Below are 61243 nucleotides of genomic sequence, written 5' to 3' on the forward strand. Positions count from 1 at the left end.
ATACTTTTGAAAACTTTTTTAAATATGTGCATGAGGGCTTTGATCCAGCCATTTCATAATGAGGACTGACCGAACAGCATCTAGATTTGCTTGTACACATTTCATCCCTCAGTCAAGAGGCCTCTCTCTGAGGTTTTTGTTTTTTACAGTTAAACCAGTTATGTCAGTTCAGTCAGCGCACCTTGGTTTGCAAGATGCTTTTTATATTGTCACAGGTGTCATCTTATAATGCCATAGAGGACACTGATGCATTCTGTTTGTCTGTGTTGTTTTTAATATAAATCCCCCTCAACCAATGTGCATTTCTTAATGTGTCTGTAAGATTTTACGAAGTGCTTGTGACAAAGAAAATATTAAAGTACATTATTTTATTATACATTTCAAATTGGATATATATTTAGTTATTTTAGTTTTGCTTTAATAGCCAAAACCACAAAACATCAACGAGACCACAGATTTCGCTTCAAAAACCCTAAACACAAATAACGTGGTTAGAAAACTAAAGATGAAAATCCGGTTTGGCTGTAATCACCTGCAAAGGTGAAAGCTTGGGCGTTCACATCCAGTCATGTTTAGAAAGACAAACAAACACACACATTTTCTATTCTTGACTCTTTCTATATATACAGATATATGTACATATATCTTGTGTTCTCACAAAATATGAATGGAATGTTAATATTTATATATTAGATTTAGGACTGTAATTAAATACCTCACCTGTACCGTCCTCACCTAAAGGAGCTCAATTATATCACGGATCTTGTTTAGCTTGCTTGGGTTTGGCTCGAACAACAACGAAATAAATATGCAAACAAACCAGTGCTAAGAATGTATTCACACACATCTCGCGTCACAAGTAACGAACAGATTTGCAGCACCGCCAGTGCATGTTATGAAGCTGAAGCACAGTGCACATCAGGAGCAGCTCAGTGTAATCCTTCGTAATCACCTCTGGTCATCCTGTACATTTCACAATTGGGCTGAGGTTTGATGTTCATTTGACACAGAAGTACTCCTAAAGTGGGTTTTAAAAAATAGAGGAGTGTCACTCTATAGACTTAAAGAAGGTTGAACCAAAAAAAAAAAAAATTGAACACCTTTCCAGATGAACTCTGAAAAGATACTGAACAGAGCTAGCTTTCAAATAGTGTTTGTGCATTGACAATTTTCATGAGAGTAACAGATAATAGAACTATGCAAAACGTCCTTGTTTTTTTCTGGTTTGTGGTTTAAAAGTGCAGACCTGTAAGAGTAAAGCTTCACAGTGAAAAATTGAATGTTTTAAATGTGATGACTAAGAATTATGGAATGCAAAAACACTGAGTTTTAAAAGCCTGCTTTCTTCCTAGTGTCCTTAGCTGCTTTCAGACATAATACCGTATACTGAGAATTTACACGACTGTTGACTTTCAGGCATAGGGAAATTTACTTTACCAGCTTGGCAGCATTGATACTAGCTGGAAATATACTGTAGTAGTACTTACTCAGCAGCTTTCACATGCAACATACGACTCGGGCATGACTACATGCCTGTTTACTTTTTTAGATTCCATTGCAGAAATAGTTCATTTACTGTACCGATCAGACCCAATTTTTTAACAAGAGATCAACAAACACCTGGACAACGAAACCTTCTCTATAACATTTATTTAAAATAATAATGATAATACCAAAAAAAAAAAACACGAAAAAAAAAAGCTATGAACACTTGTACTGCCGTTGCTAAGCAATAGAGTCCCGTGCCATCCCATTCAAAAGTTAAAAATCTATTCCTAAACTCTAAACACGACGGACCATTGTCAGATCTACTTTGTTTAGTTCTTTGTTTGCTGCTTGCCTAAGGTTAATTCATGTTAGGGCAGTCTTTCTCAAATAGTGGGTTGTGCCCCCTAGGGAGGTATTGAACATCGGGGAACATGCTCTCATTTTCAGAATTTGTGCAGTATTTGTGCTCCAGACAAGTGCACGCAGTAAAGACACCATGAAAAAATATTTGACAGGGATTTCAGCGATGTCTCCCGTTAGCTAAATCGAGGAAATATGACAAAGTGTATGTAGCGTTTGGCTTCACTTTTAATTCAGTGAGAAACAAGGAAAGATGTATGTTTACTGTGTCTAAAAATGTTGGCAGCGGAATGCATGAAGCCAAATCGATAAAGACTTCACTTCAAGACAGACCCCAATCACATTGATAAGCCGCTTATTTTTTTTTATTGAAAACGTGCCAACAATCAAACAGACAAACAATATTGCCAACAATCGTCCCACTTTGTGAATGCTACATCAGTAAACCAGTGAGCACTGCTGGCATCATATAAGGTGGCATACCAATTTGCTCAGTGCAAAAAACCCACACCACAGCAAAGAAGCTAATACTGCCAGTAGCATTGGACATGGTCTCGGTCATGCTGGACGATACAAGTGCTGTCAAAATAAAAACTGTCCCTATGTCGAATGACACTGTCCTTTTTGTTTTATTAACTTTTGTTTTTTCAGGCAAATTGTTCTGTATAATGAGCTTTGAGTTAATGTTGCTAATCAGTTTGATTTTATTATTATTTATTGATTTTTTTTATTTTATTTTATTTTTCAGTATAAAATGGTCAAAAAATGTACATTTGATGTATTTTTACATTATGGATTGACTTTTTTTATTCAGGCATATTGATGCGCTTTAAGTCTTTTCTTTTACAAACAAAAAATTGTGAATAAAGTTATACTTTATTGTAAGTTGATCTATAATACTTTTTTCTTTAATATGCAAGGACAAAACGTTATGTAGAGATGTACTTATAATAATTTTATAGACAAATTATACTATTTACAGTGGCGGCAAAATGTTGTGGCAGGGGCGCTGGAAGTCACTCACAGCAGGGGGTGCTGAGGATCTTATTTAGTTTTTTCCCAAATTTGTCATGCTCGCGCTTTTTCTCCATACAAGGGGTGCGCAGTGGCAGTACACACACATGCTGAATAGTTTACATACTACTACAAGGCTATTACAGGGACAGCGCTCTATTTCACCTACAGTGTTGGGAGTTTTTGTATTGGAAATGAAAGCACACGTGTATTATAATGCAAATCCCTGTAGATAGATGGCGCAATGACGCGTAAACACATTTGAAAACTAAAAGGTCCAATAAGCCTCGGTTTAACAACCACTTTTTACTTTTTTTTTTGTTTGTTTTTGTTAACCTGCCCTGTTCAGCTGTTAGACATGGAAAATGGAAGTCTAAGTGTCCGGTTGATCTGAACAGTTTTAATGTTTCATATTGAGAGTATGACATACTCCCATTGTGATCATTCAACATATCTCGTTTATTATGACAAAGCAGCGAACAAGAAGGGACTATGGGGGAGCAGAAGAAAAGAAAAGAACACAAGAAAAGAAAGAAAAGAAACACAAACAACAACAAGAAATACATTGCACGTCTACACTATGAATATGTTGGTGCTATCGTCAGCTAGATGTATTTCCGGTTGACACCATGTGGGGGGCCTGTTGACCAGGGAAAAAAGGGCAAGGGGCTGGGGGAGTGTATAGGATAAGTGATTGGAAGGGGTGTAGTGTACACAAATCAGTTCTGTGATCTACAAACCAGTAATCGTGTGAATCCCTTGTGAGTGTAAGCTCGTCGTCAACAGACCCTACGCTGCCCCATCGCTAATCCTGGCACTGAGGCCACCGACTAGAGCGCGCCCAAGCACATATAGCCGCGCGCGAGCCCCACCAAACACGTGACAGCCACGCAGACGGGTGGAGACGCCGCCCACATTTTATAACACTCAAATAAATTGCACACCAATATCCAACAGCGCTCTGCAAGGGAAGCAGCTCAACAGCAACAACAAACAATAATGCGGCTACAAGTTATTTGAAGTTCTCCACGGTCTAAAGCTGCAGCTAACTTTTCCTCGTTCGGCACTATTGTAAACTATCATACCTTCATTTTTGACCTCATATTGAATTTTAGAAAAGTTCACCGGTTTTGTGAAGAAAAAAAATCGCTAATTCGTTTTTGAGCCATGTTAACGCCTCCTCTCTCAACAGTTGACTTTTCCCTTCCAATAGCGCCTTATCCAATGTGACCTGGTAGCAAGAGGGGTGTCAGGTGGTGACCATGTTATTAAGAAAACACGTTTTTCTACATATATATTTAATCCCCCGAATTAAATGTGCCATTGTTTCAATATGTTTTATTTATTGATTTATTTTTAACAACAACAACAAAATACCAAAACACAGTTTTTTTCCCCCAATACTCAGCACCTCATTTCCCACGCCAGTGGTTGGGGCTTGACACAAAACATTTATTTCTTCCTTTGGGGTGCCTTGACGGAAAATAATTGAGAAGCACTGTCTTAGGGGGAAGAAAAAGGATTATTGTAGTGCTGCACGGTCTACGTCATCAACCTCTGCGAAGCATATCGTTACCTGCTGCATTCAGACATAGTGCGAGCTGGTAATGTACCTGACTTTTGACTTGGTCACGAGCCAATAAAGTTCTGGCTAATGTGTTGCGCCAGCTGAGGTAGCAAACTGCATTTACACTTGGTGCATGCCGAGTAAATCCCGGTACATTACCGGACTTATTCGTGGATCTGAAAAGGGTTTCATTTTATAAAGTAAAAATGGAATAACGCCTTAATTGCCAACTTCATCTAACAAGGAAATATTTTGTTTGGCACAATTTCCTAATTTAACTACAAAAATGAAACAGATTCAACAGTTAACCAGATAATCTGCGATAGCCTCTTTGAAAAGACATTTGGCAAAGGGTCAAAGCTTTCAAGATTATTTTAGTTTCTTCACACTTTCCACATGCTTCTACATACAGCCAGCAGGTGCACCTCATTAGGACCAATGCAATGTACTGTTATATTGGAGAAATTAAAAGGAGAATGACTACATCGCTAAATGTAGCCCTACAGTGGGAATATTTATACTGGAAACCAAACAAGCAAGGAGAGTCCATTACACAAACAATACATTATGTTGAATTTATTGGAAAATCGTCAAAAATCTGTGAACACAACACTAAAACATAGCCACCCCACCCATTTTTCCCACCCAGAAAAAAAATTGCACTTTGCGATTCAGTCAACACTCATTGTGTCATTTAATCAACAAAATAAATAAAAATGGTATGATTCAAAACTGTGTTGGTGTAAAATTTGCAGGTTGAGCAGGCGTGAAAGGAGGTAAGTGGTTTTGACCCAACTGCAAGTAAGTAGAGAGGCAAGGCAGGGGGCAGGTATGAAATAAAATTAACTTATTTTCAAATAAATTCTAAACAGCAGAGATATGTAGTGCCATGCCAATGAATTGGTGCATGCATCAAGCTCACCGGGTGAAGTCTCGTCTCAGTGCACGTACCGCTTTTAGAAAAATTCACCTGACCGATGCTGTCGCTGAATCGTTTGCAAAGCGAGCTTTCAAACTGTCAAGAGTATATAGGAAGCACATCTGCCAGCCGCCATAGGGATGGATCGTATCAAAACTAAAACTTCTTGCGACAAACAATCTTGCTATTTTTAATATGACAAAGAGTCCCTGCCCTTCGTCATAAATTCAAGTGTGTTATATGGAGCCTCAAACAGGTTGAAAAAGGGATGTGGTAAAACAGGCGCAGTGTGCAGCTGTGTGACCTCTCATCTCCTCCTTCTGTAATGATTTTAACTAGCAGGCATCTTCAGACCATGCAGAATATGATGCACAGTCAGAAAACACAATGGGGACCTGACTTTGCTTTGGGTCTTAAACTCTGTGTCCTTAAGGATAAGTAGTCTCAACGGATCGTGGTGGTTATTGGAAAACACATTTGCACACCCAGATGGTACCCACATAACACTGGTTTCTCGAAAAGCTTTTCTGTTCATACATCCCCCCCCCAAAAAAAAAATCTGCAAATGCCCCTATGACAAACCCCCAACCACCCCTATGCCATGTCTCTGTCCATCTGTCTCTCCAGCAATGCCCATCTGAAATTACATTAAATAGTTAATGATGTAGACAGACAGTAATAACTGTACTGTATTATCCGTCACAGCAGGATCCCATTTGAGATTGATTTGATAATAAATCTTCAGGCATGAAATTAAACAAATAAGTTTAATGAACAGGCCCATATTTGGTTGCACCTGTTGTAATGAAGAGTCAAGGTTACATATCCAAAATTATGACATCGAATATGGTCCCACTCCTCAGAAAATATACACATACAAATGCACACTTGAATACGCACACACATCACATGTGCTCATCAGTCTTATTACATTATGTAGGATATTTTGGGGTAATTTTGTTATTGTCGTTAAAATGAGCTCAATAAATAATTATGAAATTGGACTTAATATGTACCATTTGTGCTCCGTACCATAGCCCCACGATGAATAATTTCCTTAACTTCTCATTTTTATTTTGTGAGTTTAATGAGTTACAATATATCCTAAACCCACGCACAGATGCTTAACACACTTTTTTCCACTTTGATTTGTGAACTTTCCTTTGTGATTCATTCATTCTTTTTCCCTAGCACTAATAGAGTCAAAACTTAAATTATTCATGTATGATGATGAGATTTACCAACAGTATTTTTTTTTTCTTTGTCATTTCCTGCAAAATCTGTTTATATAATCAATGATCTGATCATTGTCATTTCATGACTCTAAGGTGCACCTGACTCTTAGCTGCACCTACAAAATTTGTAGTATTTGTATTTGTTCTTGTCATTGTTGTCGTGTTGTTTTTTTCAACGTTCATGGCCACAACTAGCATCTTATTGCATGGACATTACGGCACTAACATTAAGATGTCACTTTTCTCGACACAACAGTTGTTCCTTAATTTGGTGATGTATGCACGTACAGTGGGGGACGCATTACCGCACGAACGATGAAGCAAGGACAGGGGTGTTAAAAAAGGTAGCAATTATTATTATAGTTTATTTCAATGAAGGAGAGGAACATCAAAGTGAAATGCATTCTATTACTGGGTGACAAGCAAATGCCCATTTTAGCTTAATCCATGAGTACTTTATCTAAGCACCAGACAAGTGAACCTGACACCATCAAACATGTGGGTAAAGATCATGCACACTCAGAAGTCGATGTTTCAACTAGTGAACGACCCACACCTCCAAATCAAACTAAGCTTCCATCAAGCTTGGCAACAGAATAGGTAACAAGAAATTAACAAAACAGTTGCAGGCTACATCATTACACATGCCTCCCCAATCCACGATTGAATCAACATAATTCAGAAATATTACAGATAACTATTAGTCGCACCCACCAAATTAGCCTATAAAAACCATAAATTAACACCACTGGAGTTTGGACTATAAACGGGGTATGAGTGAGTAGTAGTTTATAGTCAGAAAATTACAGTACTTGAGTTTAGGAGAGGAAGGTATTATTTAGTTTGTTCATTTTTGTCTTCACTATATTTTAATAATTCGTTTTTTGGATCATTTTTGTTGTGTTTTGTTTTAGTTAGTATTTTCTTAACTCACAACTTGTGTTTATCCTTGGCCACCTTTTCTGTTATGAAGAGATTACTGAGGTGTTTTATAAAATGGCTAGTTAGGACAAATTCCTAACTGTTTGAAGCTAAATAAAAAAAACTTTGTTTTACAAAGTATCTGTTCTTTTGCATGTCACATGTGTAATGCTGTGAATGCTTGGAATGTGTAAATGTCAACAAAAGCCAAACTGACAGGAAAGTACAGGAAAGAGACACTGAGGCTAATAAACCATTGTTGCCCTTTTCCATCTGACCCCACCGTGGAGAAATAATAAGAAATGAGCCGTTTATGGTCTGACTGTGGCTGAATTGTTGAATCACCCCAAGATTAACGTGCCAGCAGAGTACTGCTTGTTAATATTAACCACTCATGCATACCAGGAAGATTTTCTCTTTGCCAAGAGGAACTAAGTCTGTGTACCACATTTGGCAAAGAAAAAGTGCAGTAGATTTTTTTAGGAATAATTTGAAAACCTCAGTTTGTAATTATTTTCCTCATAGCACATTTGACCCTTTCTGAGTGTTGACTGGCAATAGTTTAATTAAATAATCATGTTTGCGTCTGCAAGTGAGAAATTCGAAAACGGAAAACAGAAAGGTCAGTTGAGAGACAGAGATAAACACAGTTGTAGGATTAGTGCTTTTTTTTTTTTTTTTTTTTAACTTTTATTTGTATGAATCTACTTTACGTTATGATTTCATTTGTAGTAAGCTAGTAAGCTAGTAGTAAAGCATATGCTGTAATGAATACAATTTTTGTGTAGTGAAACACAGAAAGTGGTCACATCACCACATCTGACAATATTTGACATAATAGCAAAGGTGCATTTTGTGTTAAGCTTTTTTTTTTAATTGAAAAAAATAATTAAAAAAAAAAAAAAAAAAAAGTTGAACTGATGTGCCCATACAATACTTAGCAACATTCACCAAGATAGCAACATTCACCAAGAGGTTGTAAGGGCATTGGCCGACTCCAGTGCTGTTTGCTGTTTAGTAACTAACTCAGTTACTTTTTGGGAGAAGTAATTTGTAACTGTAACTAATTTCTTTTTTAAAGTAAGATTGACAACACTGGTCTTCAATATGTCAGAGCCGAGGAATGTCTGCCATTTCAAATGGTAATCTGCCATTTGACCAGAGCCAGTTTGAATAGGGCTCAGTTCACCACAACCTGAACATAATATGCAGTAGAAAACGGAATGATCAATAGCAACGGAACTTTGGAAAATACAAGTAGTAAAGAAGAATTATGATACCCATCATTTCTGTTTAGTATGGATCTCTTTTTTTAAGTGCAAAGTTCTCATCCTTCATTCTCCACCTTTCAAAGGTTCATCCTTCTATGTATAACAACTGATTATTAAAAATGACAGACTAAAGCCTTATTTAGTGTGCAGCCCCATCTCTGCTTTCCTCACTTTTTTTCCCCAAACCTCCATTTTTTATGAGTCCTATTCAGCTGAATTAGGTTGCTTTTATAACGTCATAGTACTTCAAATTTCCATTAAAAAAAGAAAGAAATTAAAACCTCAATGTACTTGATAACAGTGAAAATTAATAGTTAAAGTACATGATCAACATTTATATTCCCTTTAAAGCTTAAATGACCCCAACCAACCACACTACATCACATTTATGATGTTTGTACAAAGGATGAATACTTTCCAAACTGAAATAGATTAAAAATGTGACTTGCAGTGCGTTTGTGGTTGGGGGGGGGCAATGTCAATCTCCAAGAGGCCGTCAATGGTAGCACAAGCTGATACTTACTAAAATGTTTTAACGACGGTAACAAAAACACAAAGTCCAAACAAATGACCAGGGATCCAAAAACACAAAGGCAAACAAAACTCAGGGTGGTAACAAAAGACTGGCTATCAAAACATACTTCGGCAGAGGAACAGGAACACGAGGGTTTGGTTGTAGAAATCAACAATGACGCAACATGGAGATGTTAAATACAGACATGGAGTAACCAGACAATGTGGCACAGGTGGGTGATAAAAGAGGCAGTGGATTGGTCGCCACACAAGGAGCAGGCCACAACAGGTGAAATTAATGGGTAATCACATGGACAAAACACAATAGAGCCAAGAACCAAACTCAAACCATGACAATATGAAACGTCAAAAATCAAAGCAATTAATATACAGTATATTTGTGGAATCACTGAGAAAGTTAACAAAAACCATCCAAGGCTCTTGACTGAAAATCTAAGAAGTTGAATACTGAAAAGGCTGGCAAATAGAGAAATTCGATAACATCAAGATGATTATAAAAGAGAGGCAACCATGCAAAATACATAAAACTTACAAAACAAGATGAAGAAAATTGTAAACATTCACAGCTTTCCGACAGGGTACTAAGACTTCTAAAGACACAGAATCTCTGGTTCCATTTAAGTTAGGCTGTCACTTCAAAGGCATAAAAGGAAAGGCACAATTAATTACAGATGGTTTAGAAATTTGTCTTTTCTTCATCCATTATTCTTTTTGTCTATAGATGTGCATGTAAACATATTCAAAATTAAAATAAATAAATACATAAATAAAGTTGTCATGCCCACCCTCGAGTCATCTTCTTTAAGTTAGAGTCTGAGTGCTTGACGGTTCTGCACATCTGATATTTATTCAGCACCACTATGTCAGAATGGTTGGCTGTTACCAGTTTGTCAGTCTGAATTTGAAAGTCCCAGAGCACCTTGGCCGAGTTGTACTCAACCACATTCAGTGGTGTCAGTCATTATAATTCTGGGCCACAGTGTATATGATATTGGGTATAGATATTATGACTGACTATTATATATAATTCCTGCTACTTGGTTATGCCGCTATGTGTATGCCTTGTTTGCCAGCATCTTACACCCTGTTGTTCTATACTGTAGTTGGGGTTTTTTGCCTCCATGCTTTCAGACCAATTTTATCCATCCAATGGTATATTTGCTGGATGTCAGCAACTTAAATTTTTCTGTGGTAGCCTAGCTACATGCCATGCAGAGGTATCGAAGGGCTGTTTACATGACGATCTATCTGGCTTTCTTTGATTTGGCATCCATTGCAAAAGCAGTTTGTCACTGGAGGCCATCTTCTCGATGCACTGTTGAAGTACGGTTGCTTCCTGTTCCTCTTTGATCAAGCCTGTGATCCTCATGAGTTCTTAGCTTCTCTTGGTCCGCTTTTTGTTCAGCCTCAGTATATTGGACTTGGGGTGGAAGCCTCCTTACATTGTTAAGGCTTTCTTGTCTTGATGTCAGTGGCTTGCGTAACTTCAAGTGGCAAGGGTATTTTACTAGCAGGATATTTGCTTACGACCAGAGTAGAGGTGTCAAAGGCCTGGATCTTATTTTTGCCATCCAGTTGACTGTTATACATGTCTCACTCCTGACAGGTATTTGACAATGGCTGCACCATGAGTTTCCTCCTCATTTGCTTGTGGCATTCCATCGTATTTGTAGCTGTCATGCAGATCTGTCAAACAGCCTTCAGGTCACTCACTTCAGTTCTGATTCTATTTCCTCGTCGAGATATCATTTACATACATTTATCAAGTAGCTTCAGGGATTATGTTATCTGTTATATTACTATACCTACTGCACTATTTAAGCCCAATTAAGGATATTCTCATCAACACTTTCACCTTAGAGACATTTTTTCCGTGAGGAAAAAATATTTTTCAAAGCATTCCTTTGATCAGGAAAAGTAATCACAGTTTGATCAGTCATGCCTCATGTTTTCTGTGATATTAGCTCTGTGTCCAAACACACAAATCATGTGTGCCCATATTGACAGCTTTGATGCTTAAAGGTTCATTTCATGGAGCATAGAAGTCAGGAGGAAAGCTAGCAGAATGAATATGGTGGCCAATATGGGCAAATGCGTTACAAGGGCCCATGCAAACACACAAACACATACAGTAAAATGAACCAGACCAAACCAGACAGAAAACCAGATTTAAAAAAATGGAGCAAATAAACCAGACAGAAAAACAGATTTAAAAAATGGAGCAAACAGAAATGCAGAAGCAAAACATAAAAATTACAAAACAAATTCAAAATTAAAAAAAAAACAAAAAACTTTGTGAATGCCGATGTCGCACAAAGCCCAAAACATCTATAACAAAGTTGAATTGTGTCATGGCCAGTAATTAGAAGTGTCAAATGTTTTTTTTTCATTTATTTTTTTCTGAGGTCACATTCTTTCATTGGTTAAGGTACCTCCATGACAGCCACCATGTTTTCCTCTTAGCATTCGGGAACATCAAATTTTGGGTGTTTCTGGTTCTCTACGTCAATCTATGGGTGGGAACGCGAACTCACCGACTGTGTAAAGATTCCGAGATCCCAGAAATGGAACTGGCCCTCATCACCAATTTTATAATGCGTTATTGTAATGTATACTTTTTCTCTATGGCGTGGCTCAAAGAGCGTGGCAGGTCACTGGCTGGGTGCCAGTAGGTCGGCCGGGTATCGCCCTGCCCTGGGCTTTGTGGGGGAAAATATAACTAGCTAACAATAGCACCAAAATATTCATAGTTAGTGTAGGCGTTCACTGTACTGTATTTCTTGTCGTTGTTTGTGCTTCTTCTGCCTCTATCTCTTTCTTCCGAATAAACGAGGCACGTTGGATGATCACACTGGAATTCAGTCATACTCGCATATGATACATTAAAAGTGTTCGGACCAAGGGGACACTCAGATTTCCATTCTCTGTGTCAATCAGCTGAACAGGACAGGTAAAAAAAAAAGGTGAGTTGATTGAACTAGGACTCTTGTTCATTTTGTTTATTTTTGTTGTTTTATTGCTTTTCAACTTTTGTAGACAACATTTTCACAGCTAAGTCTTTATTTTAAAGGGAAAGTTCAGAATTTTTGAATTAGGTTTAATCTTTGAAATTAGCAGGGGTTCAATTAGTCGGTGGAGTTGATTTCAACAAATTCCATGCAGTTTGTCAGTTATTTGTTAGTTTCCGGGCTCCAAATTGGCTAAGCTAGCGCGAGTCAGTGGTAGTTGAAATTAACTCCATCCGTCCATTAATTAAAAAAAAAAAAAAAAAAAAAAAAAGATTATGACTCAAAGATTGTAGTATCAAAAAAATATCACCTCCTATACAGTTGCCGTGGAGCATTTATGTCACCATATTGTCCAAATTCAAAGTTTGAACCAGCTTTGAACCGGTATATTTTGATGGTAAAATTGGGCAGTTAAGAAGTGAGGGTCAATGTAAACTGCTACCTCAAGAAACAAGAGGAGTCTCACCCAGTGGCTAATGTTGGGTAGTGTAGGCTTTTCAAAAAATTCTGGGACTTCATTCTGAAAGATGGGGGGTTGGGCCTTGATTAAAACTAGCAAATCATAAGCATTTAGAAATCACATGGTTCTCTCAAGGCATGAGCAAGTTAAATTTTAAATTTACATACACTTGTAACTGTACACTGCTGGCCAAACGTATTGGCACCCCTGCAATGCTGTCAAATAATGTTCAATTTCTCCCAGAAAATGATTGCAATTACAAATGCTTTGGTAGTAATATCTTCATTTATTTTTGCTTGCATGAAAAAACACAAAAGAGAATGGGAAAAAAATATATATGGCCACAGATAGTTATATTTTCCCCCGGCCCATTTTTGAAGTTTTGTGTAAAATTATTATGATTTAATTTTTTTTCCCATTCTCTTTTGTGTTTTTTTCATTGCAAGCAAATTAATGAAGATATTACTACCAAAACATGTGTAATTGCAGTCATTTTCTGGGAGAAATTGAGCATTATCTGAGAGAATTGCAGGGGTGCCAATACTTTTGGCGTGCAGTGTAAGTCCACCTGGAAAACCATACTACAACGGGTATTTCATTAGAATTCCATGTTACCAAGGCAAGGCAGTTTTCCCAAAGCAGAATAAAGGAGATTCTGTAATAAAAATGTGACCAAGTGGGTCAATTTTTCCAATTCATGCTACTCTGGAATATTGTAATCAATAGATTTTCACATCATTTTGTTGACCGACTCAAGACCTTTGTCTCGCTGTCAATATTGAAACGTACACTTGACGTCCATATAAAGAGGGTGAGTTATCGGAAACAAAGAGCAATAATACAGTTTCTTTCACTGACTTGGGGGGGTGGCCAAAATTATATGATTAACTTGCTTTACTTTGTATTGCCATATGCTGTAGTGACACACGTCATGATCCAACTGCTGAGTCAACATTCATCCTTTGTCCACACCGTCTTTGGTCAAACAGAAACTTTTTTACCATTGTGGTGTCATGTGTTATGAGTATCCAAGAAGAATGTGGCAACAAATCTATGCAGAGGGTTGGAGAAATGACCCGAGTAGGCCATGGCCCAATGAGCACTGAAAACATCCATTACCACATGGAAAGCAGCAAGTACCTTGCTTATTATGTATTGAACCTCTCTGTTGTGTAACGGCACCTAAGTTTCAAACTGCACCAGACATTGTTCGCAAATGTTATTATATTAAAATGTTTTTTTGTCTGCGATGGATCCGTTTGTAATGGTCTAAATTTGCTCTCTACGACAGTTACTGTAAAAGGAATTTTCTCCTAGCCAGTGAGTGCTTCCCCCCCCTTAATGTCACGTCGAATAATCCTTCTCGAGTAGTGCGATAGTTAGTGTTGACCAAAGATGGATCTATGCCGTGCTGTGAAAAAGTATTTGCCCCCTTCTTGGTTTTTTGCATAATTATCACACACAAAGGTTTCAGTTCATCAAATTAATGTCCATATCTCGCAGAGATCATTGGAAAATAAAAATTGCAGCTTCTAAATGATAATTTTCTTTCCCATTTTGGGGTCCAAACCTACAGTATCTAGCTCTATGTGAAAAAGTAATTACCCTCCTTTTTAAAAACGGTTTTGGCACAGTCTACTCAAATGTCACCGCCACACCTAAACCTGATTGCTGCCACGTTTGTTCATTCAAGTCAGACAAAGTAAAGTCGGGTACAAAATCTCAACAACGAACACAACATGCTACGATGCCAAGAAATTCAAGAAAAAAAGCATGGGATTGCTACGGCAAACAACAGGGAGGATGCTGTATGCGCTTCCCTTCTACTGGCTAACTCCTAACCAACCTGCAACACAGGCACCAATGAGTCCACAATGAATTAGCCCTGATACAAAAAAATTTAAAATTGTATTCTGAGGATGGACTGATACCGGCCCATGCTACATAATGACGAGGAGAAGGACTTCAAAGTTTAGATTCCGCAAGAAGAACAACAACTACTACTACTTGAATGGTGACTTGACTGGCCTTCAGCCTCTAAAATGAGAAAAAAGGGTTTGTACTTTATCAGTCTGGAAAAGGTTACAAATCCATTTTCAAGCCTTTGTAAGGTTAGAGAACCACTATCAATGCCATTATCCACAAATAGAGAAAACTGGTAAAAGTGGTAAACCTTTCCTAGTGTGGTCGTCCAACTAAAATTACTTCAAGAGTATGACGACTACACATCCAGGTCACAAAACAAACTAGGACAACATCCAAAGAACTGCAGGCCTTGCTGGCTTCAGTAAAACAAAAAATCCGAACTTTAAAAATACAACACAGTGAATTTAGTTTATCCCAACAAGAAATATCTGCTTTTTCTTGCAGCACCTGGTATTCCCAGGCAGTCTCCCATCCAAATACAAACCGGGCTTGACCATGCTTTGCTTCAGGGATCAGGCATTCTCAAGATAGTATGGCAGTAAGCTGCTAAACAATCTGAAAGATACCTATATAAAAGTGTACAATATCTGCGTGACCACATTTGGATAGCAAGCGTAATTGGATCCTGGTGAAGGGGTAATCTGCAACAATTAACCTAGGAGTAAACTCAATTCAATGCTCATTTGCTCCCAACCCTTCGATTTCAAATGGATTGGTCGTCTCATGCCGTCAATGGCAGCTAATGAGATAATCATGATTCAAGAGAGGCACCAAAAATTTGGTGGCATAAATATGAGTTAAAATGTGGTTTTGGTCCGAAATGTTTTTTCCCCTTAATAACAGTAGTGAAGTTACTTTTGTATAAAAAATTTGGTAGCGTACACATCTCTTTGAGTGCACTCGAGCGTTGAATTAAGATGTGTTGGCTCAGTGCAGCCATTCGCTCCGAAAGTGGATAAGCACCCAGCATATTCACTTCACACCATTAGAGCTTTGCTTTTTTTTGCCCCTTTTGAGGAACTCAAAAACAGGACTATCAGGCTGTCTTTCCAGCTTGCCAAACCTTCATTTTGCTCTTATTTCCATGTGCAGGCAAGCTCTCTTTTCTCACTGCGACTCGATTGCAAGAACAAAAGGCGAGTTCAGTGGCCACTCTGAGGAGAGTTTATAAAATGATCCGTTCAATTACCATCTGGTAACATTAAAGTGACAAGTATACCAACATACTACACGAAACAAATAGTGAACGAAGTACGGAGGGGGGCTGTCTGTCATACCTGTCAAGTTCTACGGTTTCAGCGTAATTTTTACAAGTGAGCACTGATTTTTAAATGTGAACACCGTACGTTCAAAATCTGTACGTTTTTCGTGCATTACGTTTTTTTTCTCCATTCGGATTTTGTCAACGTTTCGGCAACGAGACGATGTGCGTTACGTTGGTTGAATGACGCGAGAAAAGTCAGGAACACGGAGAGAGAAGATTGTTTGTTGTGACGCTGTAGCAAACGTGATGCTAGGCTAGGTGGCTCCAATATTTCCTGACTGTAGCCTACAATCTACGCCTAGATATCACATGCATATAGACCTACATGCGAAATGACAGACTCGGCGGCGTTGGTAAACAGCCGCCACTTTAACCCTTGTGGCATGCAGGTACATTTTATGTAAATTTTCATGTTTTTTGTATTTTCAATCAAAGAGAGAGCATTGAAAAGTAAACACTTGGGAGCTCAAATTTCCCCCGGGTTGTGAAAACAAAACTTAAAAATGGCATTGTGCTTTGATTTATATGTTATTGCATTTTGGAGCTAACCAAAAACTATACTCAAAACATGCTATGTACATTATTTGGACGTATAGACATTCATTATAATTCATAATCTTTGATATATCATTAAACCTGGTGCATTACAATGCATTTCCCGGGATTTTGGTATTTGTCTCTTCAGTGCTGTTGAGTCTATTGATTGTGAGGTAAAAAAAAAAAAAAAATGTTGAGTGTTTACACCACTACACTAGCAGGTGGCGCCAAATCCCAAATAATAATTTTGCCTGTAAACGCGCACCGCACGCTGGATGCGCATACGCGTCTACGCGCGCGACAATTCTTTTGCCTTGATGTCTTGATGGTTCCCTTGATGTTGCAAAATCAAGTGTCGTGAACTTGAACTTGCGTGTGTGCCTCTTGGCACGGCCAAAACACTTGTGGGCGTGTTCACCCGGGCGCTGCTTCAAAGGTAAAAATCTGAAGTCGGAGTGGACAAAATATTTGGCGATCCAAAAATTAAAAAATCATGTGGTCTCCATAACACCAAGTGGCCGGCCACTTGACTTTGTGCCTCTGACACTGCGCAACCCTGGGCCAACTTCGTATGCCATTGACCGCATCAGTAGCCCCATCGCCACATTCAATTTATTGTTCACCTACGAAATTATTGACCACTTAGTGGCAATGACTAATTTACAAGGGCAGAGAACGATTATGCGCTGGACCACAATCACTGCACAGCAACTCTGTGTTTACTAAGGGCTTCTCATTTTAGCTGGAATGTACAAATCAAAAAGACCCTGCGGGACAAGGAACTGGGTCGTCCGATGTTCGCTGCAACGATGTCCGTCTTCAAGTTTAGCCTGATCAACAGAGCCCTGTGCTTTGACTACAAGTTGCACCGGCCACAACGTCATCATCTGAGCAAGCTCGCACCGATCCAGGATGTGTGGATCGACCGGTGTTCTGCCAAAATCTGCTACATCCGCGAAACGTCCTACATTGGTCGAATTTGACACCCAAAGTACTACCGTGCGCTCTATACTTGTTTTGTTTGGATGCATACAGGAATAACGTGCTAAAAAATGCATGCAGAAAATACTTAAATGTAGTTATATCAAATAAGGACGGTTCAAATACGCTGCGTTACTAATGTGGTCAACTGTTTCAAAGCTTAACACAAAAAAAACACAATGGTTAAAAGTATGAGAGGGTAATACATGCAAAAAGTATCTTTGAGGCAAATATGTTTGTCTGTGTACATATACAATACAGTTAGTTCTCTTCATACAACCATTTTTATGACTTTTTATTGTTCTAAGGTGGGGGTAAATAAAAAACTAAAAAAATAAAGAAAAAAAAAATAAAAAACTTAAAATCTACATATGTATGGATAGGCCTGTTGCCACTGGAAATTTTGAGTCATTGGAAGTAAAAAAAATATTCATATATGACTGAGTTATCACACTTCAAGTTCACGTCCAAATAATGTACACTTGATATGCATTGTGCGAGGTTTTTGGCATGAATTGGAAAAAATATTTGTCACCACTTTTTGACTAATTCAAAGCTCTAATTAGGCTATATGAAATATTCACCTCGAAATTTTATGTATATGTATATACAGTTCAGTTATTTTTCTTTATAGTCACTTTTAGGACTTGTACTGTCCTAAGGGGCGGGGGAATAAATAAATAAATTAAGAACTATATATGTATGGATAGGTCTAATGCCATCGAACATTTTGTATTGTTGGGAGACAAAAAATATTCATAAACGACTGAGTTATCACACTTCAAGTTCACGTCCAAATAATGTACACTTGACATGCATTGTGCGAGGTTTTTGGGGAAAATGCTACTGTCAAAAAAATTGGCATGAATTGGAAAAAATTTTGTCACCACTTTTTGACTAATTCAAAGCTCTAATTAGGCTATATGAAATATTCACCTCGAAATTTTATGTATACGTATATACAGTTCAGTTATTTTTCTTAATAGTCACTTTTAGGACTTGTACGCCCGGCGGGAGAAATAAATAAATTAATTAAAAACTATATACGTATGTATGGATAGGTCTAACGCATCTGAACATTTTAAATGGTTGGAAGTCAAAAAATATTCATAAATGGCTGAGTTATCACACTTTAGGTTCACGTCCAAATAATGTACACTGACATGCATTGTGTCACCCAAAAAAACGCATGCCACGAGGGTTAAAGCAGTAGACTTCTCAGAAAGGCTATGTTGCAGTGAACCCTTCCTAGCTAATCTAAGTAACTTTTTATCTAAAATACTCTGAAATCGGCAAAATCTTGACTTGAGTCTTGATAAAACAGTTTTAAAACTTTCACATGTCGAAAGTAGACAGAAGGGAACTAATGCAAAAACGGGAGCAATTTTAACAACTTTCACGGTTGATTCACAACATTAAATGACTTCCATACATAGCAAAGGTTACTAGGTTTCTTTGTGATTTTTTTTCGTGGAAAAAAAAAAAGGGATAACACCAGTTACTTTGCAAGTAACTAATTACTCTTACATTCAGGTAACTGAGTTACTAACTCAATAAATGTTTGTGAGAAGTAATTTGTAACTGTAATTAATTACTTTTTAAAAGTAAGATTAACAACACTGGTCATAAAAATGAAGTCTGCAGAATGAAAAGTGACGAAAGCGGAGATTTTATTCTGCCAAATTGTTGCCAAACTCAATTTGCCTGCAACTATTGCTAATCACTTCTCAGAATTAGCAAAAGAAATGTTCCCCGACTCAAAGATTGCATCGGTAAGTTAATTTTATCAATTGACCTTTCAAATTTATAATTGGACACACTAACGAACAACCTTCTAGTCCAACTGAATTGCGAGCTGAAGTGCCATGAAGTGCAGCCATCAAAAGACACAATAGAAATTGCCAAAAGTGCTACATACAATTATAACAAAAGTCACTGTTAAATTTTAGTAATCATGATGTAGCTGAAGATATTGTTCTTGGATTGCACCAGGTTATATGTTACAATATTACCAATAAATTCATATTATTTTAAAAAGTGAGTTTTGTTTCATATTGCACGCTTTATAAAACATTGTAAGATTAGTCACCAATTTGTAAGGGCATACATCACTATTTGTAAGATTGCCAACGGCCTCGGGTTGACAGGTACAGTGGGGAAAATACGTATTTAGTCAACCACCAGTTGTGCAAGTTCTCATATTTGAAAAGATTAGAGAGGCCTGTAATTGTCAACATGGGTAAACCTCAGCCATGAGAGACAGGATGTGGAAAAAAAACCAAAATCACATTGTTAGATTTTTAAAGAAGAAGGAAAATAAGTATTTGGTGAACTACAAACAAGCAAGATTTCTGGCTGTCAAAGAGGTCTAACTTCTTCTAACGAGGCTCCACTCTTTACTTGTATTAATGGCACCTGTTTTAACTCATTATCGGTATAAAAAACACCGGTCCACAACCTCAGTCAGTCACACTCCAAACTCCACTATGGCCAAGACTAAAGAGCTGTCGAAGGACACCAGAGACAAAATTGTAGACCTGCACCAGGCTGGGAAGACTGAATCTGCAATAGGTAAAACGCTTGGTGTAAAAAATTCTACTGTGGGAGCAACTGTTAGAAAATGGAAGACATGGCTGATAATCTCCCTCGATCTGGAGGTCCATGCACGATCTCACCCCGTGGCATCAAAATGATAACAACGGTGAGCAAAAATCCCAGAACCACACGGGGGGACCGAGTGAATGACCTACAGAGAGCTGGGACCACAGTAACAAAGGCTACTATCAGTAACACAATGCGCTGCCAGGGACTCAAATCCTGCACTGCCAGACGTGCCCTCCTGCTGAAGAAAGTACACATCCAGGCCCGTCTGCGGTTCGCTGGAGAGCATTTGGATGATCCAGAAGAGGACTGGGAGAACGTGTTATGGTCAGAGGCAACCAAAAAAGAACTTTTTGGTAGAAACACAGGTTCTCGTGTTTGGAGGAGAAAGAATACTGAATTGCATCCGAAGAACATCATACCCACTGTGAAGCATGGGGGTGGAAACATCATGCTTTGGGGCTGTTTTTCTGCAAAGGGACCAGGACGACTGATCTGTGTAAAGGAAAGAATTAATGGGGCCATGTATCGAGAGATTTTGAGTGAAAATCTTCCATCAGCAAAGGCATTGAAGATGAGACGTGGCTGGTCTTTCAGCATGACAATGATCCCAAACACACAGCCAGGGCAACAAAGGAGTGGCTTCGTATGAAGCATTTCAAGGTCCTGGAGCAGAGGTTGCGCTAGACATTTTCGTTGTCTGTCATTTTGACTGACAGGGTCATAAAAATCCGGTCATAATCTATTTCTACCCGTCACTTAAATTTTTAAAATGATAATGATGACATATTCATTAGTATTTAGTTTTCATTCATTTTTAATTAATATTGTAACGCTTGCTTGGCGGCGAAAAATAGACACGGAAGTCGTGGTATTTTTCTCCCTCTTTTTACTCTGCTTACCGCCAACAACACCAACAAAACAACTCCACCCCCAAAGAAAAAGAGGCAACTATATAGACCCCAATCACCAACGTCACACAATGATCTTAATTGTGGTTGTCAGCCCAAAATCTTCTAAATATATATTAAATTCATCTTACCAGATATAAAATGACTACTACATAGTCTGTAGTGATCGTTTGGTGCCCAGATTTCTTGTCGAATTACAGCAGTCCATCTCGCTCTCCTCTTCGGGTCTCTCAGAATACGGTAGAACTTCAAGTCTTTCCGTCTATCTTCTCTGTTACTGCAACCAACCGCCACACACGCCTTCACCATTTTGATTATTAATGTTAACGAGCAGAAAAACACGCCGTAATGGGAGGCATGTACGTAGCGGTAATGTGTAAACACGACGAGCTGACGGACAATATGGCGGCTCCAGTCAGGGGGGCGGAGTTGTGACGTCATGTGATTGGGGTCTATACACAGGCGGCAATCTAGTCCACCAATTGGATGACGCGCTGGCACACCGGGTGCACCAATAAGAACCTCGCGTTGATGTGTCAATCACGGTGCCGCCGCCAGACCCCGGTGACGCTACAATATTCTGACAGAATAGCCAACGACATCGTGCATTAAGAGAGACAATAGCTAATTAATATGCTCACTCGCCACCCTGTGGTCTGGGGTGTGAATTGGAAACTGTCAAAATGACGGACGGACTTCAGTTTTTCCGTCATCGTTTTAAAAATCCGGTCAACGATGGAAAATATTCGGTTAACGCGACCCCTGCAGGTCCTGGAGTGGCCTCGCCAGTCACCAGATCTCAACCCCATAGAAAATCTGTGGAGAGAGTTGAAAGTCAGTGCTGCCCAACGACAGCCTCAAAACATCACTGCTCTAGAGGAGATCTGCATGGAGGAATGGGCCAAAATACCAGCAATAGTGTGTGTAAAGCTTGTGAAGAATTAGAGAAAACGTCTGGCATTCGTTATAGCCAACAAAGGGTACATAACAAAGTATTGAGACGAACTTTTGGTATTGGCCAAATACTTATTTTCCACCATGATTTGCAAATAAATTCTTTAAAAATCAAACAATGTGATTTTTTTTTTTTCTCCACATTCTGTCTCTCATGGTTGAGGTTTACCCATGTTGACAATTACAGGCCTCTCTAATATTTTCAAGTGGGAGAACTTTCACAATAAGTGGTTGACTAAATACTTATTCGCCCCACTGTATCTGTCTGTAAACCAATATCAGATTATTAATGGCATTTTGAACATGTTTTTTACACTCTATATTGGATGAAGTTAAACATTTAATTTTGTGTTTAATCTTATTTCATGTTGTGCGTTGTTAAATTATCAGTTCCAAATAAATATGTAATTCTAAGCATTCAGAATTTTAAAAAAAATCTGAGCAGTGATTGGCAAAATAATTTTTTTAAATATGAAAAAAATATATATTTGGAATAATTGGCATATACAGACGGATGAACGGACGGACCGACAAACAGAAAAAAAAAAAATATATATATATACCGGTATATATATATATATATATATATATATATATATATATATATATATATATATATATATATATATATATATATATATACACAGGGCCCTCCATAATTATTGGCACCCCTGAAAAAGATGTGTTTTTTAGATTCTAATATATATATTTTTTACTTCAAATAATTTGGGACCTTAATGGAAAAAAAAGAAAAATCCAACCTTCAATACAAGTGCATTCATTCAGTGGGGAAAAAAATCCCACATCAAGAAAAAATTATTTGACATAAAATAATGTGTGTCACAATTATTAGCACCCCTGGTGTTAATACTTTGTACAACCCCCTTTTGCCAACAAAACAAGGTCTGGGGACTGAGATGCCCATGGGAGGAGCTTGATTTTGTGTCTATTGAACCATTTCTGTGTAGATTTGGCCATATGTTTAGGGTCATTGTTTTGCTGAAAGACCCAGTGACGACCCATCTTCAGCTTTCGGGCAGAGGGCAACAGATTTTGATTTAAAATGTCCTGGTATTTCAAAGCATTCATGATGCCATGCACCCTAACAAGGTTCCAAGGGCCTTTGGAGGCGAAATAGCCCCTACAACACAGGTGTCAAACAGATTCCAGAAAGGGCCTAGTGGGGTCAGGTTTGCTTTCAAACCAATGAAGAGGACACCTTTTCACCAATTAGATCTTTTACATGTTTAATCAGTTAAACTTTGTCAGGTGCTGCTTGTTTCAGCAGGAAGTTCATTGGTTAAAATCTCTGCGCGTTATCGGTTGGAACAAAATCCAGCACCCACTAGGCCCTTTCTGGAATCGGTTTGACACCTGTGCCTTACAGCATCGCTGACCCACCCCGATACTTCACAGTGGGTATGAGGTGCTTTTCAGCATGCGCATCTTTCGTGGCACGCCAGACCCACTTAGAGTGTTTGTTGCCAAAAAGCTCAATCTTGGTCTCACACAAAAATACACACGGTCCCAGTTGCCAAAAAGCTCAATCTTGGTCTCACACAAAATTACACACGGTCCCAGGCTTCAACTGGGACCGTGTGCTTTGGTCAGGACATTTTAAATCAAAATCTGTTGCTCTCTGGCCGAAAGCTGAAGGTGGGTCATCACTGGGTATCTCAGCAAGACAATGAGTCAATGACCCTAAACATATGGCCAAATCTACACAGAAATGGTTCACCAGACACAAAATCAAACTCCTCCCATGGCCATCTCAGTCCCCAGACCTTGTTTTGTTAGCAAAAGCGGGTTGTACAAAGTATTAACACCAGGGGTGCTAATAATTGTGATACACATTATTTGATGTCAAATAATTTTTTCTTTATGTGGGATTTTTTCCCCCACTGAATGAATGCACTTGTATTGAAGGTTGGATTTTTCTTTTTTCCATTAAGGTCCCATATTATTTGAATTAAAAAATATATACAGTGGGGAGAACAAGTATTTGATACTCACAATGGGAAAACCCATTGGCAGTGTATCAAATACTTGTTCTCCCCACTCAGTATATTAGAATCTAAAAAACACATCTTTTTCAGGGGTGCCAATAATTATGGAGGGCACTGTATATAGACAAAATGATCTTTATTCCGGAATCTCACAGTGGGTCCATAGCACACACACCAACAAAATTAAGGAGCACCTTTAAAAATATATATTACTGGTTTGATTGAAAATCTGTACATAATCTAGCCTCCAAATGCTTTGACTAGCTACACTTTCAGTTCCTCTTGGATAAGTTTCCATATTACCATGCATTTATTATTTACGTTCCCCTGGCGCTTCCGTAGGAAAATAAAAGGAAATCCATTGGCCGACTGATAAAGAATAGCACCGCAACCTCCACTGAACTCTTTTGTATTTCCCATTCATCGCCTGCTGCTGGTGCGGATGTAATTGCAACCCAGGTGCAGAATATTTCTCAATGTGTAAAAGTTGTCCCTCACACAGTGCAAGTGGCATGTGTGCAATGTTCCAGGAACAATTCCTTTTGTAATGTGCAAAATGATATCTCTGCCGTGCGACCATCTCAATTACAGGGGAACAGATTGTTTTACACGATGGGACTTGCTTCCAAGATCACAACCATAGTGCTGCTTGCTAACGATGAGCAATGGGACAAATAGCAGAGTTCTTTTTTTTTTTTTTTATATGTTTCATTTAATAATATATAAAAAAGCATGAAACGTCCTTGGAACATGAAATTTTATTTTAATACAACCTCTTCAGAAACTTTCACAACATTTAAAGTATTAGCGCTTAAACAAAATCAAGTGCTCAGTGTCAGTTTTTGCATTGTAAGCCCTTTTAAAAATCCTCCATGTCACAACAGGATGCAGACTTCAGTTTACTCAGCAATGATGAAGATATATATAAAGGTTGATGAACACTAACAAATGGAGAAATAAAACTTTGTTAAAAACTAATTACCACAAAATTTATTTTCTCCATTTCAACATCCCCCAATAATAATGGGAAAATAACTGACTGAACTATATGTAATGCATCATTCCTTTCTTGAATATAAAAGGGATTTGATGTTATACCCTGTTGTATTAAGTTTTTTTTTTCCCATGTGTATTTCACAATTTCAAGTTATAAAAATGTCCTTGGCTAGATAAATGTCTTGGTGAAAAGTTCCTTAGTTCAGAACATGGTCAGAGCATAGTAAATTGGATCAACATTTCACATTTCGAGAAAGAAAATAATACCACTGCGGGCAAGACCCTGCGATTTCATATCAATTCAGCGGTCAGCGTAAATGTTAACATCAATCTCGTGCCCTGGGTGGCTGGTAATACTGTTGTGTTGGTCTTGTGCGCCTTGGCTGTCCATCTCCACCTCGGCGAAACTCAAGGGAACTGTCATAATAACCATCATCTTCTTCCTGACAACATACATTTAAAAGAGTTGAAGATTGATCTGGTTCCCGACCAAAATTAGTTACCTATATTTTAGAAGGACAGTCCAACTCAATCTCCCACGAATAGAGAGAAAACAATATTTCAGATTTGTTGTGTTTTCCAATTTTAATATAACAGTAAACTGTAATTTTCACTTTCATTATTTTCCCCTTACCAATATGTCCCCAGTAATAGGCTTGAGGTTATGGAGAAGGATCTCTTCGCAGTTTCCATAATCACTAAACACGACCACAGCTGTAGAGCCTGATGGATGCACGGCATCTATTCTGGCATGGTAGAACTTTTTCCACATGTCAAAACAAGTTAAAGTGACAGTTAATGCTAAATGTACTGATACAGTCTTACACGCGCGCACGCACACAAACACACACTTATTTGTGGATATTTTCAAAATATATCTTTAAATATCTGCAAAGGAACCATGATTGGAAGATATTTTTGTTTTGTTTTGGTCTTTTAATACTAATACTACTAACACAAATTGTCTGCAGGATATAAAGAATGAAGTTTATTTGTAACATTCAGTACATTGTATGGGTTTAACGGTACACTAAAATGTCATTTTGGTTAGGTTCCGTTAAAGTGCTTTGTTGGGGTAATTTTCAAGACAAAAAAGCAGGTGAAAAATATTCAAGATTACAAAAGTGGTATCCATTGAAACATTTAATCCACAGGTGTCAAACAGATTCCAGAAAGGGCCTAGTGGGTGCAGGTTTGCTTTCCAACCAATGAAGAGGACACCTTTTCACCAATTAGATCTTTTACATGTGTAATCAGTTAAACTTTGTCAGGTGCTGCTTGTTTCAGCAGGAAGTTCATTGGTTAAACTCTCTGCGCGTTATCGGTTGGAACAAAATCCAGCACCCACTAGGCCCTTTCTGGAATCGGTTTGACACCTGTGATTTAATCTAATAAATTTGCGATTTTGTAAATTATTTATTGTGATTAATCACTTTTTTTTGTTTTTTATATCCCAACAAATTTGTTCCAATTTATTTATTTATTCTTATGTCAATACTTTTTTAATTCAGGGATTGACTGAGTAAAATACAAATCTGAATATCTGTTAAAATTTAATAAACATATTTATCTGGTTTTCATAAAAAAAAAATAAAAAAACAGTAAAAATAAATAAATACATACATAAAAATATCCATGGGCAAATAGAAAACAGAGTAGCAAAGCATAAACTGCCCTTGTATGACTTTTTTCCCCATAAAAATATTCTTTCAAAGTTATTAAAAAAAAAAAAAAAACAACAACAATCAGACATAAAATTCAAATCTTCTTTCATCAAGCTATATATTTTAATGTACCCTGTCCTATTCGCACATAAAAGTTTTGAATGTGCCTCACAAACAGCTTAAGCAAATTTCTCCATGTTTACCGTAGATGACGTGTGGCAGCATAACCGGGGTATGTGTTTGCTTGGAACACAAATCATGATTAAAATCTTAATTAAGTAAGTTAATTTTTTGACGAGTTTTTCTTTTTGTGATATATTAATCTTAATGCGTTAAAGTCCTTACTTAAAATACTTTTATTTTCACAATGCAAACAATGGTACTTGTGCAAATGAAAAATAGCGACCCATTTGGGTGACATTTCAAATAAATTATAAATAAACAAGCAAACCTTTAAACTTTGGAGTCGGATATTCATGCTTAAACAAGTAAGATTAATTTATCCACATGTGAACTGAACCGAACATGCAAAAAGAAACTGTTCAATAAATCCTCATGAACCATTTCAACCCTAGTATATTGTCTGCATCTATTTCTGATCTTCTAATGAATGGAACATACAAAGATACATACCTTACTGTCTTCCCAGTACAGAGCAAGGCACTGATCTCCAGGTTTCCATGTCTGATTGTCATTAGTACTTTTCACTGTTATTCGAGGACCTTTGCCTTGCCCAGACTTTCTTTTGGGACCAGGATTAATGTAAACGTTCCTTTTAGGAGGCTGTTCCCTCTGGACAGGACCAGGTTTATTAGTTGGCTTGATTGGCCCAGTTCTTATGGGCAACGCAACTCCATTTTGGAAATTAGAGGGAGGCGCAGTCAAGAATTGTGAATTCTGTAACAATTGTACTTCACAGGAATTTCCTAAACTTCCCCCACTCGAGCTTGTTGGCACACTTTCTCGTTGATGACCTAAGTAGTCAGGTCGATCAGATTTTCCCTTTCTCCTGAAGCTGTTTGGGTTGGAGTTAGGAATTATGACATTTCCTGAAGGATTCTTTTTAGGTGAGGGAGCATTATCCTTTGCCCCTCTCCGGAGAAATGGTCCAGCCATATTTCCATCATCACCATTTCTTGACCGCTGTGGAAATGACCTGACTGATTCTGTTTGCTGCCGAGTTTCATTGGAATGAGTAAACGGTGGTGTGAAGGAAGAGCTATTAATATGCTCGTCATTAGTCTCTTTCCTGTCTTTCGTTTGTTGGTCTGCTATTCCTTGTGATGACTTATCCTGGCCTCTATAGTCCTCAATTGATGAAGTTTGTGGGATCATACAGTTTGAGAAGGGCTCCTGTCCAGGTTTGGGAAAGTCTGTCTCCCTGTGGAAGCGGGGTGGCCTGTCATTCTTTTTTTGCCTGTGATCAGAATGTGAGGAGAACCTGATGTGAGAGGCATCTTTGGAGTAATGGTCTGAGCCATGCCAATTATCTTTATTTTCATTTCTATTGGCAGTCTGGCTCTTTGGCTCTAAAACACACAAAAAAATACAGAAATGAATGCAAACAAAATAAAACATACAAAAGAAGAATACATCGGTGTGTGTTCTGGTAAAATGATTGCGTTAAAATCAGCATTTCCATGGTAAATCCTAACAGGGTTATTAATTTACTATATCGACTGAACAGATTAACAAAATAGTTAATAATTCACACAATTTAATAGTCTTTGCCAACCAGTGAAGAATTTAGAGATTTGAGACCAGGATTATCACACAAATTTACCCACCATCAATTGAGAAAACACCCATCTTGGATTCCAGGAAGTCAAAAAGTGTACTTGGTCCAGAGGGCCTCCCTCCAGCCTCCTCCTCACCATCATTTCTGAACCGTCCCCGTCCCCTTCCTCTGCCTGAAAAACAGCCCCGAAATTCCCAAAATATTATTTAGTTATTTCAGTGCAATGAAATATACAGCCAGGTTATTAAATATTGGGACAGTGACACAACACCATGCACTGGATAAGAATGAAAACAAACAGAATTGGAGATGTCCCAAATCCTATCACGCGACCCGAAATTGGGTCGATTGGGCCATTTTTCAGAGGATAGGGATCGGGTAAAAAGGATCGGGTTTTTATTTTTTAAAAAAATATATATATATATAGTGGTACCTCTACATACAAAGTTGATTCGTTCCAGGACCTTGTTTGTAAATTGAAATAGTCGTATGTCGAGCAGAATTTTCCCATAAGAATACATTATAATTCCATTAATTCTTTCCACAGTCCGAAAACCTAGAACAAATCCTTAAAGGGATCCTCGATCTTAAAGACATGTAGGCTCTCTTGTACTAAATTATGTTGTTAGAAACACATAAAATTTTAAATCAATGGCAATATTTTATAATATTTAGCACATATTTTGACCGATAGTAGGCACCATGTTTTGCGGGCTCGGAGTGATGACATAATTGAAACGTTTCTAATTGTGTACAACAATTGTGTATTGTTGCCAAAACTCGCGAAGTAAAATGCCACGATGTGCTGCTTTTGGATGCAATTTCCAGTCAAATGGAAACAAGGAGAGTGATGTGACTCTCCACAGATTTCCTGTTGACAAGAAGAGGAGAAAGGTTTGGGAAAATGCCTGTAGATTGACAAAACTGACAAAACCAAAAGACCCAAGGCTTTGTTCTCGCCATTTATCTCCTACCGCATTCGAGGTTTTTAGCCGACGACAACTTATGAAAGAGCTCATCGGACCGGCTGGATATAAGCGGAGACTAAAATCAAATGCTGTTCCAACTATTTTCCCCTCACAAGAAGCCTCAACAAGCTCGGATAGTGAGTGAAATGCGCACAATAAAGCGCCAAAGACAAGAAAATGCTGGCCGCTCTCTTAAGCAGGCAAGCCACTGTCACTACAGTGGTAGGCGAACCTTCTGGCGTACCGCTAGTCACAGAGGAAGCTAATAATTCACCTCTACTGTCAGTTCATCAGGCAGTTAGTGTGTCTGTTCAGTATTCACCTAATATGAGTGATGCTGCCACTCAAACTGATCCATACACATCCGATGCAGCGATACAGTGGCCAGCTGATGCGCGCCGAGCACTTAATATAGACCACCCTTACGTAGCTAAACGTAAGTTGGATGTACAAGACATGGAGGGAACTCGATCCACATGACGAATTTAATAAGGACAGTCAGCCACGACACCACTCCGATCCTGACTATCACACGTGTGCATTAATAGTTTTATTACCTTCAGCGAAAGTTTATAATATCAATAGTCATGAAAATAAAAATGCACGAAAGGTGTGTTCAAACTTTTGGCCTGTACTGAATGTAAAGCACAGGACAGCTCTGGATGCTAACAATCTACATAATTATATTGGAATAAGTTTGATCACGCAATAGCTCACCTTGAAGGTGTTAACAAAAACCGGAGTTCTCAACACCATACGCTCTCTCGCCCCATTGTCATTGAGACGCACTTGCTGCAAGTACATCAACAGTTTTGCCCAACTCTTGTCTTATCAGGTATTTCCTGCTCTGCATTTTGCCTTTGTTGCTCATCTGGTGAACGACCGACAGTGCTGTCATCTCTTCACTTTTCCGCTCTGGTTCAAATTGGAAGGGCAGAACCGACGACATTTTGGGGTACCTAACGAGTGACACACTGGAAATTCGGCAGCGGCCCCGGTGACTTAAGAATGGCGACCAATCACTGAAAATAATTGTACAAATTTTATTAAAATGAAAACATTAAGAGGGGTATTAATATCAAATTATTATAACACATAGTAACATTTATCTTTTAAGAACTACTTGTCTTTAAGATCGAGGAGCCCTTTAATAAATACTGTCGGTACTATTACAAATGGCAATAAAACATAGCAAAACAAATAAATTATAAATAAAAATTGAAATATTGTAATGATAATTGCTGTAATAAGGTAACGAATCGGGTTCTAATGTGGCAGACGTGTTTTGCATGCTGTATCTGAACACACCACATGGCTGACATGGCAGCGTGAGAAAGGTACAGCTGAAATTTTACTTTCACTTTTAATGTTTTGTTGTTTGCCTCAACTGTGACGGACAGTGGGTATGTTGTGTTGCACAAGTTAATAGAATAAATGATTAGAAACCTGACGAAGCTGGCAATTTCTTTGGCGATGTTCCCACAATAATAACTGCCACCTTAACTTATAAAGTCTGGCCAACGGAGGGGGACCGTCAAGATCGTAGACATTTTATGGCCGTATTGTCAAGCCAGTTCACAGATGCGCACACCATGCTCATATGTTTCTATCATTTCCATCTTTATTTCAATGGTAAGCGTCACCTTTTTCACAAGCTGCACTATCCTTGGAACCCGTGTTTTCTCTCACAAGAAAATCAGCTGTGGGTCCGTCTTCTGGCAAAACAAAGAAACTGCAGCACTCTCATAAATCGTCGTATTTCGATTTTCGAGCATGTCTTTGGAAGTCGAAACAAATAGCGATTCAAATTTCAGGTCGGATGTCAAAAAGATCATGTGTCAAAGCCATTGTACCACTGTATATTTTAAATTTTTAGGGCTAAAAGTAAAGTTATCCAGAAATACAATGGCATTGCCAAAAGGAAAAAAACTCCGCAACACTCCCAGAAAAAGTAGAAGAGGAAGTCCTGTAAACAGTACAGTACTGCCACATGTTTGGAACTCAAATAAAAAGAAAAAAACTTTTTTCCCGGTTTCGGCTTGATCCTAACCCTCAAAATCAGGGGACTTGGGTGCAAAAATTGGGACATGCTAAAACAGAATGTGTTTTAACTGCCGAATTTCATCTTTAATTTCAGAGTATATACATTCAAATCAGGGGAATGCTGTATAATTACAACACATTAACTCAAAAGTACTTGGACAACATTAGAAAATCATTAAAGAAATGGTCAAATTTTTAAATACTTTGTTGCAAATCCTATGCAGCAATGGCGATTGTTTTAAGACTGGGAGCGAAGGGAAGCTTCCTCTAAAGCACAGGTGTCAAACAGATTCCAGAAAGGGCCAAGTGGGTGCTGCATTTTGTTCCAACCGATAACCCGCAGAGAGTTTAACCAATGAACTTCCTGCTGAAACAAGCAGCACCTGACAAAGTTTAACTGATTACACATGTAAAAGATATAATTGGTGAAAAGGTGTCCTATTCATTGGTTGGAAAGCAAACCTGCACCCACTGGCCCTTTCTGGAATCGGTTTGACACCTGTGCTCTAAAGTGTAAAAAAAAAAAAGTGATTAAATGTATACTGGTTTGTGTATACAGTGGGGAGAACAAGTATTTGATACACTGCCAATTTTGCTGGTTTTCCCACTTGCAAGCCATGTAGAGGTCCGTAATTTGTATCATAAGTTGTCTTCAACTGTGAGGGACGGAATCAAATACAAAAATCCAGAAAATCACATTGTATAATTTAGTAAGTAACTGCACCTGTTTGAACTTGTTACCTGTATAAAAGACACCTGTTCACATGCTCAAACAAACAAACTCCAACCTCTCCACAATGGCCAAGACCAAAGGACTGTGTAAGGACATCAGGGATAATATAATAGACCTGCACAAGGCTGGAATGGGCTACAGGAAAATAAGCAAGCAGCTTGGTGACAAGGTAACAACTGTTGGAGCGAATATTAGAAAATGGAAGAAGTTCCAGTTGACGGTGAATCTGCCTCGTTCTGGGGCTCCATGCAAGATCTCACCTCTTGGGGCATCACTGATCATGAGGAAGGTGAGGGATCAACCCAGAACTACACGGCAGGACCTGGTCAATGACCTGAAGAGAGCTGGAACCACAGTCTCGAAGAAAACCATCGGAAACACATTACACCCTCATGGATTAAAGTCCTACAGCGCACGCAAGGTCCCGCTGCTGAAGCCAGTGCATGTCCAGACACGTCTGAAGTTGGCCACTAACCATCTGGATGATCCAGAGGAGCAATGGGAGAAGGTCATGTGGTCGGATGAGACCAAAATTTAACTTTTTGGTCTAAACTCGGCTCGTCGTGTTTGGAGGAAAAAGAAGGATGAGTACAACCCCAAGAACACCAACCCAACCGTGAAACATGGAGGAGGAAACATCATTTTTTTGCGACTGCACCGTACCCTGAAGATGGGTCGTGGCTGGGTCTTCCAGCATGACAACGGCCCAAAGCACACAGCCAAGGCAACTAAAGAGTGGCTCTGTAAGAAGCATCTTAAGGTCCTGGAGTGGCCTAGCCAGTCACCAGATCTGAACCCGATAGAAAATCTATGGAGGGAGCTGTAAGTTCGTGTTGCCCGGCAGCAGCCCCGAAACCTGAAGGCTCTGGAGAAGATCTGCATGGAGGAGTGGGCCAAAATCGCTGCTGCAGTGTGTGCAAACCTTGTCAAGCACTACAGGAAATGTTTGGTATCCGTAATAGCAAACAAAGGTTTCTGTACCAAATATTAAGTTCGATTTTTGTGATGTATCAAATACTTATTTCATGCACTTAAATGCAAATTTATTATTTAAAAATCATACACTGTGATTTTGTTTTTTTGTATTAGATTCCATCCCTCACAGTTGAAGAGAACTTATGATATAAATTACAGACCTCTACATGCTTTGCAAGTGGGAAAACCAGCAAAATCGGCAGCGTATCAAATACTTGTTCTCCCCACTGTATGCCATACACCAACTATGCGCTACAACACGCTCAACTTTTGTTCACAATAAGCTTCATATCACTGGTTACGATATCATTTGCGCAGCTTTACAATCCTTTAAACCAGGGGTCCCCAAACTACGGCCCGCGGACCTCCACATTTGTCCGGCCCCCTGAACAATTTTTTTTCTTTTTTTTTACTTGTGTTATTTATTTTCTGGCTTTTTCTGTGAAGAACCTAGAGAGGGTTATTTGGTTATTAATTATTTGAGTAATAGTGTTATTATATTATATTATATTATATTATATTATATTATATTATATTATATTATATTTAGGGCTGTCAAACTATTAAAATTTTTAATCGAGTTGATCACAGCTTAAAAATTAATTAATCGTAATTAATCACAATTCAAACCATCTATAAAATATGACATATTTTTCTGTAAATTATTGTTGGAATGGAAAGATAAGACACAAGACGTATATATACATTCAACATATTGTACATAAGTACTGTATTTGTTTATTATAAAATAAATCAACAAGATAGCATTAACATTATTAACATTCTGTTAAAGCGATCCATGGATAGAAAGACCTGTAGTTCTTAAAAGATAAATGTTAGTACAGGTTATAGAAATTTTATATTACAACCCCTCTTAATTTTTTCGTTTTAATAAAATTTGTAAAATTTTCAAACAAAAAATAAACTAGTAGCTCGCCATTGTTGATGTCAATAATTACACAATGCTCATGGTGCTGAAAGCCATAAAATCAGTCGCACCCAAGCGCCAGCAGAGGGCGACAAAACACCAAAAAAATACAAGTAACAAATGGACATGACACTGTGCTGTCGTTTTAATCTGTTTGAGCGGGGCATGTGCGTTAAATGCGTCAAATATTTTAACGTGATTAATTTAAAAAATTAATTACCGCCCGTTAACGCGATAATTTTGACAGCCCTAGTTATATTTTATTGTATTATATATTTTTTTATTATTATTTGTATTTTATTTACTTTTGTTCCGTTAAGAATCCAGCAAGGGTTATTTGATTGTGGCTTTCTGAAAAACAATAAATGTTTACATTTAGGCACTCCTGCAATCGTCACACTTTTTTTGTTAAAAACTGACCCCGGCCTCTCATCAGAGAAGGGAAAAGTTATGTGGCCCTCACAGGAAAAAGTTTGGGGACCCCTGCTTTAAACAGTGTGGACTGCGCTGAGACTCCTGAGGTGAGAGTACATTGTTGCACTACAGCGAAACGAGCCAAGTCATTGGCTAAAGGCTGTTTTTATCCCTTCCATCGGATGCTCAGTATCTTTGGGGTTCTATAGACAGCGCTCCCAAGGGTTCCCCAAAGACACTGAGCATCCGATGGGCGGGATAAAAACTGCCTTTAGCCAATGACTTGTCTCGTTTCGAACAAGACTACGCAATTTATGCAAGATGATTAGATGATCTGTCTGAGGCTGAATCCCTTTTTAAGTGACAGCAAAATGAGCAAATTCGCGTTGTTTTGGGGGAAACGTCTGTGGTAGCATTTTTCAGTTTTTATTCTGTTATCTTGAGTTGAACTGAAGACTTTCCTAATCATCCTGGTGACACTTTCTTTGTTAAAAACAACAAGCAAAAAAATGTGCTTCTATTTCTTTTTGTAACTGCTTGTGTTTAGAGACTGACTTTTATTGCTCTGCACTTTGCGTCCCTTTCGAGCACCGGGTGCCGCTGAGCTGCCCCTCATTGAAAGACTGCTTTGCAGTCAATCAGTCTCATCCCAGTGGGAATCACCCTGACACTGGGTTTCGTTACTGGTGATGCTCTGCCAGTCGTCTTCTGCAACGGCATTACAGGTAATCCCTGGGTTCAGAACGAGTTCCATTCCTACGCCGGCGACGTAACCTGAATTTCCGCCTAAGTCGGAATTAACCCTTTAAGTACCCCTAACCACCCCCTAAATAAATATCCAACAACATGTATTACATGTCATAGTAATTAAATTAAGGAAAAAAATAGCGGAAAATGGCGGACGAGACACTATTAAACGACAAAGAATGGCGGACGAGAGCCGTGTCGTGAAGTCGAAATCACGGAAGTCGGGAGCGTCGTAACCCGGCGACTGTATATCAAATTAATTGTGAATCACTTGGCTGAATATAAGCAGCATAAATGCCTACACCATTGAGCATCTGATCAGCCAAATGTCCCATTACTTTCGGTAATGCCTCCCACCTTACTAGAAGGGGATGTGACAATTGATTATAATGTCCCCCACATTTTCGCCATCCTCTAATAACTACTGAAAGAGGACTTAAAATCCCCTTTCAAATATAACAGCTATGATACATATAGACAAAGTTTTGGGGGTTAGATATTGATGGTATTATTTTTGTTTAGTGCAGTGTTCTGTGAAGTAATCTGGTAGAGCTGTAGCTACTATGAAAGCGCTGTAATAATAAACTAGAGTTGAGTAAAAACCTTTACCTGCCATTTAAGCAAATTGTGTATAGAAATATGCTTAAATATGCTAAATATTCACAGTGAACAAATTTGGCTGTAGGTACAGTGGGGCAAACACCGGTAAGTATTTAGTCAATCACCAATTGTACAAGTCCTCCTACTTGAAAAGATTAGAGAGGCCTGTAATTGTCAACATGGGTAAACCTCAACCAAGAGAGACAGAATGTGGGGAAAAAAAACAGAATATTACATTGTTTGATTTTTAAAGAATTTAATTCCAAATTACAGAGGAAAATAAGTATTTGGTCACCTACAAAAAAGCAAGATTTCTGGCTGTCAAAGAGGTGTAACTTCTTCTAACGAGGTCTAACGAGGCTCCACTCGTTACCTGTATTAATGGTAGAGCTGGGAATCTTTGGGCACCTAACGATTCGATTACGATTACGATTCAGAGGCTACGATTCGATTATAAAACGATTATTGACGCACCCCCCTCCCTTTTTTTTTTTTTAAATAAAGTTTTGTACATTAGTTCCAAAATTGTTCAAAAATACTCTCAGGCGAAACCAAACTACTATTTCAGTATCAAGTTAACATATAGCAGTAAACAAATATACAAAAATAACATTAAATAAAAAAACTCCAGTCCCCATTCTGTATCAGCAGCTTTAAACTACATTCAATTAATTTAATGTTGTGAATCAACCGTTAAAGTTGTTAAAATTGCTCCCGTTATTCCATAATTTCCCTTTTGTCTACTTTTGACATGTGAAAGTTTTAAAACTATTTTAAAGATAGATTCAAGTCAATATTTTACCGATTTAGGAGTATTTTAGATAAAAAGTTAATTAGGTTTGCTTGGAAGGTTCGCTACAACAGCATTGCAGGGAAGTTTACTGCTTTAAGATGGCGGCCATTTACTAACGCCCGCATCTAGCTTTTTGCAGGTGTGCTGCTACCGCTACCGAGTCTACAATCCATCTAGTCCTATATAAATGATATCTACCGTAACATTATGTAGCTTAGCTGTACTTGTAGCAGCTTTTCGGCAGCAGGCAGGTATGTTGTTGTGTTTTTTTATCTCGTGGCATGAGTTGAGCTAGAGCCGTGAGTTGAGCGTTGGCATTACCCGAGGGGCCGGTTAATGAGAAGCATAATGTTTAGCTACTCCCGCTCCGTTCCGTCCCGAAGCCCGCGCGGCGCGCTGAGTGTGTTGTACTTCCGCTTTACTTGGCATATTTCAATAATCGGAATTTGGATGTTTGTGAATCGTTCTCGAATCTTCCACGGCAGAATCGCGAATAATCTAAGAATCGGAAATTTTGCACACCTCTAATTAATGGCACCTGTTTTAACTCACTATCGGTATAAAAGACACCTGTCCACAACTTCTGTCAGTCACACTGCTAACTCCACTATGGCCAAGACCAAAGAGGTGTCGAAGGACACCAGAGACAAAATTGTAGACCTGCACCAGGCTGGGAAGACTGAATCTGCAATAGGTAAAACGCTTGCTGTAAAGAAATCAACTGTGGGAGCAATTATTAGAAAATGGAAGACACACAAGACCACTGATAATCTCCCTCGATCTGGGGCTCCATGCAAGATCTCACCCCGTGGTGTCAAAATGATAACAAGAACGGTGAGGAAAAATCCCAGAACCACGCGGGGGGACCCAGTTAATGACCTACAGAGAGCTGGGACAACAGTAACAAAGGCTACTATCAGTAACACAATGCGCCACACGGGGACTCAAATCCTGCACTGCCAGACCTGTCCCCCTGCTAAAGCCAGTACACGTCCAGGTACTTCTGCGGTTCGCTAGAGAGCATTTGGATGATCCAGAAGAGGACTGGGAAAATGCGTTATGGTCAGATGAAACCAAAATAAAACTTTTTGGTAGAAACACAGGTTCTCGTGTTCCGAGGAGAAAGAATACTGAATTGCATCTGAAGAACACCATACCCACTGTGAAGCATGGGAGTGGAAACATCATGCTTTGGGGCTGTTTTTCTGCAAAGGGATCAGGACGACTGATCTGTTTAAAGGAAAGAATGAAAGGGGCCATGTATCGAGAGATTTTCTCTGAAAATCTCCTTCCATCAGCAAGGGCATTGAAGATGAGACGTGGCTGGGTCTTTCAGCATGACAATGATCCCAAACACACAGCCAGGGCAACAAAGGAGTGCCTCCGTAAGAAGCATTTCAAGGTCCTGGTGTGGCCTAGCCAGTCTCCAGATCTCAACCGCATAGAAAATCTGTGGAGGGAGTTGAAAGTCTGTGTTGCCCAACGATAGACCCACAACATCACTGCTCTAGAGGAGATCTGCATGGAGGAATGGGGCAAAATACAAGCAACAGTGTGTGAAAAGCTTGTGAAGAGTAACAGAAAACTTTTGGCCTCCGTTATTGCCAACAAAGGGTACATAACAAAGTATTGAGATGAACTTTTGGTATTGATCAAATACTTATTTTCCACCATGATTTGCAAATAAATTCTTTCAAAATCAAACAATGTGATTTTCTGGGGTTTTTCCACATTCTGTCTCTCATGGTTGAGGTTTACCCATGTTGACAATTACAGGCCTATAATATTTTCAAGTGGGAGAACTTGCACAATTAGTGGTTGACTAAATACTTATTTGCCCCACTGTATATCCATCTTACACCGTAAAAACAATTAAATGACACTCAAAATATTTCCGTAAAAATACAAACCTCTGGGCTGAGGCTTGTCTGTGACCACAGGGTTGGATCTGCTATCACAGGATCCTGTCAGAAGACTGTTGAGTGCCACCTCAAGATTGTTATTACTATCCATTAAGGCTTGCCGGGCTGCCTCCTTGTTAAAGCCCATATCTAAAATGTTTCTCAGAGCACGCTCATCCACCTGTGCAAATGTTTGAGAAAATGACAATAATATTGTCTTGAAGGTACAAAATGTTCTTTGGCAAATCCATCCACACTAAGATTGTGTGTGTATATATACATTCATTCATATTCCATGCTGCGTATCCTCACTTGGGTTGAGGAGGTGCTGGAGCCTATCCCAGCTAACTACGGGCATAGGCAGGGTACCCACTGGGGAAAATAGTTATTGAACATGTCAACTGTTTTCTCATTAGTTATTTGCGAAACTGCAATTCAAATGAAATTTCTACCAGACATTGGTAATGACTCAAATAATCCACACATGAGAAGAAATCACAACATTTGAGTAATAAAATTATTATACAGAATTAAGTGCAATAACACAGGAAAAATGTATTGAACACAATAATGCTGCATTCAAGGAAGGTATGAAGACGGAGCTTTCGAACCTCTGAACTGGAAAAATATCATTGGAACACCACTCAAACTGGGAGGTCCTAGTCGTGACGTCATGGAAAAAAGTACCCTGACTCCACGAGTTGCTTCAATTTGACGTCACTTGAAAAAATGCTGTCACCAATCGAAAAACAGACTAGGGCTGTCCCAAACGACTAATTTTCTCCCGATTAGTCAGCCGACTATTTTTACGATTAGTCGACTAATCTCATAATTAAAAAAAAAAAAAATTTTTTTTGTTTTTGTTTTCTAATTTAGCAATGAAATTTTTGTTGACGCTTATCAATTGACAAAAAACATATTGGAACACTTAAATTATTTATTAAAGTACAAATAAACACGTAAATAACAATAATAAATCACAAATAAACAATGAGTTCAAGTGCTGATAGAATTAACTAGTGTAGCATCCCGATTGAAAAGATCTCTTAAACTGATGGTTTACAACTTTTATTCCATCCATGATGTAATCACACTGTAAAAGCTACGGTGCACACAAATAAAACAACACAATTAGAAATTAACGAAAACTTTTCACCTTTTTCCTTTTAAACCTTATTTATATATCAATGAATTGCCTATATGAATTGCCTTCACCTTAATTTATTACCTTATCATTGACAATCTCTCCCTTAAGTGCAATCACTGTATATACTGTATATATTTATGACCTTTTAACCTTATATAATTTTCTATACCATAAAATAAACCATAACATGAAATACACCTTTCAGTTAGCATTAAGAACAATACTAATAGCACTTATAGGCCTATTGTCAATGAAACATTATTATTTAGTAAGGCGACAGCACCCTCTGGTGTACAAAAAATGAAAAAACAAAAAACAAATTTACAAACTGGGTTATGGCGCTTGAGGTGTTTATTCACGGCCGACGTGCAGCCAAGCTTGGCATTGAAGAGACAGGACGGAAGAGTGTACGCTCCTTTGTTTCTTTGAAATAAGTCAATGTTTTGGACACTCTGGTGCGCTTTTTTGGCTTTGTGCCGCTTTCCCCGCTTGCATACAGAGCATCCAACATTCTGAACTTCCCGCGCATATATATTTTTTAACCCTTCATTAACCGTCGACGGGATGTTGTGCTCGTCGACGGATTTACGTCATCGATGACGTCGACTATGTCGACTAGTCGGGACAGCTCTAAAACAGACCATCAAAGGTAAAACCTATATTACACGATTATAAAAATATATTTATCTGTGTCCATTACTAATTTATATATCAACACAACTACCCATAATACTATATGATTTTTACTGACTTAGCGTGATGATATGCTGATATCTCTTTGCATCAAGTTATCTGATGATTTGTACAAAATATATTCTTTTATTCATAGAAATAACTCAAATTATATAAATATATCTATTTATTATAAAGCAGTTTGCAGTGTGTGCTATTTACCTAAGCCGTCATTTTTCCTCCACTATTTCATCTCTTACGGGAAGGCAGGTTTGCTGAAGGTCAAAATGTCTTTACACATTCACTTGGAACGCTTTGAGGTCGCCACTGGTAGTGGGATAAGTCAACTTTCCACCATCCTCAAATGCAGCATAACTGTGACTCTAGCATACTTAATGGAGAAGCCTGTTTGTAATGACAGCTTCCAAATGCTTCTGGTATCTTTTAAGTAATTGCACACACACTGCTCAGATGTGATTTTGGCCTTTTCTCCAGACTTATTGTGATCCCTTTAATTTAGTTCTTTCCACAAATTTTCAGTTGGATTTAAATCAGGAGATTGCCTGGGCCACTCAAACAGATTTTCTTATTTTGAAATCATTTGAGAGTTACTTTGCAGTGTGCTTTGGGTCAATGTCCAGCTGAAAGGCCCAACCACGTTCTGAATAAAATACTGGGTTTTCGCACGTCAACAACATCGCATTTGTTTTTGTTAATCATAACTTGTGTAATGTCCCAATTTTTGGAATCTGTTTTGTTTTTACAATAAAATATCAAAATACCTGACCAGTGGCTCATATACCAATAATTGGGAATCAAACTTTCAATATAGATTTGACATGTTAAACACAACAAGCTATAAAATTTGACAGCAATCAAGTCCTCTTACCAGCTCTCGATAGTTACCATCTTGTCTGTTTTCATGTCTTTCGACCCTATCTTCCCGCTTGTACTTGTGACGGCTCCGTAAAGTAGTGGTCGACAAATTACTCCCTGCATTTCCTCCTCCACCAAATGTGCGGGGACCCTAAAAATAAGACATAAGGACATACGGTTTTGTGAAACCAACAAAACCAATTCTGCCAAAACAAAAACTACCTGTATGGTATACACAAAAAACAAAATTTTTGTAATGTGGGTCTTTTCAGAATTGACTTCAACATTCCTTAAAAAAATAAACCTTAGCTTTTCTGATTTCCAATTCATACTAATCAATATTAGGTCAAAAACAACAAATTCCGTGATAGCTCATCTTACAGAACAATGGTACGATTATCATGTTTTATTTGGTGCCAACTATACTTGGTATAATCACAGCAACAGGGTTACAGCGGACAGGGTTGAAAATCTTTACCGTTAGCTTTTTCTGAGGTTTGGATGCTGGCTGTTTAGCTAGCTGTTACTGAAGATCAAGAGGTCATACTCAATAAATATAATCATTAAAAAAATGTCTCACGGTGATCATAATGCTTAACACTGTTGCATGAGGCACCATGAGACCTAAAATTTAGGCTAACTACGTTATTTAAAAAAATAGGAGACATAAATTTGTTCTACAACTTCTTTCGGAAAAGTGATAATGGAAAGTCCAGTGCAACTCACTGCTGTCTTGTAACATGCTAAAAAGATTATGGATTATGAAAAGATTCTGAAAGATTATATTATTAACATGCTTGTGTATGTTGTTAAATTAGTTAAATTATAATAATTATTTGAAAAATTATGTTTATTAAAACAAAACAAGTTTTTAAAAATATGCCTATTTCAATAATTGTTTTCACTTATTTTTATTTTAAAGATTAGGTCTCACATTTACTCAGAACCTGCGTGTTTTAGTATTTTGCAAGTGGATTATTTAAAATGTGATGGGTGGGCTGTACAAAAAATGTTTCCCTAATTCTGAAATGAATCGTATGGTTGTAATTGGAGCAAGTAAAAAAACATTTCTTTCAGGGACTGAAGTTATCTATGTATATACTCTACTATACACTATATTGCATCTTAAATCTGCAAAAAGCCAGTTAATGCAATTCGGCATTAAACTGAGGAATTACCTACCTCTTTGCCCTTCGCCACCTCAGCAATAGCTGCAGTCCGCTGCTTTGCAAACTCGTCATTCTCAACAGCAATTTTGACTACACTCTGAAGGGTTTTCCTGTGGTCAAGCACTTCACTGTCCATTTCATCCTTCTTCGCATTCTTCTACATAAAGATGCAGGATGAAATTTACTTAAATGGCTCATAAAGCATTACTTAAAGAAACATTATCTCGTAATGTGACAAGATTTTTTAAAAAATACCAAACACCCATGTTTTTTAATATTAATTGCAAATAATAAAATCTACACAGCCCAAACAACAAATGGGCCAGGTCCAAGGTATATTGTTAGCATGTCAAAATTTGTAAATAACACACGGCTCAAGCTCTACATATAATTCTAATAGGGCTGCAGTATCAGTGTATCATTTGTTCATTTCAGATCTGCTTTAGAATCCAAAATTGAAAAACGGATAACGACTTATTTCATTTCTCGTTTTCAAAAAAAAAAAAAAAAAAAAACTATCAGTGTATCATTCGCTCATTCCATATCTGTTGATGTTTTTGATTTTTTGTGATCCGGAAGTTGCTAATATACGGATACGAATTCACTGTTCTAAAACAGTGTTTTCCCCTCTTTAAAAAGCACATACACGTACGTCATCCTTGACAAAAACGTTAAGTAATAATAACTGTAAAACGATAGCTATCATGCTGCTCGAGTCACCCTTCAATAGAATCACCCGGTAGAGACTGACTGAACTTCCTGAGGAAAAAGTCAACAATTTCCAGGTCACAACACATCAAAAATGATACAAACCAAAAACAAACAGAACAAAAATACCCTGATAATTCCATTCTCTCTTATTGTATTTCTAATTTTAAAACAAAATCACAACAGCGAAAAATAGGCCGTTATTTGTTTTTTTATAGAGTGGTACCTTTAGTTACGAAATTAACTGGTTCTGGAAGTAGTTTCTTCACCTGAAAATTCTGTAAGTAGAGATGTGTTTTCCGTGTAAATGCCCTAATCTGTTCCAAGCCACCCAAAATTTAGATACAAATCTGTTATAAAGCATAAAAATGCATCAAAACATGTAATGAATATATTACAATTGCCGTATTTTTCGGACTATAAGTCGCAGTTTTTTTTCCATAGTTTGGCTGGGGGTGCGACTTGTACTCAGGAGCGACTTCTGTGTGAAATTATTAACACATTATGATATCATTTCACATGTTACTTTGGTATACTCAGGAGCGACTTGTGTGTGAAATTATTAACACATTATGATATCATTTCACATTTTATTTTGGTATACTCAGGAGCGACTTATGTGTGAAATTATTAACACATTATGATATCATTTCATTTCAAATGTTATTTTGGTGTTTTGGAGTGACACTGACGGTTTGGTAAACTTGTTAGCATGTTCTTCATGCTATAGTTATCTGAATAACTTAATAGCTATGGCCACGTTTGCGTTCTGCCTTTGGCAATGTGTGTTCAATTGTATTATTGACTTTTTTATATTGAGATGCATGCTCTTAGTTTGTGGCGCTTTCACGTCCACGTGGGGGCACACTCGCACTTGTTTACATGAAGAAGAGCGCTCACACGCCAGTAGAAGACCGACAGCTACGCAACTCTGAGTGAGTGGGTGAGTTAGCGAAACAGAAACACGGCTGCGAACCTATGTTCATTGTTTATGGTTGTAAAATATCTCTACAGAGGCAACGCCTGTGTGTATCATCTTTTCTGTTGTTGTTGTGTGTTTTCCACTCGTGATCGGACACTTAGAGTGCTAATGCTAGCGAACGCATGCTAACCAGTTGTGTCATTGCATTATTTACGTTGATGCAAACCTGTTTGGTATTGATGACGACATTGATTCAGCAAATTATACGGACATCCAGCATCGTCAATTGGGAGTTTAGCTTGCTGTATAGCCAGAACCGAGCCGTAGCATCCTGGTGAGGACAGTATATTCGCATTTCGTTGTTCATGCACTGTACACTGTACACTTATCCAGCATGTTGTTCTCTATTGTATTTTCCTATTAAATTGCCTTTCAAGATGACATATTTGTTCTATGTGTTGGATTTTATCAAGTAAATTTCCCCCCAAGATGCGACTTATATATGTTTTTTTTCTCTTCGTTGGGGATTTTATGGCTGGTGCGACTTGTAGTCCGAAAAATACGGTACATCATTGCACAATAAACAAAAAGAGAGTTGTGCATCATGTAAAAAACAAACAAAAAAATAAAAATGATGGTCATTCACATTTTACCTGCAGTCCTCATCTGCTTTGCCCTCATCAATCACCTAAACTTTTGCACAAATTCGTCGGCCGCTTTGTGGTCGGCGCTACTTGCCTCATCGTGCTGAACAACAGAGTGAATTCTGGTTCTTTTTTTGAACTTCTCAAACCATCCACGTGATGCCTTAAACTCCCGGTGTTGTTCTTGCGCTGACGTTTTAATAACGTACCAATTGTTGATGTGTTATGGCCATATTTTGGGCGAGATAAGCCAAAAGCACCCCATTTTCATACTTTTCTATTATCTCTGGCTTTGTTTGAATCAACAAAATAACCTTCTTTTCTATTCCTCTTTTCACCCTCACTGTCTTGGGGTACGCTCACAAGCCGCCGAGAGACCTCACAGCCAGAAGTGCTGATGAAGGGGACGCCACATATTCATAAATATCTACACAAATCACGTAGGTCACCCTTTTTGACTTAAACGGCGAATTTCGCCGAAAGGTGAGATTTTCATGCCCGAGAAATGAAATAAAAGGTCTTTATCCGTTTTCCGATTTTGGATTTGAAAACGAGAAATGTGATAACGAGTGCAAGTCGTTATCCGTTTTCTGATTTTGGATTCTATAACAGAACAGATAAGAAATGAACGAATGATACACTGATAACTGCAGCTATTCATTATTTAGGTAATCGAAACATCTATCAATTGGTTCGACTAATCGAGTAATCAGATTACGAACATTTAACGCGTTGCAGAATACATTTTAGGATATGTAAAACAAACAAACAAGTGTTTATGCTTGTAATATTTATTTTGGCTTGGTAAGATTACACTTACAAAGGAGCATTTAATGCAAATACAAAATAAAATTCCTGAGTGTTTCTTTAAACTATGCTGAATTGATACTAAAATATCTGCTATTTGGTTGAACTTAAATCTTTGGACCATTAACCATAATAAAATAATAATAAAAAAGAAAACAAGGATAAATAACTATTTGACTCAATATTCCTGCTTAGAATCATACATAAAACCTTTACATAAAATTAGTCATCAATATCTGCATTGTAAGAAATTGTATTTAATGACATTATTGTTCAATTTTTATATAGGAAATGGCAAATATGAAATTAAGTATTATCAAACTGATTAACCATACCTGACCAAATGCCAAAAAAGGAGGCGGTCCCCCCTCTGCTCCAATGTTGTTTCTGTTGTGCTTGGACAGACTCTGCAAGTGGAGTAACAGTTCTATTAGAAGTACAGTTGCTTTTGCGATACTATAAAAAGACCATTTCTATTTTTCCACACGCTCCCAGAGTAAAAAGATATTTAACATACAAATAAATCTATTTAAAGGAAGATTTTATCCATCTCTCGGCTCTAAGTGATTGTAATTGAGAGTAAACTGTTACAGCACCCGCCGTAATTAATGGCTCCCTGGTTAAGTTCTTGAGCCTTTAATAAATTCAGCTTTTTTTTCTAAATAACATAGGAGAAATAACGTCTGACAGCTGGAGTCTGTTTTAGCACTGTACTATGGAGCGGTAGCAGGAGATATGCTGCCAGACGCCATATCTCCTGTTGAGGGTGCACAGCAGTGACGTTACACAACACACCAGCCTGTGTGATTGGCTGTAAAGGAGACAGACATTTGATTGGCTGCAGACAGTTTTTTTCCCCCCCGAAAATATTCATGTGTTTCCTGGCTGTGTGAAATGAGTCTAAAAAAGATCTACAGCTTCGTGAGTGCAGATTTCAGACTTAAAAGCACTAAATTAAAATCATGTAAGAGAATTCACTCACACACTTGATGAATGTGTGAGTATTTCATGTCAAATTGTTTTTATGAATCCCAAAAGCGGTGAGTGTTTCGTGTCAGATGTGTGTGCATTGAAAACGTGTTTTCTGTCAGATGTGTGTTCGCATCAAAAATGTGTGTTTCCTGTCAAATGTGTGTGGGTTCATCATGAGAGTGTTCCAGCTCCATATAGTTTCTGTTTAGCTTACACATAGTGCTTGTTTGTGCGCCGGGAGTATCTTTGCCTTTTTTGCCCTTCTTTTTTCACATTATGGCCTCAAAGAAGAAAACTGGGTCTTGTAGGTTCAGCCTAATGATTAGCTATTTATACGATAACGAAGCTTGACATCATAAAAAGAACGAAGAAAGGAAAGAGACACTGACGCACATTGGTAAAAAATATGATGCGTTCAGACCAAAGTTAAACCGTCGTGCGAAAACGCCTTGCTTGTTGTTGCCAAATCATTGAGAACCCCAACTCTCCTTCCAACTCTCAGAAAAAATGTACAGCATCTTATTTTTTTAATGTATTTTACTTTTTATACTTAGTATTTTGACATACGTTTCAACTTTAAATGTGAAATGACTGACTCACGTGGAAATTCGGGTTATGTCGCCATCTAGGAACGGAACTCAGTTGTAACTGGAGGACTCCCTTGTACTGTATAGGTACCGTATATATTTCAGTGTGGTGCTTGATTTTACTGGCATGTTATGTGTTTCTCCGTTGTGTCACACGAATCCTGGATATATTTATGGCTCTTGAAAATAGATGTATAAAATCTTTTATATATTTGTCCCTCTTGAAAGTGCTTGAATCGCAGATGTATTGTATTTGTGCGATTATTTTTTAGACAAATTCCTTCCCATAGCTGGCTGCAAGCTCAGGCAAACTACACTTTTTTTTTTTTTTTTTTATTCATGTGAGCGAGAACACTAAAGGACTTTTCAGACATGCCTTAGAGTCCAGTAATACAGTGATCCCTTACTTATAGCTGTTAATGGGGACCAGAACCAACCACGTAAAGTGAAAAACCGCAAAGTAGTGTCACTCCGCATTTTTAACTTAACATTTTTTGTGTATTGAAAATATCAATAAGTGTATGTAAAAGCCGATAAATGCATATGCTATCATTAGAACATTAGAGAATGGTTTGAAATGTAAATAATGATATAAAATAAATAAATAAAATAAATCAACCTTACCCGCTGCAATTCCCATTTCTCCACCATGTGTTCAACCTCTCCACCAAGAACAGTAATTTTTGAGTCATCAAGCAGCAAAAACCCATTTCTAACCAGGACAGTACCGTGGAGATTAAGTTTTGTTCCAGGGGGAGTATTTAGGCTGAAAATGAAATCCAATGAGACAATTAGCACACACACACAAATTATACATTTGGTAATAAGCATAAAGGAGCCATATGTAAGATTGCTGGCCAAAAGTGATACTGCAATTAGAATCAAAATTTTGAAGAGCAGATCCCTGTCCCCTTTGGGTTGCCAGATAAGCTCTCTGCAATGGAGAATCAGGCTGCAACAGGGAGCAATCAACTTTTTGTCAAATTGCACTTGGGGTCTGGGTTCTGTGTCACAAATGATTATAATTCCATTGTTGCATTTCAATCAGAAATGACAGGGGCTAAGAAACTACACACTAACATTAGCAATGATCATGTAAACATATGGCCTTCAGATTAGCCTAAGTACAGTAAAAAGATAGCTTTATAGCATTGGGTTTCCATGGCAGAACAACTGCATCCAAGCCATACATACAAGTGCAATGCAAAGCGCCAGATGTGCGCCAGATTGGACTAAAGCGCAATGGAGATACGTTCTCGGTAGTGATGAATCACGCTTTTCCATCTGGCAATCTGATGGATGAGTCAGGCTTTGGAGGTTGCCAGGAGAACGGCACATTTCGGGCATTGGGCAAAGTGTGAAATTTGATGGAGGAGGAATTATGGTGTTGGGTTGCTTTTCGGGAGTTGGGCTTGCCCCCTTAGTTCCAGGGAAAGGAACTTTGTTTCAGGATACCAAAACATTTGGACAATTCCATGGTTTCAAACTTGTGGGAACAGTTTGGTGTGGCCCCTTTCCTATTCCAACTTGTGTGTCATATGTGTACCAGTGCACAAAGCAAGGTCCTTAAAGACATGGATGACAGTCTGGTGTGGGTGACTGGCATGCACAGAGTCCTGACCTGAATCCTATAGAACAGTTTTGGTATTCATTAGAGTGGCAACTAAGAGCCAGGCCTTCTCGATCAACCTCACTGATGCACTTTTGGATGAATGGTAAAAAAATACCGATAAACACTCCTCAATGATGTGAACATCCTTTCACAGAGAGTTGAAACTGCAATAGCTGCAAAAAGGTGGACCGACCTCATATTAAAACCTATGGGTTAGGAATGGGATGGCACTGATGTCAAGGCAGGAGGGCAAACACTTTAAGGCAGACATGTCCAAAGTCCGGCCCGGGGGCCAAATGCGGCCCGTGGTCAAATTTCATCCGGCCCCCAGCCTCTGTCATAAAATTAATAACGTCTGGCCCGAACACAGATTTAATGAATTGGTCAGCAGTACTGCAACCAGCATATGAAGTAGCTTACACACAAAATGCTGCCCTTCATTTACCCACTAATAGGCAGCAGCACTTTAACCCTTTATTGCCAAGTGTATCACATTTGATACAAATAAAATTCCATGATTTTAAGACTAATTTAGAATTTTGACATTTCGTTTTGGAAAAAAAAAAAAATGCATGCAAGTCAACACATGCGTCTGCAGGTTCCATGAGGAAAAAAAAACACGATTTAGCATGGGTTATAGATATAGAGCGCTTGTTACACATATTCATTTTGACTTTTCTTTTTACAAATTTGAAAAAAAAAAGGTTTAATTAGGACCTTATTTTTCAAATTTAGAGATTCTCTGATAATGTCTTCATGTTGGAGGTATTTAAGGGCTCAGCAACATTACTCCGTGTGACCTATTACTTCCATTTTCTAAAATGGTGACAATCAACAAAAAGAAGAAAGTTGACAGTGACGGCCGACGCTTCAGGGATAGGTGGAAATTAGACTATTTCTTCACTAAAATACGCAACAACTGTGTCTGCCTCATTTGCAAAGAGACGTCGCTGTTTTTAAAGATTTCAATGTGAGGCGATATTACCAAACAAGACACGCTAACATGTACGACAAGATTACAGGGAAGATACGCAGTGAGAAATTGAAGCAACTTGAAGCTAGTTTAATGTCACAGTAGCAGTATTTCGCAAGAGCCCGAGAGTCGAAGGAGAAAAAAATAATTAAGCAAATGTGACACACTGAATGGCTTGCTAAAATTTGCTTAAATATATTGTTCTACGTATAGGACGTCAGCCAAGGTCGGCCCCCCACATTTTTACCACACCAAATCTGGCCCCCTTTGCAAAAAGTTTGGACACCCCTGCTTTAAGGTAATGTAGTGTGTTAACAAAAAAACAGGTTTCTTTAATGTGTATTGAATTATTAGGGCCATTTAATCAGTAAATAATTGAAGTGCTTTTCTTCCATATAGCACCTTTCAGGAATGTATCCGGTAACCAAAATTCTGGAGCAGGGGATGGCAAATTATTCCACAAAGCATTGGATGCAGGTTTATGTTGCAACCCATCATGAGGACACTTTTTCACAGATCTGGTGTTTTGCAAGTGCAATCATTGCAGTCAGGTGCTTCATTTTTCGCCCGACCCCTCATTGGTTAATTTGCCTGTCCTGGATCAGTTGTAACAGAGATCAGGACCCACTGCGGCCCTTGAGGACCGGTTTGCCCGCCCCTGTTTTAGAGGAAGATCTTATTTCAGTAGGATGCATTGACAAAAATAGAAGTTGTTTTTATAATAAATGCACATCATTCTGGCATTGCATGATTCAATAACTGTCATGCTAAGCATCACGTTTCAGCCCTTTTTTTCAACAGATGCCAATCTTATCAAAGAGCAGGGTAACCGCGGGTTGTTAAAAGTATTAAAAAAGCATTGAATTTAGTTTTCCATTATTAACGGTATTAAAAGTATTAAATTAGCTGTCGTAAGTCTGGAATTTTTTCACCGTGGTTTTAATTTTGAAGAACATCTCAGTGCAACCTAAATTATATCCGTGACAAAGTTTGTTTTTTTTTTAATCCATAACAAAGATGGCGCGTAGAATTTTTACGATGCACTGCACTACAAATCATAATGCACCTCGTGCGTGCTGTTAGCATCATTAGCATCAACATCACAACAGCAGGCAATCGCAAAGTACTGTGTGCTAACGTAAGGAACTGCTCAGATGCCTTAGGTGTTATGTTCGACGAAAGCCTCAACAAGACAACCAAGTCCAAACAGTTGGACCAGCATGTGAGGTATTGGATCGGCGACCAAGTCGCATCCAGATACTTTGGGTCGCAGTTTATGGGTCATGCGAAGGCAGTGGACCTGCTTAACATTTCAAAGTAAGTTGCCAATTTTTCCAATTAAAATGTGTTAGATGCAATAATGTATTTCTGCACGGTTTGCCTTTCGAATGAATGTGAATTTCGTAGTTTTAACTCAAGAGTTAGCCATGTTCAATGGGGTACTGACAGGTGCACTAGCCTTAGCATGGATAAACCGGAGTCGTAGATCCACCATCACCTTCAGATACACAACACGGTTGACACTATTATTGGAACGAGTGCGGGGTAACGTTGATCTGAATAACAAGGCATGGTGATAGGCAAATTATAATGTAGGTGGATAGTAAAACACCTCCTGGTATATTTAAATGTTTTTCTTGATTGAATAAGAGTATGGATTTTCTCTATCTGATTAAAAGAAATGTCTTCAATAGCTAACAAAGGATTAACATGTGTTTTCTATACTTCTTGTAATGTGATTAGAAAAAAACAATTACCAAGGGAAATGGTCATGTGTAGCTTTTTTATTTTGTGATAATTAATGGTAAACTACTGCCATTTAGTGGCTGTTTTTTAAACTTTCACTGCCAATTGCAAGATTTTCCCAAGCACTTTACAGTTAAAAGGGGTGTCCAAACTTTTTGCAAAGGGGGCCAGATTTGGTGTGGTAAAAATGTGGGGGGCCGACCTTGGCCGATGTCCTTTATGTAAAACAGTATATTTAAGCAAATTTTAGCAAGCTGTTGTGCGTCTCATTTGCTTTATTATTTTTTTAAATTAATAATTTCAACAATCTCGCAACTAGCCTTTGTGGCATTCACTTTCGACTCTCAGGCTCTTGCGAAATACTGCTGCTGTGAAATTAAGCTACCTTCGAGTTGCTTCAATTTCTCACTGCGTATTTTCCCTGTAATCTTTTCGTATATGTCAGCATGTCTTGTTTGGTAATATCGCCTCATATTAAACTCTTTAAAAACAGCGACTGTCTCTTTGCAAATGAGGCAGACGCAGTTGTTGCATATTTTAGTGACGAAATAGTCCAATTTCCACCTATTGTTGAATCGTCGCCAGTCGCAGGCAACTTTTTTTTTTTTTTTATGTTCGCCATTTTAGAAAATTGGAAGGGTCACATGGTGTAATGTTGCTTGAAGTGCTCCTGCCTTTTAGTGGGTAAATGAGGAGCAGCATTTAGTGTGTAAGCTACTTCATATGCTGGTAGCAGTACTGCTGACCAATTTATTAAGTCTGTGTGAGGGCCAGACATTATTGATCTTATGACAGAGGCTGGGGGCCAGATGAAATTTGACCACGGGCCGCATTTGGCCCCCAGGCCGGACTTTGGACATGTCTTAGTTAAGGTGACCAACTTGACAATCACCAGTTAAGGTGACCAACTTGACAATCACCAACCTACCACCCTCACTAGGTCCTCTTAAAAGGGAAACCTGTTGTATTGCAAATGTAATTTCTGAAGTTGCTTTACAAAAATAGTGTAAAATCCATTTTATCCTGGGGGGAAAAAATCTGAAAGACCTTATATTTAAATGTGTTTTAATTGTATCTTCAGTAAATGTGCATTCTTTTGTCAAACACACTTAGTAATTGAGGTTAAATTTGATGTTCAGTGCTTTTTTTTTTTTTTATTTGATTCAATATTATTTAAATAATGGGTGCGAGAAAAGTATTAATTTTCAGTTGAAATGGCATTAAAAAAGGTCTTAAAAGTCTTGAATTTAGATTTATCAATCCTGGGGGGACCCTGAAGAGGTAGGCTTCTTGATGAACACTGTCAGAAATGGAAAAGAAAAAAGTAATCCAAGGTTTTCACTGACGACCCAGTTACAACAAAATCTGAGCTTTCCCATGATTAGTATTTGAAATCAAAATCAATGTGAGCTGTCGTCATGTTTCTATAAATCTGACCTGAAATTCGCAAAAATATATATATATAGCTCAGGGGTCGCGTTAACCGAATATTTTCCGTCGTTGACCGGTTTTTTAAAATGGTGACGGAAAAAACTGAAGTCCATCCGTCATTTTGACAGGTTGCAATTCACACCCCAGACCACAGGGTGGCAAGTGAGCATATTAATTAGCTATTGTCTCTCTTGATGCATGACGTCGTTGGCCTTACTCGGAAAAATGTCAAGGCAACCGAGTGTTTGCCTGGCACGGCCAGACTGTTCTCCCTGTATTTTTCAAACACTGAGAGAAAAGTCTGCGACACAGAGTGGGTACAAAATCAATCGACAAATCAGATTTGTTTATTTGCGTGACGTGTTCTTCACGAGCAACGTCACTCTTGCACGTCGAAAGTCGTCTCTACAACAACACGGATGGCGGGAGAGCCGAGAATATGTTCCAATCCGCGGTAAATTCAGTTTTAAATGAGCTAAAACACATCGACACGAAACATTGACAGTCTGTCTCGCGCTTGCCATGTTGAATAAACTCCGTTCTCCTCGTATGTTTACTTCCGCGCGCAAGTACCTCGTCCTGCCCTCGTCGCTTTGCTAACGGCATGTCTGCCCGTCGCTGATTGGTGCACTCCGCTGTCTGTTTGCCTCTTGTTAAGCTTGTTCGGACAGAATATTAATTAAAAATGAATGAAAACTAAATACTATTGAATATGTCATTAGTATCATTTTAAAAATGTAAGTGACGGGTAAAAATAGATGATGACCGGATTTTTATTACACTGTCAGTCAAAATGACAGACAACGAAAAAGTCTAGCGCAACCTCTGATATAGCTTAAAAAAAGCTTTGTTAACCCCACCTTAAAGTGCATATGACACCAGAAAGCATGTATATTTCATATTACACGCATTATATTATGCCCCTGAATGAAATGGACCGCTTGGATTTGTGTGGAAGTGATCGATATATTTATTCAACTTTTTGAATCCCGCGCCATGAAAATGAGTGATTTCCTCAGGTTGAGGAAGAGGGTGGATGTGACATCAAAGAATGAGATCATCTTCACTATACAGCCATTTTATTGTATGCAGAAGGACTGCGGATTCAGCTGATTTTGCGGATTAATTCATTTATTTTTTGCGTCACGCCAGCCCAATGTGCTGCAGGCTCTTGTTGCTGGACCAGGCAGAGTGGTGTGACCTTTTGGGGTTTTCAAAAGATCCTGTTCACCGCAAAGAATGGGCAAAACAAGTCTGACAATTGAGGGACCATTCGATGGATGAGGAAGTGAGTAAGCTACGTGTTTTATATCATGTCTGGGAACATGGCACACGTTTTAATAAGGAGGTGACTTGTATTTTGTGTGGGACAATGCTCTCTTTTGACCGGTGAAGGTGGGAGTGCCCGTCCTCATCGGCCAGCGACCAAGGCGTGACAAGCCAGCGGTTTGTCCACCGAGAGGGCGGGAATGCCCGCCTCCCTCGGCCGATGACCAGTGGTGTGTCGCACACCATGGTCACCTATACCTGTCAAGTTGTACGGTTTCGGCGTAATTTGCACAAGTGAGCACAGATTTTTAAATGTGTACGCTGTACATTCAAAATCTGTACGTTTTTCGTGCATCACGTTTTTTTTTTCTCCGTTCGGATTTTGTCACCGTTTCAGCAACGAGACAATGTGCGTTACTATGCGTTACGTTGGTTGAATGATGCAAGAAAAGTCAGAGACATGGAGAGAGAAGAGTGTTTGTTGTGACACTGTAGCAAACACAATATTAAGCTATGTGGCTCCAATATTTCCTGACTGTAGCCGACAGCCTACAATCTACGCCTAGATATCACATGCATATAGAACTACATGCGAAATGAGACTCGGCTGCGTTGGTAAACAGCCACCATTTTAAAGCAGTAGACTTCTCAGAAAGGCTCTGTTGAAGTGAACCTTCATAGCTAACCTAAGTAACTTTTTGTCTAAAATATTCCTAAATCGGCAAAATATTGACTTGAATCTATCTTTAAATGATGAAACAGTCTCAAAACTTTCACATGTCGAAAGTAGACAGAAGGGCACTAATGCAAAACTGGGAGAAATTTTAACAACTTTAACGGTTGATTCACAACATTAAAAAATGACTTCCAAACGTAAGTAACTTTTTATCTAAAATACTCCTAAATCGGCAAAATAGTGACTTTATCTTTAAATGATGAAACAGTTTTAAAACTTTCAAATGTCAAAAGTAGACAGAAGGGCACTAATGCAAAACTGGGAGCAAATTTAGCAACTTTAACGGTTGATTCACAACATTAAAAAATGACTTCCAAACATAGCAAAGGTTACGATGTTTTTTTTTAATATAATAACTTTTTTTTTAATATAACAATACAAAGTTTATGTAGAACATTTACTAGGAATTTTGCCTAGTTTCTAGATGGCATGCTAACCCTTTACATTTCGCAAATAAAAATCCCATCCGTCTCATCAGACCAACCTCTGTCTCTCATTTGGGAATCCCAAGGACAGAGGCAGTTCATAGAACTGACGCAAGATGATAGGCTAACGATAAAAGCCTGATCCAAAAAGAGGGCAAGCATGCAGCAAATACAAGAGGCATCCCTTATACAATCACATACAAGTTGGTTTGAATAAAAGCATATTCATTCATCTTCCGTACCGAGGGTGCAGCAATTGGTATGCTAACTACAGGAGCGTCCACCAGAGCAGTTGCTCTACATTGAATTTTTATTTCTTTACCACAAGCAGTCTCATAAGGCGTTTCAGATCATTTGTCTGCATAAGCAACAAGCCTTAAAACCACAGACCACATGTAACTACACCAGCTCAGGACCTCCCCATCCAGTATGTTCACCTCCAACATCATCTGAAGCCAGCCACTCATACAGCTACTGAAACAATTGGTTTGCGTAAACAAAGAATTTCTGCATAAACTGTCAGAAACCGTCTCAGGGAAGCTCATCTGCATGCTCGGCGTCTACATCTTGGTCTCGAACCCACTCCAGTTTGTCGTCTTAACTGACTTGAGTGGACAATTTTTAACATTCAATGCGCCTAGTACGTTGAGAGGTGTTTGCACACGGGCAGATGGCAGACAGCATGTGTGGCGTCGTGTGGGTGAACAATTTTCTGATGTCCATGTTGTGGATGGAGTGGACCATGGTGGAGGTGGAGTTATGGAATGGGAAGAAGTATGTTATAGACAAATAACACAGGTGCATTTTATTGATCCATTTTGAATGCACAGACACACCATGATGAGATCCTGAGACTGATTGCTGTGTCATACATTCAAAAACAATATCTCATGTTGCAGCATGATAATGTATACTTTACCGGATTTCAGCCCCACATGCAACCACTCAAGAAGACATGCCAATGCTGCTGTAAGTGGCAAAACTTTATTTGCTCTTTACAAAAGAGAGATTTGTTCTCCTCTTGTTGCTCTTCCCATTAGTAAGCCAAGGCCCACACTCTAACCACTCCACCTGTACAGCCTGGCCGGTCACCATGGCAGCAGTCACCAAGGCCACTGTTGCTTGGCCAAAGAAATAATTCAGGCTGGGAATTGTTAGCTCAGCTTCCACCACGTGGAAATTGCAGATAAAGAAAAAAAAAAACATGGTGCTGGGACAGGTGTTGACAAGGAGGTAATGAATGTGGACAGAATTTCACATTTGCGTATGAATTAACATGTAGAATGTGTCATAGTAAATACTGAACTTTGCAAGTGATTTATGAAAAAAAGCCAGTTTTACTCTTGACACCGATAAACAGCAATAAAGAGCGAAATTCAGCTCAACTTAACTTTTTTATAAAAATGAAAGAAGCAGTAACTGAAGTACCTGATTTTGGCCAGGTGTTTAAACTCCAATCCAGCACAGGTGGTATGACCATCTGTCATTTGCAGGCGCAGCATTCGTAGCCCTCCCTGGGACTCCATGTCTTTTGGCGCTGAGATGTTCCTCAATTTCTGCAGCTGGAGAACACATGGACCCTCCAGCTGGATATATAAAAAGATAGACGTTTGCAAAACTAAGGAACTGCAGTACACTAACAGGAAAGCAAAGTTGTGTTTTATTGTTTGTTTTTTAATGCTGCAAGGGTATATATTTCATTTACCACATTTTGGCCTATCGGAAATGTCATTACAACTGAAACTGTTTTTCCAGGTCTATTTAACACTACAAATACAAAAGAAATCGACCAGACAAGAGTAAGTAATGTATGCAAATTCATGCATGTAAAAAAAAAAAAAAAAAAAAAAAAAAAAAAAAAGAATGAAGATAGAAAATTAAGAGCAAACATACAAAACACAGGCTAAATTTTAATTCACTCTTAACAAGAAACAGTCATACAAACTGCAAAACCAACATGATTCTGTATTTGTGTGGGTGTTGTTACACACAAATTATGGCTTGAACTTCTAACAGCGTCTGAAACATTTCCAGACAGTGTCAAGTTGTCAATAAACATGGACACCTCCCTTTTGCTCCTAAGTGTGTTAGGGCCATCTAGTGAAGTTTTACATAATTGCAATCCAGATAAACCTCATGGATTTTGCACAGCTATGACTTTAACGTAAAAAAGTAGTTATTCAGTTAGTAAATAAATAAATAATCCTATTTACAGTTAAAGCTGCCTAAACTAGCTGTAGCAAAAAAAAAAAATAGAATTGAAATTTTGGCATAAAAATTACTTTGCAAGTTGCAACCTACCTTTTCAACCCGCCCACTATTGATGTCTGATGGCAGAATTTTCCTTCCAATCAGTCTGAGATCAGTCTGCAAAAGAAATGCTGCTTTACTAACATAATGGACACATGAGTAACACACTTAAAGACTTTCGGTAACTGTTATCCATCCATCCATCTATCTATCTATCTATCTATTATTCACTGATTTCCCTATACTTGAATGTGTACTAGTATATTAAGGAAAATATCCGATTTATGCTGACAAGTATGGATTTTACAACTTTGATATATAGTATTAGTTTACATGCCTTTCTAAATGTATTAAACAGTTTTAGACTACTGCAAAGTAAATCTACAATTGTAAACGTAATGTTGAACAGACTTTTACAAGAGTGTGAATCCAAATCAAGAATCTTTGTAAGCGTAAATTTAAACAAATGAAAGCATGACATACAGCTTTGGACAGTATTATTTTTGCAAATAATTATTCCAAAATTGATTTTTTTCCACCCTCAAAATTGTACAAACAAACAAAAATGTCTCCTCTATTGGGAACTACTATGCAGTGGGGCAAAGCACAGCAAGGATCTGATGTATTGGACAAAACTCTTCTGGTATGTAACATCCAGGACTCTCAGTCCACGAACTAGTTGGTGCCTCGTGTCGCACATGGGAAACCCATGCAATGAATGGCTTAATGGAAATGACTCTGGTCACTCGCGGATATCAGGGTTTAGATCCAGTGTGTATGTAAGTTTTTTTTCCCCTACACTTTATTTTTCTTTGATTTTGATTGGGAGAAAAAAAAAGATAATGAGGCACCGGATTGTAAAACATTATTCAAATGAAGACCATTATTGCATACAGTGGTATGCAAAAGCTTGGGCACCCCATATAATTTTAAAGATTTTCCATTGTAAATCACTGGTTGTTGGAACAAATATCTCAGTTAAATATATCAAATTGCCAATGATCACAGTAATGTCTGAGAAGGGAAATTAATATGTGTAATAATTATTTTAACAAAAATAGGCCAGTACATAAATTTAGGCACCTCTACAAAAAATCATGATCAATGTTTGGTAAATTATTTGAGACATCCCCATTTATAAAATGAAATATCTGAAGGCAGGACTCACATCAAGTGCAATGCGAATAATATCCTTATGCGTAATGTTCTCAGCAGCTCCTTTCAGTTCAGCAATGCCTTCATCACTGAGGTACCTGAGGGGGGGAAGCAGAGATGATGTATTAGTTGAGCTTGATCGTTAAAACAACAAATAACAACAACAGTTAATAAACTGAAATAATACTTGCACTTTAACACCACTTAGATTTGCCTGAAAATTTGCATTTAAAAGTAAACAAATATTTTTTTTTATAAGTGCAGGCTCCGCAAAACAGTACAGCCACTGTACAAACATTAACTGTGCATAAAAAACTGTAGTTGACCCACACAAAAAAATTGCATTTCAGAGATACATTTTATATTCTTACAGCGCTTAATCTTTTAACATTGTACGTAAAGCTTATTATTTTTTTCCCTATGGATTGATGAATTCTGATTGTGTGTCTCGATCACTTAACTGGAACATTATAATATAGTTATGCTCCTATAAAATGGAGGTCATTAAGCAAAACGAAAATTCAAATATAAGGCGCACAGGCAACGTGGGTATTAAAAACACAGTCAATTTTTTTTAGGAGGGGGAAACATTATAGTCCAAAAAAAAAAAAAGGGGGGGGGGGGGCGTTTAAATACTGTCATCAATTGTGCAGTAAAGGAGATGGTATACTCCGGATAGCAGGGTTTACCAGTGCTTCCTAAACCTTGTGGGCCGCCATGCATGTTTTGTGATGCACTTTGTTTTCCGTTTTATTAATTTCTTTATTTTAATAACTTCCATACATTCTTCACAGGAGTAGAACTTACTTCCCTAAAGTCGTCCTTGCAAGTGCTGTCTGATGACGCTGGTCTACATTATAATGAATGCAGAACTTGACATGACAACATGTAAACCTACGACTCCAATACACTTTTAAAGCACCACAGCGAAGTTCTGGTAGCTTTTGGAACCACTGCAAACATATGGAACTGTACTTTTACGAAATTTTGATCAACAAACGTTTTCTGCCCTCTTTGAGCCCGTTAGCGCGTATTATCTCGAGACAAGAGCTGTTATCCTTCGTGTAGCAGTACCGTGCTACATGTTTGTAGCTCACAAAAACGTTGTGCCCCACTTTCGTTGTAGGGCTAACTAACATTTAGACATCCTTAAAAATTAGTGCTTGTGAGTGCGAAGAAGTGTGTGGTTTAACACGAGCATGAAGCCAAAAGAACGAGACACCTTATTTATTTGTAATGCAATGTTATGCTACCATGCGACTTACCAGCCTTCGTGGGCCAGGGACTCCGCCAAAGTGGACATTTTCGTAAAAGTAGACGCAAATATGACGGCACTAATATGTTTAAAGCGATAGACAATAAATTGGCTAAACTCCGCGGAACATATCAGTAGTTTTCCAATAATACCCGCAAACGTCGAGTATCTGTAACGTCACCTACGTCACTATTACGAGACACTACGGCGTGCCAAAGAATTCAAAACAGTTACTGTTAACGTGATTTTACAGTTTGCCTAAAACAACCAAATTCATTTTACTGTTGCAAGTATATATGATGGACCCCTTACTGTTAGTGAAACATGTTACTTGAAGTAACAATAGATTCTTCATAGTTGCGTTGCTCCTTTCCGATGTTGGTTTTGCTGTGTTTTGTGCTTGTCAGTGTGATGAGCAAAACCAGCACAACAGAAATAACGAAGAAACAAATAAGCGAAAACGTTTTTGTTTTTGTTGTTTATATCCCTTCGAGGGGTAGGCTACTGTACGATGACAACCGTTGATGTTTTTATTTTACAGCAATTTGAATTTAACTCCGAACAGACTAACCATTACATACTGTAGTTGACAGAAAAATCCCAATTCTTTGGATTTGGCGGCTTTATTGTTCTCTTTGATCAGTTTTTAAGAAATATCCTTTTTCAAATATAAGTTTAGGGCTGTCAAACGATGAAATTTTTTAATCGAGTTAATCACAGCTTAAAGATTAATGAATCGTAATTAATCACAATTCAAACCATCTCCAAAATATGCCATATTTTTCTGTAAACTATTGTTGGAATGGAAAGATAAGGCAAGACGGATGTATACATTCAACATACTGCACACAAGTGCTGTATTTCTTTACTATAACAATAAATCCACAAGATGGCATTAACATTATAAACATTCTTTCTGTGAAAGAGATCCACGGATACAAAGACTTGTAATTCCATGTCTCTTGTGAAGCGTCTTTATGTGTTTTGAAAAGCGCTCTAGAAATAAAATGTATTATTATTATTATTATTATTAATGTGAGTACAAGTTGTACAAGTTTACAAGTTTGTATATATTGTGACTAAATATTGCCATCTAGTGTATTTGTTGAGCGAAACGAAATGTTTGGATAGAGTGACTGAGTATTATTTTGCACCGCTATTTTGATTGGTAATGCCAGTTACGGTTGTGTTCAATAAAGGTTGTTAAGAAAATGATCATCTCTTGTCATGCTTCCCCACATCGCTAACCACAATACTCTCAATTGTTGTGGAAGAGACGACAAAGCTTTTACCAATTGATAGCGAGGCTCCAATGAATGCCTTTGTCCACTCCACTTGTCTCTGCCTCTGAGCTCTCAATACACATTAAACGGCGCCATTCTAGTCTATTCGCGACAATGCGTAAGTGGGTCGTTCCGCGCATGCGTTAA

At 38.2% G+C, this 61243-nt stretch overlaps 2 protein-coding genes across 3 annotated transcripts in view; one reads left to right on the top strand and one right to left on the bottom strand.

Moving 5' to 3' along the window:
- Window positions 1-8255, top strand: part of LOC130912753 (protocadherin-20) — a 12144-nt gene extending 3889 nt beyond the window's left edge. Inside the window, exon 2 of the mRNA XM_057830764.1 lies at window positions 1-8255. This exon is cut by the window's left edge and continues 3613 nt beyond it. The gene's annotated coding sequence lies outside the window, so the exon portion shown is untranslated.
- Window positions 8256-24701: 16446 nt separating this feature from the next.
- Window positions 24702-60265, bottom strand: tdrd3 (tudor domain containing 3). Of its 2 annotated transcripts, none has more exons than XM_057830785.1 (13): window positions 60126-60265; window positions 58572-58656; window positions 57455-57520; window positions 56582-56739; window positions 47586-47727; window positions 45738-45809; window positions 42335-42478; window positions 41166-41303; window positions 38467-38638; window positions 28405-28527; window positions 27251-28146; window positions 25588-25713; window positions 24702-25396 (listed from the first exon to the last, which is right to left on the bottom strand). In XM_057830785.1, exons 4-13 carry the CDS (start codon window positions 56677-56679, stop codon window positions 25280-25282), a joined length of 2028 nt encoding a protein of 675 aa, XP_057686768.1. In that variant the 5' UTR covers window positions 56680-56739; window positions 57455-57520; window positions 58572-58656; window positions 60126-60265; the 3' UTR covers window positions 24702-25279. The 2 variants fall into 2 exon arrangements, with proteins under 2 accessions (XP_057686768.1, XP_057686759.1); XM_057830776.1 differs by lacking the exon at window positions 60126-60265 and adding an exon at window positions 59824-60008.
- Between the last annotated feature and the right edge of the window lie 978 nt (window positions 60266-61243).

Source organism: Corythoichthys intestinalis, chromosome 1 (assembly GCF_030265065.1).
Source record: "Corythoichthys intestinalis isolate RoL2023-P3 chromosome 1, ASM3026506v1, whole genome shotgun sequence".
NCBI classification, from domain to species: Eukaryota; Metazoa; Chordata; class Actinopteri; order Syngnathiformes; family Syngnathidae; genus Corythoichthys; species Corythoichthys intestinalis.

Coding starts and splice junctions, on each gene's coding strand:
- tdrd3 (XM_057830776.1), bottom strand. CDS start 59,861: ATGTCCACTTTGGCGGAGTCCCTGGCCCACGAAGGCTG. Junction 42,479..45,737: donor CTTTTTTGGCATTTGGTCAG/GTATGGTTAATC, acceptor ATCTTTATGTAG/AAGAATGCGAAGAAGGATGA. Junction 28,147..28,404: donor GGGTGTTTTCTCAATTGATG/GTGGGTAAATTT, acceptor TGTGTGTTTTAG/AGCCAAAGAGCCAGACTGCC.